Raw genomic sequence first — 71,723 nt, 5'->3', positions numbered from 1 at the left:
TCCAAGTCGAGCCGAGCCGAGCTCCAAGCCGCCCCGTCGGATCTAGACGTTATGACAGCTTGGCGACTCCACTGGGAACTTTGAGAGTCAGGCCAGCAAATAATTTGTGTTATCCAAAAGTCTAATAAAGTTGAACCTGTTTGTATATATGTATTTATTCATTCATGTTTATCTACCCTGTTAATTATGTCATTCATATGCATGTGTATGACATGAGCTCTACACCCGAGCTCCGTCCCTCTAGGAGGGAGTAAAGTACCTATTGCTTTCGTAAGGTCTAATGCCTCCGCAGTGGCTAGCGAAATACTCTCACTCAAATTGAACATTTTCCGCTTGTAACCTGTAATGGGTAAGGATTAGGGTGCCTTACTAGTCTATGATGGATAGGGATGTAAGGAGCAATTTGAGGACCTTTAGACTCTGACCTTAAAATCGCATGTAGTGAACCTTAAGAGTGCCTACACCTAAGATAGAGCCCTTTCTACCCAATGATAGATATACCTTGAAATTAGGACACAAAAAGGGTGTTTGTCTAATCATTTTGATTGTTTAACTTTGTGTATTATTTTTATCATATGTAACATTATGCATCAGCATCACTTTCAATTCATCCATGAAACTAACTATGTTGTTTGTCTGATTGTATGCATATGCATTATTTTCATGATCATGTTTTAACACAATCATTTGCATTCATTTCATACTAGATTTTATTTAGAAAAATGTACATTTCATTTGTGTATCAAAGCATCATACATAAGGCACAGCATAACATTTCTAATCATAAGTATGGTACTCAAGGTCCAAGGATAGCTCCATCTAGCGAAAACCATGTTCATCCATACAACACAAGATCCAGAGCAAGGCAAATGGAGGAGAAAAGTTCTTATAGATTTGAAAAGCTAGAAAAAGCTTAGGAGAAGATTGAAAGTGAACTAAGCAAGATTCTAAAGGCTCTTAATAACATGAATAAAGGAAAAATAGTTGAAGAAAATGCAAGCCAACAAGTTCCCTCGCTGTAAGAAGTGGCTGACCCTTTATATCCTCCAGGTTTTGGCCCACCTCAAGCCCAGTCTGCTCAAGAGGCCCCGCCACAATATTTCGCATATCCTGGAATGCCATCAGCTTTCAACCCAAGTCAGTATAATAGCTATATAAATCCTGTATTCACTGAAAAAGTAGTAGAACCAATTCTTGATCTAGATGATTTAAAAGAGAAAGAAAAAGAAAAGATAAGAGTGGAAGTTCAGGAAAGCTCCAAAATTAGCATGCTAGAGTAGAGGCTACGGGCTATGGAAGGATTTAGCTTTTATGGGTCAGTTGATGCTGCTGGGCTCTGTCTAGTTCCTGATGTGGTTATCCATCATAAGTTTAAAGTACCGAAATTTAAAAAATATGACGGTATAAAATGCTCCAAAACCCACATCACCATGTATTACAGAAAGATGGCAGCTCATGCACATGATGAAAAACTCTTGATGCATGTCTTCTAGGATAGCCTTACTGGTTCTGCTGCCAGGAGGTATGTTCAGTTGGATAGGACCCACATTCGCTCCTGGAACGATATGGCACATAACTTCATCAGTCAATATCGACATGTTATCGATTTGGCCCCTGATCGTTTGTCTTTACAGAATCTGAAGAAAAAGGCAAACGAAACTTTTAAAGAATACACCCAGAGATGGAGAGATATAGCTTCACAGGTAAAACCTCCACTGACGGAGAAAGAGACCACAGTGCTATTTGTTAGCACTTTAAAACCTCCCTATTATGAAAAGATGATAGGGAATGCAACAAAAAATTTCGCTGACATGATAATCTCTGGAGAAATTATTGAAAGTGCCATAAAAAATGGCAAGTTAAGAGGAGGAGAAACCAAGAAAGCATCAGAAAAGAAAGAAGCTCAAGCTCAAGCTGTGAGCTTTGATAAACAACAATTCAGGGGTTATCAACCCTATCCATCCTAAGGTTACTCTTCATACTATCCTGCTGTGAATAATGCCTCATCCTACTAGCTAGCTCCACAACCACCTTATTCATCCACTTATCGATCAATTTTTAGCCCTCAAGATCTTACATATAGCCTTAACATTCAAGCTCCTGTAAGAACCCAAATTCGCCCTACTAACCTAGCAAGTGGCTCACGAGAACAACGGACTACTCGAGAAAAACCTGTATTTGATCCAATCCCTGTGACTTATACAGAGTTATATCGAAAACTCTATAATAGCCATTTGATTGCCCCCAGCTATGTAGAGCCACTTAAACCACCCTATCCAAAATGGTATGATCCTACAGTCCACTGTGACTACCACTATGGAATTTCTGGCCATTCTACTAAAAATTGTACTGCTTTAAAGTATAAGGTACAACGGTTGATCAATGATGAAATGGTAAGTTTTGATCAAGGGAAAGCAACAACACCTAATGTTAGCGTTCTGAGTGAAAGTCAAGAACAGAAAGGGTCTGAAGAGTCACAATGACTTGAGGGGCAAGATGTCAATAGAGATTCTTCACCTGATCGCATAGAGAGACAATTTTAAAGAATGGAGATAAGGCTGGTTGAAGGTTTCTTTGGTCATGTTAGGATTTTTTTTCGAATGAAGGTACCACATATACTCTCAAATGAGGATCTTTGATGCGAGTCTTACAGGTTGCAAATGCAAATATTGAGATCTTACAAATTCGAGAAGAAATTTGTCAGGTAAGTTCCTAATCCTTGAAATAGGATGTCTTCTGGTATCAGAATTGATTTATAAGACCTTTGGGCATAATCTCCTGAAACTCCTTCAAACACAATTTTCAACTACTTTGGACATGATTGTCAGGGAGCAATTTATTTTTCAAAGTCGTGGTGCCTCTGTTTAGAGGAGCAATTTATTTTTCAAAGTCGTGGTGCCTCTGTTTAGAGGAGCGATTTACTGAGGAGCAATTTACTTTTCAAAGTCGTGGTGCCTCTGTTTAGAGGAGTAATTTACTTTTCAAAGTCGTGGTACCTCTGTTTAGAAGAGCAATTTACTTTTCAAAGTCGTGGTGCCTCTGTTTAGAGGAGTAATTTATGTTTCTCAAAGTCGTTGAGCCTCTGTTTAGAGGAGCTTTAGTAAAAGACAAAAACAAAAAAAAAAACAAAAAAAAGAACAAAAAAAACACAAAAAACAAAAAAAAATGAAAATGTTGAGTTGAGTCTTGATTGGGTGTCTACGTCTTTGCGTAATTTCTGAGGGGCAGCTGTAGACACCCAATTTGGTCCAGGCCGGGATCAATTAGGCCTGGCCCAAATGGGTAAGCCCAATTCGGTTCCTATTTTGTATTATTTTTATTTTTTTTCTTTTGTATTTTATGTATTTTATTATTTATTTATTATTACTATGTATTAATATATGTATATATTTATTTATTTATTTTTTATTTTTTTCTGTTAATATTTATATGTATTTTATTTATATAGTTATATATTTATTATTATATTATAATTTATTTATTTATTATTATTATTATTATTATTTTATATTTTATTTATTTTTGTATTTTTATTTATCTAATTATATATCTGTTATTATTATTATTTTTTTATTTATCTTTTCTAATTATCTATTTTTTTTATTTGATTTTTATTTTGGAATGTTGAGATTGAAGGCTGAAAAATTTTACTGTGAATGGGGATTCAATCAGAAGAGTCCAGATTAGATTCAAAGATTGAATACCCGTCCAAACATGAATTGGGATTGATCAGGAACTCCTGATCAATCCCTATAAAAGGGACCTCTGGAACAGAATGAAGAACAGACAAAAACAATGAGCAAAGCTACTGATTTGAGAGAAAAGGAGGTGTATAGGAAGCTAAGAAAAGGTTTAGGAGTGTTCTGGGAGCTAGAAGAAATTTTTTGAAGATTTTTGGCGATTTTTTTTTCTGAGAATTTTTGGAAAATTTCAGATTCCGGTAAATTTTTCGGTGAAGTTTGAATTTTTCGGTAAAAATTTCAGCCAACTTTGAAGTTTCCGGTGACCTGTCCAGTTTTCGACAAATAATCTCGAAAATCGACGAACTTCCGGCGAAAAAACCCAGATTTCGGTGACAAAACCCAGAATTTGATGAATCTTCAATCGGAGTTTTTTGGCCTTTTAGAGAGAAGGGAGAGGAAAAAAAAAGAAGAGAGAGAGAGGGGAGGAGCATTCTGTCGAAAAACAGAGAGAAGTGCCTTTTATACCCTCTCAAAACGAAGTCGTTTTGACCTTAAGTGACCCAGAAGATCCGCGCGTTTTACCGTGACCCGACCCGACCCGAGCGTCGACTCGCTTCTTGACCCGCGCGTGCCTGCCCCCCTCCAAGCCGAGCCGAACAGAGCCGAGCTCCAAGCCGCCCCCATGAGCCATTTCTCTTCCTTGAGCCGAGCCGCTCCAGGTTTTTTTTTCTTTTTTTTTCAGAATTTCTTTATTTATTTGTTTTATTTATTTATTTTTTTTATTTATTAGATTAGGATTATTTAATATTCTTTTTATCTTTATTTTATTTTTATTTTTGTTTTACTTTTTTTATTTTTTTATTTTTATTTGTTTTTTTATTATTCTATTTTCTTTAAATGAAAATCAAAATTTTCAAAAAAAATATTTTTAGGGAAAAGTTGAAAGTATCAATTTTCCTTGGAAATCAAGGTTTCAAAAAAAATATTTTTGAGGAAAAGTTGAAAGTATCAATTTTCCTTAAAAATAAATTTTCAAGAAAATATTTTTGGAAAAAAGTTGAAAGTATCAATTTTCCTTGAAAATCAAAATTTCCGACAAATATTTTTAGGGAAAAGTTGAAAGTATCAATTTTCCTTAGAAATAAATTTTCAAAAAGGGATTTTTGAGAAAAAGTTGAAAGTATCAATTTTCCTTGGAAATCAAAGTTTCAAAAAAAAATATTTTGAGAAAAAGTTGAAAGTATCAATTTTTCTTAAAAATAAATTTTCAAAAAATATTTTTGGGGAAAACTTGAAAGTATCAATTTTTCCCACACAAGAACAATCATTCTCTCATTCCTTTCTATTTTGATTTTGATTTTGATTTTTCTTTAACCAATCCGACGACGGAGCCTTTGCAAGTGAAACAGTAGTTTTTCTGGCATACTCTCGAGGTGAGAAAATTTTCTCAAATTTCTGCTAAAAGTATTAGAGTCAATTGAGAATAATTTTCAACAATTAATTACTTGGTAAAATTTTAAGGCTTATTGGATAACACAAATTTAAGCTGGTACCATCTTTTGATGGGCGTTATGAGGGTGCTATAACCTTCCTCACACGTAATCGAACTCTCGAACCCTGTTCTGGTTAGCAGACCTGAACCTATTCTTTTAGGGACCCTTAAGCTTAGGTGTTCCCTGAAAGGACAGATTCTTTAGGTGGTCAATCGCACCTAGATAAAAAAGATTGGTGACGACTCCCTAAAGTCAATGTCTAGCAATAGATCCCTGGATCTAGACGTTATGACACTTACCTTCGCAGCATGGTACTAAACCTTAGGTTTTTTTTATCATTTTTCGTGCTTAAGGTCCAAAATTTTCATTCCATGACTATATCAGTAGAGTTAATAAATAAAAGCACCCTTCCAGCAATTGTCATCATATAATGTGAGCCAGTCTGCTAGACCAATGAGTAGGAGAATTCCTGGCCGTTCTGTTGATGATCCCCATATAGTGGGTATTGGTGGCATTGAACCTGGACAAACAATAAAGAGAGGACCTTAGGATTTGGTGGTGGAATGCCTCAACCTGCCCTTCCTCCTGATGCATCCAGCAAACTCTTTGTGATGGATTTGCCTTCTGACTGTACATGCCGAGAAGTTTCTCGTATCCTTTCATTGGCAATGATTTTTACTTTGGCCCTTTTTCAATTTTCCCATTTAGTTTTATTCCTTCATCTAACTTGACAGATATTTTCCACCTGTTTGTTAGGTACAAGGAAGTGAGACTTGTAAGCAAGGAATCTAGATATGTAAGCCTTTTTTTTTTGTCTTGAATTCAGAGTAAGTTTTCAGTACATTGATAATTCATGATTTGTGCAGCCTGAAGGAGATCCATTGATACTTTGTTTTGTTGATTTTGTAAGCCCTGCTTATGCTGTCACTGTCATGGATGCTTTTACAAGGTTAGCCTGACAAGGGTTTTTCAGTCTCCTGTATTTTGCCTATCAAAATGGTTATATTTAATGGCTGTTATTTGTTATGCCATAAATGAAGGTACTGAACCACCCAAACCTTCATGCACTAGTGAAACATAGAATAGGAGCAAGCAGTCTAATGCCACCTTTGGAAGACACACCATCCAACAACTCCCTGTTTTATTCCACCTCCTCCCCTCCTTGTCCTTTTTCCCTTTTCCCTTTTCCCTTTTCTGATCTTTTTCTTCCAAGTGGGGTTTAGAGAAAGATTCAATTCTTTCCTAGGGTGATCAGATGTGAGAGTGGCGATAAGAATTGAGAAGATTGTAGGGAGATTTGTTTTCAAAGGATTGGCTGCTTCACTGCTTGAGGATTTAATTAGATGGTTCAAGTTTAAAATAAAGAACTCATTTGGATTAGTTATGGCCATTCTGGTAACATGTTTATGTCTGCTGGTTTCATTTGCTTAGAAAGTCAGAATTCAAAGGTAAGGTTCAAAATATAAAATCAACAATATACATGCTTTGAAGGGATGAGTTAAGTCAGCAATTAAAGAGGTGAACAGGATAATCAATGCCTTCACATTCTTCTCTGTAATGTGCTCATGGATGTTTTGGAGGGATCTTTCACTTCATTCTGCATTGCTATTGAGTTTTTTCATGCTATTTAATACTGGAAAATACACTGCTAGAAATTTGCAAGAAAATTGAGTAGACTTGCTTCCTGCGTTAATTAGATTCTCCTAAATTATGCACCTTACTAAGGTTTTATGTTTCATCAGTCCAAAGCTTAACCAATCCTTAGACCAACTGCAACACCAACAAATCATCTTTCTTGCAGGCTTTACTCTGTGCAGTCTTGCTAACATTGCAATTAATATATTCATCTGTTCTGGGCCTCTTCTCACCTTTTCCCCATTTCCATGGCCATGTTGAAACCATCTCATAAAGTTAAGCAGGAAAAAAAAAACAGTTTTGAGGCTGAATATTTCCTAGTATTGCTATATCTATTTTCGGTAGAAATAAAAGCCTGGTTTAGCCTTCTGAAAGCCACTGGTCTTTCTCCAGTCCCATTCCATTGTTGCCATTCATTTATGCAGGGAATATACGCTGGATCAATGTATGGTAGCTGAGATTCTGAGAAAGTAAAACTTTGTTGAATGAAATTTGTACTTGAGGTAATGTTTAACATCTTATCACATATGAGTTGTGAAGCCCTATTTGCTCATTCAAAGTGCAGTAAGTTGTGCCGTATAATAGTTAAGCTTGATTTTGCAGGTTATAAATTCGATGAGCATGACCATGACTCGGTCAAACTAAGTATGCAATTTGCTTGCTACCCCGCTGCAAGGTCAGGTGGTGGTCATTGTGGCAAGCCTTGAATTGTGCGATTCACAGGTGATTGAAGCTTATTTTATCCACTCAACGTTTTATTATTCATGGCTATTTAGTTGTTGCAAGAAATTTTATTATAAAACAATTAATGACGCTTAATCATGGAAATTGGATGACACTTCTCTGTAGGATTTGCTCAAATTCGGGAGGTTTTATAGTAAGGGGGATGGTATGACAGCCTTGTGGCTTCAAAAATTACACCAGTCTCTGAATGGTTGCTTTCTGTAGGATGAACTTGAATTGTGTAGTTTTCGATAATTCTGGGGTAATCACTAGAGTTTTGAGATTTTTCTTTTCTTCTGGAGAGCAGCGAACTGCATTTGGTTTTAATTATGTGAAATGTCTTCATATGCATTTCACTGAGTGCTTCTATACTTTTTTACGTTTGCAATTACGAGTCATCACTTGGAAATATTTGATGAACAATGGACATGCAGTGAAATAGGTATCATGCATAGAGGTGCTGTTATTCATGTGTATTCATTTATCTAAATTTTTTGTTTTTGCAGTTCGGTTCCCATCTCTCCCTCTGTGAAGTTTGAAAAAAAAAAATAATAAAACAAAACAAGAAGCTTTCCTGCTCTGATTTCTAAAAGAAGCCTTCTAACAAGGGATTGTGATTTCCCCTTTATATGCGGGAAGGGAGATGGCAAGCGTTTTCTTTTGCCACCTTCCAAAAAACTTGATCATAGCCCTTTCTTGTAGGCTGTAGTTAGTAGTGCAAGAAAAGACTTTCATTAATACGTCGCGATTCAGAGTTATGACTGTAAATTTCAGCGTGGACTTTGCCATTAAGTTCTTTTGCCATATTTCAAGCTTGCTGGCATGGGTTCAGCAGTTATTGTTGCTGTGATAATTATTATTTTTGGATTGCATGATGAAGCTGTTTAGATGGTTTGAATAAATATAGTGCTATATTCTTCTCTTCTGAAGATTCAGTTAAGTATAAGGCTAGTTCATCCGTACAGAAATTTGTACTATTTATAATTGCCAATGCATTTTATGGCTTGTGAACAATCATTACTACATTATCCTTCTTTTAAATCTGTTGTCCCCCGAACTGAATACTCTTTTCCTTGATGGGGTTGGGTGACATATATGACTTAGCCATGCTTGCAAAGGAGATGCATTGATGGTGACAATATTCAGGTATGTTAACAACTCAATTTCTGCTGTTATATCACCCGCTTTGAATGTTGTTCTCTTAATTTCAGCTACAGAGGCATCACATGCAGTTAAGAAAATGGAGTATCCTAGACTGCTGGAGATTGTGTGTAGAGACAGACTGATGTAGTATAGGATTTAATGCACACACACACTGACGGTGTCTTTTGAATTTTCTTTTTGTTTTGTGGAGCTCCCTTTAGTGCTTTATAAAGGAGAATAATGAGGCAATTCAATATCCATGGTTAAAACAAGCTTTCCAACATTAACGACGTTTTGATCCGTGATCTCTGCATTTATATGCATTTCTTGGTTTCACGAGTGTCGCAGATATGATCTACCGAACTGATACTGATGATAATTTTGCTTTGAAATTGATATGGTCACACAAATGTTTTGAAATTGATATTATTACACAAATATTATTTCATGGCTATACTGAAAAATGCTTTCACTACACCTTGAATCATGTAAGACGACTCTCAGCATGCCAAGATTATGGCTCTGGTTTGACTACACGAATTTTCTTCTTAAAGGGTGCCTTGTCAGTTACGGACATTACTCAAAGGGATTTTTGTTTTTGACCATTTTAACGGTTCTACTCCATGAGATTTTCTGTTACATAAAAGCATTGTCTACAGCTTAGTTTCCAGTGAAGTCTACTTTAGAAATGCGAAAATTTTATCACCAATCTAGAAGGGTTATAATTTGGAGTTTAATTAATTAATTTATACAATTATTTTTAAGTAATTATATTTAACAGATTTGAGATAATCAAATATCAATATATTTAATCTTTTTTTTAATCTTCATATTGCAATCGTTTGTGTATTAAAAAAATTTACAAGGGATAAGGTAGCCAACAATCGATGAATTGATATCATATATTTAAGCAGATCTGCAGCTACCCATATCTAAACTTCATAGAAAACTTAATGTATTTATTATGTATATTATAGTTTCTGGAAACAGAAAACCCAGTTGTTTCTTTGATGTTGCCCGCAGCTCGGCATTGTCAAAGCACAACCCCAGACAATTACAATTTTCATTGAAGTTGCATGTTAGATTGCTCGAGTAAATTGATTTTGGTTTTTTTTTTAACTAAATAAAAAAAATTCCTTTGAATTATAATTTAATAATCAATTTTCGATCTATAATTAAGTGAACTTTAAGAGAGATCTTAAATAAATAAGGAGAGAAAATAATTTATTTTATTTTATTTTATTTTTATATCTTCCATATAAATTTTGTAGATGGACAGCACTACTGTGCTGTCATGGTCACTTTTTTATTTTTTTGCTTTTTTATATTTTCATTATTAAATTATTTTTCAAGTGGGGTCAGCACTTCTTCTTTTTTAAAGACTTACTTCCCCCTCTCTTTTTTTTCGTTTTCCTTTTTTGTAATTATTAAATTAATTTTTTTAAGAAGGTCTCCCTAACTTTTTTTGTGGACCAACTTCTTTTTCCTTTTTGCTATTTTTTATATATTTTTATATATTTTTTACTTTTTAACATATAATATTATTAATTTAATTTAATTACTTTCAAGTTTGACTTATATTTGCCCTTTTTGACTTTTTTAATATTTCAATATTTTTTTAACTTTTTAAATATATAATATTATAAATTTATTTTTTTGGAGCTTATTATTTTTGAACGGTGGGATCTATATTTTTTCCCCTTCATTTTTTTATTATTTTTCTTTTCGTATTTTATATTTTATTATTTTTTATATCTTCTATATAAATGTTGCAGATCAATTGGCATTGTGCAGGCCATGCGTTAACTTCTTAGCATTTTTTCTATTATTAAAAAAAATTTAAACAGAGGGATTTAGTCATTTTTAATTTTTAACATATGTTTCATTATAAAAGCAAATTCAGTGGGACTGGCAGCTTTATTGTAGACTCTACTTTTTTGATGGCTTATTTTTATTTTTTATATATTTTATATAAAAAACCTTTTTGACAAAAAGATCCACGCCTTTTTCTCATTTTTTGTTTTTTTTAAAAAGTACTTTATTTTTGTTATATTTTATATATACTTTTTACTAATTTTTTTATTTCATTATAAATATATTATTTTTATGTGGGACCCATTAGTTTTGATGGTGCCCATTTTTTGTTATGTTATTTTTATTTTTTATTTCTTTTAATGATTCATATTTTTTTAACTGTGTGCTCTAATTTTTTATTAGCATGTGGGATTCTTTTTTTTCTTTTTTGGCATGTTTTTTATTTATTTTTTTAAATGTTTAATATATAATTTTTTTTTAGTATTTTCCTTGACTAAGACATTCATTAATCTTATTCATCAAATCGAGTAGTTTTAGACAAAATTCCTAAAATGAGGCATTTTGTATGCGTGGATTCCACGTCAAACCAAAATTTTTTAATTAATTAAAATTTTGTAAAAAAATTGATTGGAAAAGGCTTATTATATTTCTACATTAATTTTTTCAATAAAAAAATGTAATTAAATATTTCACAATTAACAGAGAACAATTTTTAAAAACTCTAAAGAGAAATCAAATCAAAAGAACTAAAAAATCTCAAAACCTTAAAATTTTAAGCACTAAGTCAAGGTGGAGCAAGAAGCCATTTTTGTACAAGATGAAATGAAGGAAGAAGATGCGAGCTTTGAAACCCAGAACCGACGATGCACATCTTCCTTTCGGATTGAATGCGATATTTGCTAGTCAAACGACAACTCTTTTTTATCTTTTTTTCTTTACCGCTTCAAACCATTACATGTTGCTTGATTAGTTTCTTCTTCATCTAAAATTAAAAACTAAATTTAAAGAGAGATGCAGAGAAGAGGTAAGGAAAGGAAACGACCTCATGGCTCACCAAAAAACCAGCAAAAATATAAGAAATTTCTTGATACAAAAACCCACAAACAAAAAATAAGAGAGAAAGAGCAAATTCAAAACTAAACCCAAAAAATTAAACAAAATAAAAGAATGAAAAAAAAATTAAGACAAGAGAAAGTTTATAGCATAAAATTTGAAAAGCACTTTTTTTTACTTGAAACTTCTTAAGATATCTTTTCATTATGAAGGAGAATTATTCATTCTTATGGAGTTGCTGGGTTTGCAAGGATAGCAGCAAAATATTAAAGATCACGTTATAATATCTTGAATTATTTTGTATTCACATTTTTTTCGGATTTCTTTTAAAATATTCTATTTTTGGAGACTTTTTTCATGTCTAGCCAATGATTTTTTTGTTGGCAAAAGAAAAAAAAAAAGATGAAAGAGTTAACCAGATTGGAAAGAAGCTAGGAGAAGGCGAGGATTGGAGAAAGAAGAGTAGCGTGAAATTAAGCTGACGTGTAATCCACTTGTACAACAATACCTACTTTTGGCAATAAAGTTTAATAGTACCCCAATATGATAATAAGATTATAAAAGTACATTAGACGGGGAAAAAACTCCAATTTTTTTACCCACTTGATATCAATTTTTAAAAAAAATTTAATTGATGTTATATATATATATATATATATATTTTTAGATTCACTTGATATAAAAAATATGTCCCGTATTTGTTTCTTCTGTTTTAAAATTTTTTTCATTCTCTATTTTTTTATATTTAATAAATAATTTTTAGATTTTATATTTTTTTGGTAACTTTTTCAATACTAAAGATATGTTATGTAGTAGGACTCGTTTATTGTTTTGAGTTTTTTTTTTTTTCAGTTTTTTAGTATTTTTAATGATTCATAATTTTTTAACGCCTAATCTAATTCTCTATTATATTCCTTGTGAGTCTTTTTTTCTTTGTTTTTTGTAAATCTTTTTTGTGTAGCATTTTTTATTTATTTTTTAAATATTTAATATATTTTTATGGATTCAATTAATATCAATCTTTTTATTTAAAAAAAAAGTTAATTAATTTTTTAGATATTTTTTGTTAGACTCACTTGAAACCGAAAATATGTGGCATATTTTTTTTTCAATTTTAAATATTCTCTTTTTTCTCTTTTTTAAAAATATTTAATAAATAACTTTTTAAATTTTTTAATAACTCACTTGATTTTTTTTTTTTTACAAAACAAAAATATGGTGAATAGATGTGACAAAAAAAAAAACATAACTAAACAAAATAATTTAAAATATGATACTATAACATGATATAAAAATAATATAAAAATGATATAAAAATAACATAAGATAATATTTTAGCAAAAATATATATGGATTAATTGAAACAAAAATATATATTTTATATTTTTTATGTCAATATAAATTATAATACATAAATTTTATGTAAAATATAATATTAATATACATATTTTTAATATTTTTATTATATTAATACATAAATTATCATATCTATTTATGACAACATCAAGTATCATTTTTATATATATTAATTATATCACATAAAAATTTTTATCTAATCTATTGATGTTACATGAAATTTTATTTTGATTAGTAAAAATAATAATAGTAATTTAATTGAATGTAAATAAATATTGAAATGATTGATTAATTATAATAAAAATAAAAAAATTATATGATTTTTTAATTATAATTTAGAAAAATTTTTATTCCTTTTAAATTTTTTATGACTTCTAGAATTCTTAAAAGTCGTGATCTCATTAATCAGCAAATGCGGCACTCAAGAAAAAAGATGTGCAAGTTGGGACTCCACGGGATTATCGGAATGCCTAGTTGCTTAAAAAAAAGTTTAGATAGAAATTTTTTATGTAAAATTCATAAAATTTTTTATTAGAAGTAATTAAATAAAAATTAAAATTGATAGGTTAAAATGTTTTGTTTTATAGATTAAGTGTATAAAATTTTAATATATTTTTTCAGATAAATATTTTTAATAAAAATATTTATAAAATTTTTACTATTAAATAAATATTGATCAAATTTAAATTATAAATAATATTATTAATAATTATTTTATATAATTAATTTTTATATTAAATTTTATTAATCTGTCGATTTAAAATTTTTATTAAATTATTTTAAAAAATATAATTTATAAATTTTACTTAAAAAATTTTATGTAAATTTTATCCGGTTGCTTATTGATAATACGAGAGACAAGAAAGGCTGAAAAAGCGCTCTCAAACAATGAAAAAAAAAAAAGAAAGAATTAATTAGTAAATTAGGGATACCGAAATGCTGATGAGAGGCTGATATGTCGGGTGAGATTTTGTTTTGGTTTAACATCGTTATGGCTGAAAGTAGTTTTTCTGTTTAAAAGTTGATTTTGAGTTTAGATCTAATGTTAATGTTAAATAATAAAGAAATTTAAATTTTCACTTCAAAAGCTTGGTTTTCGAATTCAAACAAAAAATTCTTTAAAATGTGTTTTAGGAGAGAAAAAATGTGTTTATGATAGAAAATTATTATATTATTTTTATTTTTTTAATATTTTATTATTTTATACATATGTGTTTAGATATTTTAAATATTTGTAAAATTTTTATAACAATATTAAATAATTAAAATTTTTAACTATATTTTTCTCATCATATTTTTAAAAAAATTTTTAACTCAAAATTTTTAACTGCAACAATTATATTAAATTAATTTTGAAGGGACATTTGATTTGGGGGAAGTAATTTTTCTTCTTAAAATTTTACTTTTTATAATTTGATTCTCTAATTTAGTTTACAAGAAAATGATGAAATTTTTTAAGATTTTTAATAGTATCAAAAAAGAGAAAGTGGAAATAAAAAATTCTCCTTTCCTTGAGTTTTTAAGATTTTGAATGAAAAGTGAATTTTTTTCATCTGTTTTTACTTAATTGTAGGTTTAAATTATATAAACAACGTTATTTATCTTAAAAATATAATAATTTTTTATAAAATATTATAAAAATAATTTTTTAATATATTAAAATAAAATTATTTTTTAACGCAATATTATTGAAATCCTCATAAAAATTATAATTAAAAATATAATTTTTATTAAAAAGATAAAAAAATTTATTTTTCATAATTCAATACAATGATGACATTTTTAAGACAAAAATCATAGTTTTTGACTTTTTGTTAAAAATATTATAAAAAATTATTTTTCAAAATTTAATAAAATTGGTGTTTTTAAGATAAAAATGTAATTTTTGTTGAAAATGTAAAAAAAATATTTTAAAATTTAACAAAAATGATGCTTTTAAAATAAAAATATAATTTTTATTGAAAAGATAATATTTTTAAAATAAAAATATAATTTTTGTTGAAAATATGAAATACATATATTTTTTAGAATTCAATAAAAATGAGGTTTTTAAGATAAAAATGTAGTTTTTATTAAAAATATGATTTTTTTAAAATAAAAATATAATTTTTGTTGAAAATATGAAAAAAATAAAAAATAAAATATTTTTACTTAATATTATTACATATAAAATTTAAAATATCATTTATTTTTTCTATGTAAAAGTAATCAATGTTAGAATAATAATTAAAATTATATGATTGTATTTATTGAAAATATAAAAAAATTATTTTTTAAAATTATTTAATTTTAACAAAAATAATATGATATTCATATATCATGTGTTATTTACATATTAATATTATAAATATTATGTATTATTAATATGTTATCAAAAATAATATAATAAAAAATTTATTAAATGATTTTATATTTTTTTATATCAAATATAAAAATTTTATATTTTTTAAATAAACAAAATTTAAAAATCATATTTTTTTTCAATATTATTTTTCACCCAAATTATTTTCGCTCAAAAGAATTTGCGACTTAGACGCCCCTAGAATTAAGGTTTAAGTCATAATACCGGGATGCCTTTGATGCAACGACAAAAAACGAAAAAGACAAAAGGGTAAATTCCCAATTTTTTTATGATGGTGGACTGACTGCGAAGGGAGGTGAAAGTGAAAGCTGTCCGCAACAACTGGGGAAGGAATCTGCTGAGTTAGATCCGATAGCGAAACAACTGTTTCTATCTGTCTTGGTATGGCAGAGGCAGAGTTTGGCTTTACTTTAACTGAGCTGACACTCTCCAGTCCCCACTTCTTTCCTTTTTTTTTTTTTCTTTAATTGTTGATTCTTTTTAACGACATCCCCCTACCATTATCATCCTCTCTTTTTCTTAATAAATGAAGAGTAAATGCCAAGTCAATGTGAATCATCCTTATGCAATTATGAAAAGTAGACTTTTTTTTTTCAATAATTGTATAGATTTTTAAGATTAAATTAATTATAAAAATAAATTAATTAATGTTTGCCCAAGTGACCCGGTAGGCCGGTACTTGTAGGGAAGTAGCATCAAAATGGCCGAAAATTAAATTTTTGCCATTAATTTGAGAAGATTCCAAGAGATTCTCTTTTTCTCGTGCTTTTAATCTTTTCTTGTTTTTTTCCTAAGGTATTTTCTTTTCAATCTTAGCATACCAAATTACCAACCAACCCTCCAACCTTCTCAACTTGCCGTAAGCAAGAAACATGGCTTCTACACAAATCTCAGTCCATCTCTGCCTCTACAACTACCACCAATGGCCAATGCCATAACTTCCCTATATGTGATAGATATTTATCCAGAAAAGAAAACCCTTTCTCGTGAAACCCTTTCTAGAAAGCTAAACCAAGAATTTTGTGAAACAACTTATACCCAACTACATCAATTTATCTACTTTTTTAATCCTCTTTAGATATGTGTATTCTTTGACTACTCAAAGACTGCCATATGAATCTTTAGAATCCTTGTAAGATCCTGACGAACAACGACACGCATTATCTTACTTTTCTGAGAATCAAAAACTTTTGCTTTCTTGCTATTTCTTTTTACTATAATTTCCCAAGTACCAACCCCAACCATCTCTGTTTTGCTATTTATTTCTTCTGTGCTTAGCACTTGCATGTTTCTTCTTCGGTATCTGGTTTGTTGATGTGTGTTCTTGCTTTCTATGTTGCATCTATTAGCAATTGCATCACTTTGTCATAAGAGAATATCTGAGATGGAGGCCTTGGAGTTGGAGGGGGTTGAAGAATGCCCTGTTAAGCAAGTTGAATTAACCGTCCCTAAAACTGATGATCCAGCGTTGCCTGCTGTCACATTCAGGATGTGGGTTCTGGGCCTTGGTGCTTGCGTTATTCTGTCATTTGTTAACCAGTTCTTTTGGTATAGAAAGATGCCATTGAATATTACCTCAATTTCTGCCATGATTGCTGTCGTACCCCTTGGCCATCTGATGGCCAGAACGCTGCCTCGTCGTGTGTTCTTTAAGAATACCAGATGGGAGTTTACAATGAACCCTGGACCATTCAATATGAAGGAGCATGTTCTGATAACTATTTTTGCCAACTCTGGCGCTGGATCTGTTTATGCTACTCATATTTTGAGTGCAGTTAAGCTATACTATAAGAGGAAGCTTACGTTTATCCCAGCCCTCCTTGTTATGTTTACAACTCAGGTTTTTCTTCTTTTCCTCTAATTCACAGGCTTTATCTCATTAACTTCTTCTCAGAAGTCACCATACTTAATCTTCTGATGTTTAATTATTGTATATATTCATATGCTTGGTTAGCAGTAAAGTTTTTATCCAACAATTTCCCTCAGATGACGAATGGATTGTTGCATTTGCGTATTTCTTTATCCTGGACTTTTTTGTTAGTCTTTTAAAGGGAAATCCTGTATGAAACAATTAGTACATATTCTAGAACCTGCGGAATCATTTGACATCTTAATTTTCCTTTAGGGTTGTTTATGACAGAAGTTCTGAATTGATAAACAACTCTGTTACTTGGAGATGTTGCTTCAATTAGCTTGACATACTATATTCTTTCATGAAAATTTTAGAAAAGAGAATCTCTTGTATTATTTCACTATGCTCAAATATAATAATTTCAACAACATTTTGCGCTTTTTCTTTCGCCAACGTTTGTTTTGGTCAATTATGATTATTTGTGTTTCCAAAGCCTCACTAACTAAACAAGGAAATTTCCAATTCATGTTTCATATATGTAATTTTCTGTAGTTTAAATGGTTTTTCAGCAAATACTTATGACTTAAATGACATCTAATAGGATGAAGTTGCTCTTCTTGTTTGATTATAGGTTTTGGGTTTTGGTTGGGCTGGGATTTTCCGGAAATATCTGGTTGAGCCAGGGGAAATGTGGTGGCCAAGTAACCTGGTCATGGTCTCCTTGTTCAGGTATTCATCTTCATATGCAATATGCATCCATCTGCCAATGACCAATGTATCTCATATATCCTTTCTTACTGAGACAACCGTTAAAACTGCAGGGCGCTACACGAGAAAGAAAAAAGACCAAAGGGTGGAACTACTCTTAACCAATTCTTTCTGCTGGTCTTGATCAGCAGCTTTGCCTACTATGTCCTTCCTGGCTATCTTTTCAGTACATTGACATCTTTCTCTTGGGTTTGCTGGTTGGCTCCCAAGTCCATTTTGGTCCAACAACTGGGGTCAGGCTTGAATGGCCTTGGAATTGGTTCTTTTGGCATCGATTGGGCTACAATTTCCTCGTACCTTGGGAGTCCACTTGCTAGTCCATGGTTTGCTACTGCCAATATTGCTGTTGGTTTCTTCCTTGTAATGTATGTCATAACACCGCTCGCATATTGGTTTGATGTCTACAAAGCCAAAAACTTTCCCATTTATTCTAGTGAACTTTTCAAGTCAAATGGTGAATCATATGATATTTTGAGCATTGTTGATCCCATGTTTCATCTAGACAAGAAGGTTTATGAGCAGAATGGGCGAGTACATCTCAGCACTTTCTTTGCTATGACTTATGGCCTTGGTTTTGCTACACTAACTGCTACGATTTTCCATGTCCTACTATTTGATGGGAGGTAAGCCCTACTAACAACCCTACTAACTAAGTAATATGACTTTGAAAGTTTTGTTGGCCAGAAGCCTAGAAGAAAATCTGCCTGCTAAAGATAAACATGATACGATGCAAAAATGTTATGCTTCTTATAAATATTATATATCCTAGTTTTCTCATTTTCCCCTGCTATATGCAGGGACCTATGGAGAGAAACCAAAAGTGTGTTTCTAGGTAATAAGAAGATGGATATTCACACAAAGCTTATGAAGAAGTACAAATTGGTTCCTACGTGGTGGTTTGTTGTAATCCTTGTGTTGAATATTGCCCTTGTACTATTCACTTGTGAGTACTATAATGAGTCACTTCAGTTGCCTTGGTGGGGTGTATTGTTAGCTTGCGCCATTGCTTTTTCCTTCACCCTCCCAATTGGTATTATTGCTGCTACCACGAATCAGGTAAATGAAAGGCTTCAATTGTAATTTGTGTATTCGACTAGAATTACCGTGTAAAGCTCTTTGTCTGCATTGATATTTTATTTCTATGTTCCTAAAATCAATTCTTCTGTTTTTATGCATCGGTAGGCACCGGGTTTGAACATTATTACTGAATATGTGATTGGATATATGTACCCAGAGCACCCTGTTGCTAATATGTGCTTCAAGGTGTATGGATACATAAGCATGACTCAAGCTCTGACCTTTGTTTCCGACTTCAAGCTTGGCCATTACATGAAGATTCCACCTCGATCAATGTTCATGGCACAGGTCAGTTCTCTGTCTGCAATCCCAAAAATCATGGCTCTCTTGAAAGGGTCGACTGTAAATCTATATTTTTGATACCTAACAGGTTGGCATTGCAGGTGGTGGGAACACTTGTGGCGGTTGTCGCGTACACCTTAACTGCATGGTGGCTTATGAAAGAGATTCCCCATCTTTGTGATACATCCTTGTTGCCACCTGACAGTCCATGGACTTGCCCAATGGACCGTGTGTTCTTCGATGCATCCGTTATATGGGGGCTTGTTGGACCCCTCAGAATATTCGGAGTGGAAGGTGAATATGGTAATGTCAATTGGTTCTTTCTTGGTGGAGCTCTTGCTCCTTTCCTAGTATGGCTGGCACACAAGGCATTTCCAGATAAGGAATGGATTCGTTTTATCCACATGCCTGTCCTTTTAGGTGCAACATCTATGATGCCTCCAGCTACCGCAGTAAACTTCACAAGTTGGCTTATTGTCGGCTTCCTTTCTGGATTTGTTGTTTTCAAATACAGACCAGATTGGTGGAAGCGCTATAATTATGTCCTCTCAGGTGGTCTTGATGCTGGAACTGCTTTTATGACGGTCTTGCTGTTTCTTACCCTGCAATCAAAGAATATTGGCCTCCAATGGTGGGGAAATAATGGAGAAGGGTGTCCTCTTGCTGCTTGTCCAACTGCAAAAGGCGTTATGGCTGATGGGTGCCCTGTTACCTAACATTCGTGTTAAAACTGATCTCTTTTATCTCCTATAAATGGTTGTTTTCAACAATTTTCTTCTGGGGTTCTTTTGACAATTATCCTTAGTTTATGTATAATTGATTGAATTTTGCTAACGACTACTCTAATTATCGTTCATAGTAATATTTTATATTAAATGCAATAATTAACAATTAATTTGATGAATTTTGATGCATTAGTAGAAGACATTACCAAATATTTGTTAGCAAGATCCTAATTTATTTAACCAAAACATATAATTATGTCTTTAGCTTTGTGTATAGACCAATGCATTTATTTACAAAGTTCTGAGATTAGAAATATACAAAAAGGTCTAATAAGAAAAGAAAGTAACAGAGAATAGGAGAAAAATTTGTAAGTGTTGAAATTCAAACATCAGATTTATTAGATGTTACCTCTTTAAGATGATTGCATATGATTACATGAATTAACTTAATTAAACCATAAATTTATGGACAAAAATGTTTGATCTTGCTGTTAAAATGGTTTATCTATTTCACAAGGTGGAAATCAAGCTAAATTAAAAACTTCAAAAAATAGAAATTAGTTTTCAGTGTTCATATTGTCATTATATGGCAATTAGCATCATCATTACAAAATGTCCTAAAACTATGCAATTATAAAGAAGAATGTATGAGAAACGAGAAAATGCTATCCCACTCATGGGACTACAAAACATCCCACCCCTTTTTAACACGGAACATTAGAGATGATGATTTAATGTCATCCTGTGGTACCTGGAGCATAAATTGGACCTTCATCTTCATTGGGGCTGTCTTTGCCTTGCCGTTTTCGTCTCCAACCTGAAATGATGATATCAAGAGTTATCAAGTCATGCAAACACAAAGCTCATCATCATGGGAATCTCAAGCAAACAATGTAGGCTTTGCCTTTAAGGACTATAAAGTTCAGCAAACGGAAAGCAAAGCAACAAAGTTAAGCAAATACAAGAACTTTACCCGTAGAGAAGCCCAGCCAAGACAGACCTCCGAATCATAGCCAGCTTTGAATTTGAAGTCTTTGTCATATGTGTGTTTGTAGACAGCACTCCAATAGTTTATATCAAGATTGTACCAGTAGCTGCAGAAAAATTCAAAAACTGGCCATATAAAACACTTCAATAAACATAGGCATTGCAGTAAAAATAACTCTATATCTCATGCACTAAATATGTTCCTACATATAATAATCTCATGCAAAACAAAGAAACAGTATCTATGGCCAATAAGCAAAAGTAATTCCAAGACAGATTTCAATTTTGACAAAGAGGGGGAATTCTAACCTCAAATTATCTGATGGACTGAAACGTCGCTTGAATGGAAATGATAAAGCATTTGATGGCAGTGAAATGCTAGGAATAAATGACATTGCCCCATCCAGCAATTTGAAAACCACCAAAACCGTCTACTAAAAGGAAGCACTCAAAAGCTGGAAAATTGCACATTCCCATCATTTTCCTGTGAAGGTGATCTGTCATCTTGTTCAAATGTGGAACACCTAGCCATCGAAGTTATTCAACAAGAAATATACCAGCGGATCTCCCATAGAAGCCACCGTAGCCTATCAATCAATTAAATAAACAAGAACACAAGAAGATAGCTATAAAACTGAGGAAAAAACAACCTCAAACGAGTATCTTAATTTCAGTTCTTCATCAATGTAATGAGCAGCACATACCCCGTTAAAAATTGGACCTTTAAGTATTCCATTTATCGACAATGTCCTTGGCACTTCCTCCTCTTCTCTCTCCTCCAGTGCAACTTCACCCATGGGGAATCTAATTGTTGCTTTAGGCAGCAACAACAGGAAAGTAACAGAGGCAATTAGAGGGAAAAAGGGTATGACCATGTTTAAGTATATTAAAGTTGAAAGGAAGCACAATGGAGGTGATAATGCATAAGCATAAAAATGCAAGAGCACTACCATCAATTAAGTGTTAAGTGATGCAAGAACATTGGTTGACTAATGCATACTGACAATAACAACAATATGAAGCCACATAAATTCTACAAGTGAGAACCAAAAAAATGGCTGAAAGTGAATTACCAAATACTTTTTCAACTTAATCCTCTGATAAATACCCAGAAGAGACAACATAGATAAATAGCCAAAAAAATTGAAAAACAGCTTAAAGTGCAGCTATACTATCAAGTATCACCTGGGAACAGTAAGGACTCCAATTTTCCTGAACTTAACTAATGCTAAGTGATTGGTTTTCACTAATTAGATACTAGGATAAATAGTACTCACCAAACGAACATATGGAACAGGAGATGATACTTCAACAGCATAACTGGGATCGGAAAGGTTTGCGATCATTGCCACCTTGTTGTTCCTGAGAAAAATATGAGACATTAAATGGGATAGCATATGCGGCTTGAAGGAAATATTCATTCAGCACTCAAACAACAATTGTTATAGTGTGTTGGCTTCAGAAGCAATGATAAATTTCCGATTCCCAAAAGTATCTCATTTTAAGAAAAGAAAAATGAGGTTTCAAAGATAAAAATCTAAAAGCAAAAGGATGTTCAAAAAGTTCTTCAACCAGCTTGACCATTATATGAAAGCAAAGTCCTGTAAAACCTCATCACCAATTTCATGAACACTTACACCTCAAATGTTCAAAAACCAACACCAAAAACAAAACCCGATTCTCAAAATTCTCTATTGTAGCATAAGAAGAGAAATTGCACTTCCTTAGAAAATCTGCATCCTAATAACTGTCACCAAACAAAACAATCTCTCTAATCTCCCATGCACAGCAATAAGGTAAATAATTAGGGTCACATAACAGTCCCATGTTTTCAATTTTATATATTTCCATTAACATTCGCAACTCAAGCACTACCACTAAGCAGAAAACATGTCTTTAAAGGAAAAAGGCAAACCTTGAGATCATGGGCAGCTTTGAAATGCAACATAGGACCCACATCAAAGGAGCCCTTGATGAGAGCATTTTGTTCTTCAGGATCGTAGTTGATGGACAAGTACTTTGAAGTTAACGCCAACAGGAGCTCCGAGATCTCGCGTTTGTTGTTGTTGATGAAGGAGAGTTTGAGCTTGGCAAGGTTGTCAAACAGCTAACAAGACACCTTGTGAAAAAATACGCAGCTATCACTGTCAAATTCTGAAGTCACTCTGAGGGAGGGCCTTTTGGATATCAAAGACGGAAAGTGGTTGTGATTGGGATTGGTGGGTGTTGCAGATGGTGGCGGTGTCTCTAATGGCGGTGGAAGCGACGGTGAGAGTGGTGGGAGTAGGTAATTGGGGCTTTGAGGAGATGGTTCCAGCATTGCTATTTTTCGTTAGCTTCGTCTGTAATTCAAGTGATGTCTTGCATTGAAAGGCTTAAAACTCAGGTCTTCAGTTATCACTTATCTAAACTCCAAGGGTTATTCATCAAGCCATGCTATTGCTTTGTTTGAAACAGAAAGCGTGAGATGTCCTTTGCATGGCTGTGGCCTGTGGGGCTGTTGTAATCAGGCGCAATTTTTTCATTTCAAGGCTAATCAGCAATTTTTTTTTTAATTTCTTATAGCAACTACTCAGTAAAGCCCAAATAGAGAAACTTGAAAACATTTAACAGGGCCTCAGTCAACTCACCGGCTTTAGCTGATATGTTTTTAAAAAATTTAACTATGACATTGCTTTTGCTTTATAAACACTAAAATAATGTTGTAACAGAAAATTTTTGAGTTTTTTTTTAGGTGTATTTGTATTAATTTAACTATTACATTTAACGTTTTAGAGTTCATGAAGAAATTAGTATGGATACCATTTTTGCTATAAAAATGAAATGTTAAAAATTTTTAAAAGAAACAAAGAATTCGAAACACACACAATAATTAGGGGACTGGATGGTAATTTGCGTTGCTGATTTAATTAGCAGTATTAGAAAATGTTCAATCAAAACAAATTTCAATGACATAAGTGCTCTCCCCGGCGAAAACCCAAAAATATTATTGTATATACATACATTCAGAATCAATATACAGATAATCCCTTCAGTCTTACGTAAAAAAAAATTAGCTTATTTTCTTGAAAGCAAAATGTCAAATTTAAGTTCATCCAGAGCCAAGTTACCCGAGGACTCGGTTGGGTTACATCGTAACTTGGATGCCATGGAATCCAAGCTACTTTTTGGGAGTTTTTGTTTTTAATTATACCGTGGAGTGTATTTGGATAACACCTTAGAGGTACAGTTGAGGGTAAAAAATCTCACTTCTTCTTTTGTCTTCAATTACAGGGGAAGGGTTCAGTAATTCACTGGATCTTAGGATAATCGATTGTTTTGTTCAAAATAATTGAAACAGGACAATCGATTGTTTTAGTATAAAATTAAAAATAGAATATATTTTTTATTGATGACAAAAAACTACTTTTTGTGTAATAAGATAATCGATATCATTACAATTATATTTGTATTTCAACATATATTTTTATTTTCGATTTTAGTCTCATTATTATAATATTTAATCTCATCTTTGCTGTTATTTTCAATTGAAATCTACCTTTTCATCCATATAAATGAACCTTGAATCAAATGTTTAAAGAGTTTCATTTGTTTTCATGTTCCTGTTTCCCTGTTTCATATCCTAAGTATGGCATATCTTAAAAAAAAAAAAAATCTTCAGGATGCAGATAGCTAGTAGTCAAGAAGATCGAACTAGATATTCTACGATAACGGGTGAGCCATTGATATATTTGTTCTTTACTTCATCAGTCATAAGCCTTCTTCCATAAAGATTGATCAAGATGAAACCTTTGCTATAGCTCTCTCCCTCCCTCGGCCAAAGAAAGAAAACAAGAAAAGGGGAAAAGGCCAACGCGGGATTTGTATTTGAACAAGGTTTACATTGCTTTTCAAGGGATATATAGGTTAACTAGCTATCTTTATGTGAATAGAATTTATCCTTCTTGCTGCAAAGAATGGCATCGTTCAACTATGATTAGAACAACTTATTCCTACAAATTAAACAAACATATATATGTCAATTTTGAATTTAACAGATGGGGGAATGGAATTGGAGGTGAAAATCTTCAAAAAAAGGAGCAATTCACTGTCATCATTGTGTATTTCTTATGCTTCCTTTTCAGAAAATCTAGGAATGTCCTGATCATTGGAAAGCCTACTGAAAAATTAAAGATAATGGCTAACGAGACATTTAGTATCTTCACTAATATCCAAATCCGGGCCATGAAGCATCTTTCATATATGTATGCCAAAAGATAGAGTCGAAAGTTGAAACTGGAAATGCTATACTATATTCAGTCATTGTCATCTATATTGGTTTGACATTTTTGTGTGGAACCAAGTGCTAGCTGAACATGGTAAGTCATCCAACAAATCAAAATGCAATTTTATTTTTTTTTTGTGGAAATTAGGAATGGATTTAATCATAAGGTATGTAAAAAAAAAAAGAGTATTTCACCTGTAATTTTTTTATTTTAATCTTATAATATTATTCAATTTTCAGGATATTATAACTTGATTAATAGTCACAGCATGTAAAAAAACTATTTAGTAGGAAATGGTACTTTATATAATAATATATGTAGTAACTGTACGGCTTTTATAATATAGATGCATGAGATCCGTGAGGATAATTCTCAATTAGAATAGTCATCAAATTATAGCAAAAACTCTGCATTGATTCGGCCTCCGAGTCCATTTTGCGTCAAACCACACGGTGTTGGAGATTTGGGTATTAAAAGAGTTAATATTTCTCTTAATCAGATTCTTATATAGACATCTCCTTCCATGAAAGAAGACAGAACCCTAACTTTCCAACCCCAGAAAATATTAAAATGAATGAAGCAAAAACTAAGAAAATAACCATCAGATATACTAGTAGAGATCCAAAGATTGAATGGGGAGTGGATGTGTGAAGTTTCTGCTAGCTAGAATTAGATGACATTCACGAGATAGATCAAAGGAATCAGAGGAAGTTATATTTGATTTCCTCCCCCTATGCAGTATGCAAAAGATGAGTAAATGCAAAAGCACGTGAAACAGGTTAAGAAAATTGGGGGAGCAGAAGGTGAAATTACTTTAGTTACCATGATTTTGAGGCAGATATAGTACTTTCCCAAAATTATTTTCTTCTTTCTTCATCAAAACCGAAGTTAAAAAAAAAAAAGAAAGAAGCATACAAGAGTGATATTGATTCGGCTCGCCTTGAAGCTTCTGATGGATTACTGAGAAGAAGATGAGCCGAACCAATATCACGCCATGTCTACTCCTCCAGGAATTTATATGATAGAAATATGCTTATATAATTTGCTTCTATGAGCTTTTTAATTCTCGATTCAACGACTTGAACTCAACTTGTCTTCCCTCTATTTATAGGAGACTGAAGGGTTTTTCAGTCCCTACACTGTTGATGGCTCCTTTCAAACCAAGGAGGAAGGATAAGGAAACATCATAATTACTCAACATATGGAACATTTTACATTATCATGATTAAGATTCAAGAATTCCCACTAGCAATCGCTTTCATAATTATTTTACAAACTCTATCCCATAGTGGAGGATTTCTCTTTTTTTTTTCTTCATATTTTATTCTTGGCACGTGCATTTGTATGAATAGTATGGGCAGCCATTGATGTCGTAAAAATGCACATGTCATGGCGAACGTACGGGTCATTGAGCGAATCACCAACAATAACAAAGCTGCATGGGGGAGGTTTTATTTATTTATTTTTTTTATCTATTTCATAGCAAATCATATTCTAATATGCACATATGCTTGATTCTCAAAGTCGGAAAGTTGATTGGATAAGTAGAATATTTAAAAAGTTGAAGGTTCCCTACTCTGTGCCTTTCAATTTGTTCAAACATTAATTGGAAGCCATTAACAGAAAAGACATAAAGTTAGGGATATATATACGGTTTAACTGCATAGCTACTTTGGCTAAATTGAGAACTTAGGGAAACTTTCAAACTGAAGCTCATTCATCATTGATCACTTGACTCAATTTTATTAATTTCTGATGAGCATGGTTATGTTTATGTTGGGGAACACCACAGCTCTGATACCATTTGTTAGGTTAAAAGCCTCTAATCTAATCACACTAGCAGAAGTGAAATCAAATAATAAATCAAACACACAAAAGATAACAATATAACGTGGTTCGGTTCAATCAATCTACATCTACGGATAAGAAATAAGATCCACTAGTTGTAAAGAATTATAAACATACATCATATCATCAACCTCACTCAACAATCAATACTCATAAAACACTCTTAATCTCCTCTAGTCCTATGAAGTATTCTCAACCCAAACAAACACAAACCCAAACCCTTGTGCATCCTTTCAATATATCCAAACACATACCCATATGCTCCCATACATCATACCTATGTGAATCCTTTCAGTTTCCTCTAGTTCACTTACAAACAAACATAAACACCCATAAGACGTAGAGCCCCAATACTCTTATGAGGTGTCTATCCCACAAAATCTTATAACTTTCTTACATCTTTTTCTCATATCTAACCCTGTAGAGACTTCACATATTTATAACCATACAAACTTGCCCATTAAGAATCCCTCTCCTCTTAGAATTCTTCTCTTGTAAGTTAAACTTGCCTATTAAGAATCTCTTTTCTTTTAAAATTATTCTCTTACAAGTCAAATTTACCTATTAAGAATCATCTTTCTCTTAGAATTCTTCTTTTGTAAGTCTTCTTATTCATCAAGCAATATCTGACAAATCTCAAACAAATCTAAAAAAAATCTCTTATGAGATTTAAGTCAATATTCCCAACAATCTCCACCTTGACTCAAATTCCATCAATCATTTGTCTTCATGCTAGACATGCTTGGCTCCACCTGCAATGAAAGTCTTACAATCATCTTTTCTTCTCTTGTGTCTTCACACTTCATATAAACCAATCATCAATATTCAAAACTTAAACTCAAACTTTTCTCTCGAATCGAGCTTTCTGGACTTGCTTTTTCCCATGTCTCAAACCATGCACTTTTCAAACCTTTAGCTCTTCCCACATCTAGAACTTTCAGCTCTTTCACGACTCGAACCTTTGGCTCTTTCCACATATTGAATCTTAAACTTTTCTCACATTTCGAACCTTCAGCTCTGATACCATTTGTTGGGGAACACCACAGCTCTGATACCATTTATTGGGCTAAAAACTTTCAATCCAATCATACCAGCGGAAGTGAAATCAAATAATAAATCAAACACACAAGAGATAACAATTTAACGTGGTTCGGTCCAATCAACCTACGTCTACAGATGAGAAATAAGATCCACTAGTTGTAGAAAATTATAAACATACATCATATCATCAACCTCACTCAACAATCAATACTCATAAAACACTCTTAATCTTCTCTAGTCCTATGAAGTATTCTCAATCCAAACAAACACAAACCCAAACCCTTGTGCATCCTTTCAATATATCCAAACACATACCCATATGCTCTCATACATCATACCTATGTGGACCCTTTCAGTTTCCTCTAGTTCACTTACAAACAAACATAAACACCCATAAGACGTAGAGCTCCAATACTCTTATAAGGTGTCTATCCCACAAAATCTTATAACTTTCTTACATCTTTTTCTCATACCTAACCCTGTAGAGACTTCACATATTTATAACCATACAAACTTGCCCATTAAGAATCCTTCTTCTCTTAGAATTCTTCTCTTGTAAGTTAAACTTGCCTATTAAGAATCTCTTTTCTTTTAAAATTCTTCTCTTACAAGTCAAATTTACCTATTAAGAATCATCTTTCTCTTAGAATTCTTCTTTTGTAAGTCTTCTTATTCATCAAGCAATATCTGACAAATCTCAAACAAATCTAAAAAAAATCTCTTATGAGATTTAAGTCAATATTCCCAACAATCTCCACCTTGACTCAAATTCCATCAATCATTTGTCTTCATGCTAGACATGCTTGGCTCCACCTGCAATGAAAGTCTTACAATCATCTTTTCTTCTCTTGTGTCTTCACACTTCATATAAACCAATCATCAATATTCAAAACTTAAACTCAAACTTTTCTCTCGAATCGATCTCTTTTGGACTTGCTTTTTCCCATGTCTCAAACCATGCACTTCCCAAACCTTTAGCTCTTCCCACATCTAGAACTTTCAGCTTTTTCACGACTCGAACCTTTGGCTCTTTCCACATATTGAATCTTAAACTCTTCTCACATTTTGAACCTTCAGCTCTGATACCATTTGTTGGGGAACACCACAGCTCTGATACCATTTATTGGGCTAAAAACTTCCAATCCAATCATACCAGTGAAAGTGAAATCAAACAATAAATCAAACACACAAGAGATAACAATTTAACGTGGTTCGGTCCAATCAACCTACGTCTACGGATGAAAAATAAGATCCACTAGTTGTAGAAAATTACAAACATATATCATATCATCAACCTCACTCAATAATCAATACTCATAAGACACTCTCAATCTCTTCTAGTCTTATGAAATATTCTCAACCCAAACAAACACAAACTCAAACCTTTGTGCACCCTTTCAACATATCCAAATTCATACCCATATGCTTCTATACATCATACCTATGTGGACCCTTTCAGTCTCCTCTAGTCCACTCACAAACAAACACACACACATAAGATGTAGAGCCCCAATACTCTTATGATGTGTCTATCTCATAAAATTTTACACCTCTCTTACATCTTTTTCTCATACCTAACCCTGTAGAGACTTCACATATTTATAACCATACAAACTTGCCTATTAAGAATCTCTCTCATCTTAAAATTCTTCTCTTGTAAGTTAAACGTGCCTATTAAGAATCCATTTTCTTTTAAAATTCTTTTCTTGCAAGTTAAACTTACCTATTAAGAATCTTCTTTCTTTTAGAATTCTTGTTTTGTAAGTCTTCTTATTCATCAAGCAATATCTGACAAATCTCAAACAAATCTAAAAAAAATCTCTTATGAGATTTAAGTCAATATTCTCAACAATCTCCACTTTGACTCAAATTTCATCAATCATCTATCTTCATGCTAGACATGCTTGGCTTCACCTGCAATGAAAGTCTTACAATCATCTTTTCTTCTCTTGTGTCTTCACGCTTCATGCAAACTAATTATCAATTTTTAAAACTTAAACTCGAACTCTTCTCTTGAATCGAGCTCTTCTGTACTTACTTCTTCCCATGTCTCAAACCATGCACTTCTCAAACCTTTAGCTCTTCTCACTTCTCGAACTTTCAGCTCTTTCACGACTCAAACCTTCGGCTCTTTTTACATATTGAATCTTTAACTTTTCTTACATTTTGAACCTTCAGCTCTGATACCATTTGTTGGGGAACACCACAACTCTGATACTATTTATTGGGCTAAAAGCCTCAAATCCAATCACACCAACAGAAGTGAAATAAAACAATAAATCAAACACACAAGAGATAATAATTTAACGTGGTTCGATCCAATCAACCTACGTTCACGGATGAGAAATAAGATCCACTAGTTATAGAGAATTACAAACTACATCATATCATCAACCTCACTCAACAATCAATACTCATAAGACATTCTTAATCTCCTCTAGTCCTATGGAGTATTCTCAACCCAAACAAACACAAACCAAACCCTTGTGCACCCTTTTAACATATCCAAACACATACCCATATGCTTTCATACATCATACCTATGTGGACCCTCTCAGTCTCCTCTAGTCCACTCATAAACAAACATACACACCTATAAGATATAGAGCTTCAATACTTTTATGAGGTGTCTATCCCACAAAATCTTACAACTTTCTTACATCTTTTTCTCATACCTAACCCTGTAGAGACTTCACATATTTATAACCATACAAACTTATCCATTAAGAATCCCTCTCCTCTTAGAATTCTTCTCTTGTAAGTTAAACTTGCCTATTAAGAATCTCTTTTCTTTTAAAATTATTCTCTTGCAAGTCAAACTTACCTATTAAGAATTCTCTTTCTCTTAGAATTCTTGTTTTGCAAGTCTTCTTATTCATCAAGCAATATCTAACAAATCTCAAACAAATCTCTAACAAATCTCAAAGAAATCTCAAAGAAATCTCTTATGGGATTTGAGTCAATATTCCCAACAATTCACATATTGCATGATCAGTTGACATTCACGCTTGTTTATTAAGCAAACACGATCAGGATGAGATTAAGCTTGTGAATCTAAATATTCTTTCGTTACAGTATATATGCTTGTCACCAATGGATAAAGAAATTACTCAAAACTGCGTTAGCTTCTCTTTAATTATTAAGTAACGAGCATGAACTAAAAGTTTAAATAGCTGTTTGGATCCTATCGCACTTCCGATGCAATGTAATTAACTTATTATATTTTTAATTGAATCCAAATGTTAACTTCAATAAAATAAAATCAGTAAAATTTTTCATTAATTTTTTTTTCAATCGCAATTACAATAACTTTTTTTTTCAATCGCAGCTACAGTAAATTTTATTACTATTTTTAATTTCATCGTAATCAATTTCACAAACCATCTAAATAGAGTCTAAAATAGAATTGACGACTTAAATATCTTTGCAACTTGTCGTCTTACGCTAAAAAGCCCCAAATTCAATTATACAATCAAATCAGTAGAAATATAATCAAATCATCAATCAATTACATAAAAAATAATAATTTAATATGATTCAATATAATCGACCTATATCTACATATAAAAAAAATATTTATTAATTATAATAAATTACAAACACATTAAAACAATCAATATTCACTCATATTCAATATTTACGAATCTTTTTATTATTCTTTAATCATATAAAATATTCTTAATCTAAACAAATATATATTAATATGGCTTATCATACTTATATAGATCATCTTAATCTCTTTTAATTCACTCGTGTATATATATATATATATATATATACTTATAAAAATTATCTCAATTTTCTCTAGTCGTATGAAATATTTATTTAATAAAATTTTATATATATATTTTTTTCATATCAAATTTTATAGAAATTTTACCTATTTAAAAGTATATAAAATTTTTTATCAAAAATTTCTTTCCTTCTAAAATTTTTATTCTATAAATTTTTTTTTATCAAGTATTTTTAAATTAATTTCTCTTATGAAATTTGTAGGAATGCTCGGCGACTCTTAAATTCATTGTCAGGGACTCTTAAAGCCATTAGGATTCGTCTTCGGAGCATAAAAAGGCCACGCCAGGGGACCCTTCTTCTCTAAAGCTTGGGGCACTTTCCACTTGGACGTTCGATCTATAATTGTATGATATTGGTTATGTACCGTCCAAGTTTGTTTTATGTTCAAACATTCAAAAATCTTTCTTTTGAATTAGGCTTCATTTTTATATTCAGTGAGATTAATTATAATAAAATTAAAAATAATAATAAAATTTATTATAATTATAATTAAAAAATTATTGTAATTATGATACAAAATAATTTTAATAAAAATTTTATACTAAATTATTTCATTAAATTGACGTTTATATTCAATTAAAAGTACGATAAATTTAATTACATTACATTCAAAATTCGGTAGGATCCAAATGGTTACTTAGTCTAGCTAGAGAGTTAACTCATTTTCAATCCATTATTTAAAAAGAAAAAACTTTTTGAAAATAGATCATTGGTGATTTTTCCTTAATTGAAATACTCTTCAACGAAAATAAAAAACTTTCTTTTTATTTATATATTTTTAAGAGATTATGTTTGATTTTATTAGTAAAAAATTATTTAAAAAGTCCGAATTACGTTAACGTGATTTTATTTAACTATAATTTAAATTGAGTATTATTTTAAAAATTTTGATTTAGTTCAAAATCTTATGAATACGTGACGTTGTTACGTCTTAGATTAATTCCCACCTAATCATTGTTCCACCAAATAAACTTTTTTTTTTCTTCAACGTTTTTGTTTCTTCCCAGACACTTTAAATGTCCAAAAAATTATTATTATTATTTTCATTTTTCATGAGTTGAAAGAAATCTAAGAAACAATAAGTTATTTACAGTTTTCATAACTTTTTTTAATAAAAAAATAATTATCAAAAGAAAATTGATTGGTAATGATTATTTCAACAGGAAAAGATAGTAATGTAAATTAATTAGAAAAAAAAAAAAAAAAAAAAAGAACCTGTGGCCTTAGAGGGCTCACGCGGGGTGCGACATAAGCAGGCAGGCAACGTGAGCCGATATATGGGATAAAAGAACCTTCTTCGGCCCATTTATCAGCGGCCACAACTAGATTAGCAGCCGACATAACATTTTTAGAACCATTAAAGGATGATGTTAGATTGGTCCAGCCAAGATGGGCCCATTTTCATCCGACCCGTTTTTCTCCATAACCATTTGCTCTGCGCTTCTTCTTCTACTTTTTCTCTCATTGTAAAGAAAAAAAAAAAGGGAAATTAAATTGATGAGATCTTGAAGAAAAAGAGACATCCAGAGAGCAGGCAGCGTTTGCAAAAGTAGGCTATGGAGGAATCTGTACGAGAAGTGCTTTACGAAGCACGTCATCACGCCTCCAGGCCTTTCACATCCAATTACCCTCCCCTTCCTCTACAACAGGTTCTCCCTCCTCTTTCATTAAACTTTCTTGCTTCTTATAAATCAACTCGTTTTTACTATTTATGTTTACTCTTTTTTCCCTCTAAATTCAGTCAAATGAAGCTGATAAAGGCGGTTTCTTATCATTTCTTTACGCTCGAGGTATAGTAGATATTTTTTTAACTCTTTTTTTTTTGTTTAATTCAATTGTGACATGATTAGTGACTAATTGTTTTAGTACAATGGAAATTTTTAAATTTTTTTTTTGGGGGGGGGGGTGCTTTTGGATAAAGGCGTGAGTCAGCTTAAAGAGAAATGGGCTGGATACAAGAATCCGAAGAAAATGAAAAAACCAGTGTCTTTGTTTATATCCCCGAGAGGTGAGCGTATCGCTGTGGCTGCTGGAAATCAAGTCACTATTTTGCGGAAGGAGGATGATTACCTGGAGCCATATGGCATTTTTACTCGTAAGATTTATTTTATATTTATGTTCCATTATTTCTCTGATGAACATATATAGAAATTCTTTGGTTAATACTAAATAGACTATCCAGGATAAAAGATGCAGGGTAATTTAGATGTATGATAAGAAACACTTCTTGATGACTACTAAAAAGGAGTTCTTGTTATAAGATTCTACTCATCCTTGGATATGGCTCGAGGCGGAAGAAAAGAGTTCTTATTGCTTAAAGTTAGATTTATAAATTCCTCGTGTAACTCATTCCTTATAGTTTATAACTGTTTTCAACTTGGTTTCCATTTATCAGGGAGCAGCCTTATGTCGTGTATATGCGGAGCTTGGTCAGAATCTCATGATATTCTTGGAATCGTTGATGATGCTGATGTAATATATTTTATTAAGGCAAATGGTGAAGAGATAACAAGGATTACAAAGAGGCATCTAAAAGTATCTTCAGCAATAATAGGACTGATTGCACAGGACGATTCTGAAGTACAACGATCTTTCTTGTAAGCTTTTGTTTCCCAATGTCTTCCCTCTTTCTTGTTTTCTTTCTGGTCATGAACACATATAACAACCTTTGGTTCATAATCGAGTAGCATGGATTTCTAAATACCACAGAAAGTATAGAATTACTGCTTGTATGTAATTATGGACTTGTTTTCAGGTGTAGCTTCACCGTTCTGACGTCTGATGGAGCTTTTCACCATATTGAGATTAGTCAAGAGCCAAATGCCTCTATTTCCTCCAGAAACAATAGTGGCTTAGCTTTAAAAAGGCAATTCCCTCAGAATGTTTTCTGCTTTGACTATTATCCAGAACTTTCTTTGCTTGTTGTTGTTGGTAGTGCTGGCGACAGCTCAATTACTGCTACTGGGAAATCTGGTATGGTTTTATGCTTCATTTCCCTTGACCTTAAATGAAAACTTAGATTTCAAAGTTGAAGAGCCTTTATGCAGTTATGTACATGATTTACATCTTCTAGGTATAAGTGTCATATGATAAAGGATTGGAATGAGCAGATGAATTTTTACCATCATGTCCTTTTAACACGTTTCAGAGTTAATAGTTCTTTTTTACCTTTCTTCACAGGATCCTGCTATCTTTCTCTTTGTCGTAAACATCAGGATTTGGTTCTGGAGCCATTAGCCTCTACTCAGTTTGAGGGCCTTTATTGTGTGCAAAAAGCTTATGCAGGTCATGTGGCCTACCCAAAGGTGTTAATCTCACCCCGAGGGGATTATATTGCCACTTTAGATATTAATGGATGCTTGCACGTCTTTAAGCTGGATAAAGAAAGCTGTTCGGTTACAAATTTTGCTTTCAGAGGAAGAACTAACTCTCAAGTGACTGATAATCTGTTAAATGGATGCACAGAAATTTTAGTTGACATTGTAGATTTTACTTGGTGGTCTGACCACATTCTCACTCTTGCTAAAAAAAGTGGCCTTGTTACTATGCTTGACATTCTTAGTGGCCTGAGAGTAATTGAGAATGAACATGTATATTCTATGCCTGTTTTAGAAAGGGTACCAAAGTTTGAAGGATATCTTTTTCTTTTAGAGAGTTTATCATCCGCAGATAGCTTTGATTCATCTAATAGTAATAGAAGAGCAAATGACTTTCATCATAGAGAGCACACTTCTGAAGACAGATCCAATCAATCTGACATTTCTAGGTTGCATTGGAGTTTGATATCATATTCAGAGAGATCTATTCCTGAAATGTATAAGATTCTAATTGGTAATTACAAGCATCAAGCTGCCTTGGACTTTGCTGATCGTCATGGGTTGGATAGGGATGAAGTTCTGAAGTCACAGTGGTTGTGTTCTGGCCAAGGAATAAATGACATAAATACATTCTTGTCAAACATTAAAGACAAAGTTTTTGTGCTTTCTGAGTGTGTTGATAAAGTTAGCCCATCAGAAGAAGAAATGAAGGCTTTACTTGCATATGGGCTGCAATTAACTAGCCGATACGAATTTTCTAAATCAAACAATGAAGAATGTGGTGAGATTTGGGATTTCCGTATGGCTAGACTTCAGCTGTTGCAATTCAGTGATAGGTTGGAAACATTTCTTGGGATAAACATGGGCAGGTAATGTATTTTCCAAGCTTTTAATAGTTACCTCCACTACTAATTTTGGCTGTATAGAGGTTTCCACTTTCTGTTTGTTTCTACTGATTGACCACTTAATGAGATAGGCTTCTGTAGGTTTTCTATGCAGGAGTACAGCAAATTCCGTGTTATACCAATGAGTGAAGCAGCCATTACACTTGCTGAAAATGGAAAAATCGGGGCTTTAAACCTCCTTTTCAAGCGTCATCCTTATTCACTGGCACGCTTCACGTTAGATATTTTGGCTGCTATTCCTGAAACAATTCCTGTGCAATCGTATGTGCAGCTTCTTCCTGGGAGGTCTCCTCCAACAAGTATTGCTATGAGGGAAGAAGATTGGGTTGAATGTGACAAGATGGTAAGTTTTATTAATAAATTACCTGAGAACCATGACATTGGTAATCAAATTAGAACTGAACCTATTGTCAAGAGGTTGCTAGGATCTTTTTGGCCTTCAACAGATGAACTGGGAGTTTGGTATAAGCATAGAGCTAGAGATATCGATTCCTATAGTGGGTTGCTAGACAATTGCTTCTACTTGGTTGGCTTTGCTTGTCAGAAGGGTATCTATGAGTTAAAGCAGTTTCATGAGGATATCTCATACCTGCACCAGCTGGTTTATGCTGATGAGAATGGTGGTGAAATAAGTACCAGTATGAGCCTTGTTGCTTGGGAACAATTATCTGACTATGAAAAATTTAGAGCAATGCTTCATGGTTGCAAAGAGGAAAGTGTGGTTGAATCGTTGCGGAACAAGGCAATTCCATTTATGCATAAAAAATCCCAGAGTGTTACCTTGGCTGCCCAAGACCAGATTGCAGATGGCCATTCTCTAGTAGATCATACTAAGGGTGATTCATTTCTGGTTAGATGGCTGAAAGAGATTTCTTTGGCAAACAAAGTAGATGTGTGGTTGATGGTCATTGGGGAAGGGTGCAGGGAGCTCCAAAGCAGTGGCTTCTTCAAGGATGAGGTTGAAGTCGTAGATTGTGCTCTGCAATGTGTATATATATTTACAGTCACAGATAGGTGGAGTACCATGGCTGAAATATTTTCAAAGCTTCCACGTAAGCAAGGTAATTTCTGCCTCAAATGAACCCAACTTGGGCTTGCACAGATTATTATACATTTTACTTATTTTCTGATCTATTGATTTTTTCATCATTACTCAGCTTCATATAATTTTTCAAAGTGAGAAAGGACTTGGAATGAATTATGAATTTCATTTCTTCTTGGTAATGCCCTTATATTGTGTAGATAGTGGTTTGGTCCTATCATACTGGAATATGTTAGGGGTATGTGAAAGTCATTTAGTTTAGGAAATAAGGGTGTATAAGGTTTAAATTAGGACTGTAAAGAAGATGAAGAGTTTTGAATGAATTAAAATTTTAGAAGAGGCATCTGCTCTTGTTATCTGTCTTTCTCCTTCTTTTCATTCTTAAGGGATTGATTTCTTTCATTGCTTTACCTAGATCCCCCACTTCTTTGATTCTATATTCCTTTATAATTAACCCTGATCTTTTATGCTCCATCTATAATTAATTTTACAGATTCTGAAATATGTATTGGCAACCTTGATCGAAGATGCAAAGTGGCAGAAGGCCATATTGAAGCAGGGAGGCTTTTGGCATTTTACCAGGTTTGTCTTCTCTCTTCTATGCTTTTTTCATGAGAAATGTGAGATATGAATATCCTTTTGAATTATTTCCCTTTTAAGCATCAATTTGAGGTGTTTATCCTGCAGAGCTGAATCCTATGAGTAGACAGACTATGATGGTGATATTTTTTATTTACAGGTCCCAAAACCAATGAATTTTTTCTTAGAAGCCCATTCAGATGAAAAAGGTGTAAAACAGATTATTCGCCTCATACTTTCAAAATTTATTCGCCGACAGCCTGGCCGATCAGATAATGAGTGGGCAAACATGTGGTGTGATATGCAGTGCTTGCAGGAGAAAGCCTTTCCTTTTCTGAACCTTGAATATATGTTAACAGAATTCTGCAGAGGACTGTTAAAAGCAGGGAAGTTTTCTCTTGCAAGAAGTTACTTAAAGGGTACGAGTTCAGTTGACTTGGCAACAGAGAAAGCAGAAAATCTTGTCATTCAAGCTGCAAGGGAGTATTTTTTCTCAGCTTCAAGTCTGGCTTGCTCAGAAGTAAGTTTTCCTGGTCTGTTGTGGTTTAGGATATACAGAAATGGCTTAATAAGTTAAGAATTCTAGTAGCTTCTTTCTAAAAACTTGAAGTTATGTCTTTGTATGATTCTTCTGTTATGATCATTAATGTCAATAAAGTCCCTGTTCAACTGAATTTAGCTTTCATTTTAACCACAAGCTGATGACAACATAAATTCATACTTGTGGTTCAGTGATTTCAAAGTGAATGAAATATACTGATTTTCATTTTGTTTTCATTCAGAAACCAAAGTATTGATTTTGTTGCTGTAACTTGTTTCAGATCTGGAAGGCTAAGGAATGTCTAAATTTATTTCCAAGTAGCAGAAGTGTTAGAGCAGAGGCTGATATTATTGATGCACTTACTGTTAAACTTCCAAACCTTGGAGTGACTCTTCTGCCTATGCAATTCAGGCAAATAAAAGATCCAATGGAAATTATTAAAATGGCAATCACAAGTCAAGCTGGAGCTTATCTACATGTTGATGAACTAATTGAGGTTGCCAAACTTCTTGGATTGAGCTCCTTGGATGAAGTATCAGCTGTTGAGGAAGCTATTGCTAGAGAAGCTGCAGTTGCTGGTGATCTGCAGTTGGCCTTTGATCTCTGCCTTGTTCTGGCCAAAAAGGGTCATGGTCTTATTTGGGATTTATGTGCTGCTATAGCAAGGGGTCCTTCTCTTGAGAATATGGATATAAGTTCTCGAAAACAGCTACTGGGTTTTGCTTTGAGCCATTGTGACGAGGAATCAATTGGTGAGTTGCTCCATGCATGGAAAGATTTAGACATGCAAGGACAGTGTGAGACTTTGATGACATTGACGGGGACAAATTCTCCGAATTTCTCAGTTGAAGGTTCCTCAGTCATCTCACTTCCAGGCTACAGTATTCAAGATATTGTTGACTTGAAAATTTCCTCTGGGCTGATTGAAGGGTTTAACAGTGCTGATCAAGAAATTCATTTCAATAGTATTAAAAATACACTTTCTCTTGTTGCCAAAAATCTTCCTGTTGAGAATGGGACAAATTGGGGGTTGCTTTTGCAAGAAAACGGAAAGATTTTATCTTTTGCTGCCATACAACTTCCATGGTTGCTTGAATTAACTAGAAAAGCAGAGTACAGTAAGAAATTTACTTCTGGCTTGATTCCTGGGAAGCAATACGTAAGTGTAAGAACACAAGCTATGATAACTATTTTGTCCTGGTTGGCAAGGAATGGTTTTTCTCCCCAAGACGATTTGATTGCTTCACTGGCAAAATCGATTATAGAACCACCAGTTACTGAAGGGGAAGATGTTGTCGGTTGCTCCTTCCTATTAAATCTTGTGGATGCTTTTAGTGGGGTAGAAGTAATAGAAGAGCAGCTGAGAACCAGGGAAAACTACCTAGAAACTTGTAGTATCATGAATGCTGGCATGACCTATGGCATCTTACATAATACTGGAGTTGGTTGTGAAGGTCCTGCTCGGAGGAGGGAGCTGCTCCTCGGGAAGTTTAAAGAGAAGAATAAGCCACTTAATGCTGGTAATAGACCTTATTTGTGTAGTTGAATGCTCAAAACAAGACTGCTTAATTATGCTCACCCAATCCTACCTGCGCTTCTATGTAATGATGTTATTAATCTTTTTCTCTTTGACATGTTTTCAGATGACATAAACAAGATCGATGAAGTACAGTCCTCATTTTGGAGGGAATGGAAACTGAAACTAGAAGAGACAAAGCGTGTAGCAGATCATTCTAGATTGTTAGAGCAAACAATTCCTGGGGTTGAAACTGCACGCTTTTTGTCTGGTGATGTCAGCTACATTGAGTGTGTTGTTTTTTCTCTAATTGAATCCTTAAAGTTGGAGAAGAAGCACATTTTGAAGGATGTTTTGAAATTGGCCAATACCTATGGCTTGAACCGAGCTGAGGTATGTGGGCATTCATGTATATATTTCATAACTCGTAATGATAGATTATATAGCATGCCCTTTTAAGCCATTAAATGACAATTTTTTAAAAAACTTTTGCAGGTAATACTTCGGTACTTAAATTCAATCCTTGTTTCTGAGATTTGGAGCAACGATGATATTATGGCTGAGATCTCAGAAATTAAAGGAGAAATACTTGGTTATGCTGCTGAAACTATCAAAACCATATCCTTGATTGTATACCCTGCCATTGATGGTTGCAATAAGCAGCGCCTTGCTTGCATATATAGCCTTCTTTCTGACTGCTATAAGAAGTTAGAGGAAAGCAAAGAACCTTTACCGGTGATGGTCCCAGATCAACCACATGCATTTGCTCTAGGGTTGGCTCATTATTACAAGGTTATTGAGCAGGAATGTAGAAGAATTTCCTTTATTAAGGATCTAAATTTCAAAAATATTACGGGATTAGGTGGTTTGAATCTTCAGTGTTTCAGCAGTGAAGTCTACACTCATACTGATGAATTTAGCTTAGAAGCTTTGTCTAAAATGGTAAAGACTCTGGTCAGCATCTATACTAATTCAGTGCCTGAGGGTCTTATATCATGGCAGGATGTCCACAAACATTATATCCTGTGTTTATTGACAAATTTTAAGGATAGAGTTAGAACAGAGTTTAGCACTAACAACCCTGAAAGCTTTCAGAACCTAACCAGTGAACTTGAGCAGATATATGACTTGTGTAGAGTGCACATCAAACTCTTGGAACATTCAGAGGTATTGGACGTTATGAAGCAATATTTCACTGTAATCATACCTCCATATGGTGCTTATGGGAATGTACCTGATAACTCAACATGGCAGGCCTGCATCATATTCCTTTTGAATTTCTGGATCAGATTGACTGAAGAAATGCAAGAATTTTCTTCCAGTAAGATTTCCATAGAAAATACCAGGTTCCACCCAAATTGCTTAATGAGTTGTTTAAAGGTTTTCATGAGGTTGGTGATGGAAGACTCTGTTTCTCCTAGTCAAGGCTGGAGCACCATTATTGGCTGTGTCAACCAGGGTTTAATTGGTGACCTTTTTGTTGACATTTTCATTTTCTGTAGAGCCATGATTTTTTCTGGTTGCAGTTTTGGAGCTATTTCAGAAGTATTTGTTGAAGCCCTACAATATCATGCAACCACTCTAACTGCACCTGCTGACACCGAGTTCCAGGATCTTCCACATTTCTATTTAAAAGTACTAGAACCAATTTTACAAGATTTGGCTGATGGGCCTCAAGAACACCAAAAATTGTATCAGTTGATGTCATCGCTGAGTAATTTAGAAGGTGATTTGGAGGAGTTGAAGAAAGTAAGATGTGCAGTTTGGGAAAGGATTGCCAGATTCTCTGAAGATTTGCAGCTAGCTGGTCATGTTCGAGTTTATGCCCTAGAGCTTATGCAATTTATCACAGGTAAAAATACGAAGGGTTTATCCTCTGAGCTACTGCTAAATGTTCTCCCATGGCTAGGGTGGGATGAGTCACTCTGTGCAAGTAACAAGGCTCAATATACTTCCAATGAAAGGTTGCCTGAGCAAATAGATAATTCCAGCAGGTTAACAAGTACTTTAGTTGCCCTCAAATCATCTCAGCTTATGGCAGCCATTTCTCGTGACATTGAAATTACCCCTGATGACCTCTTGAATGTTGAAACAGCAGTTTCTTGCTTCTTGAAATTGTGTGGAGTTGCCAATGCAGATCATGATTTTGATGTTTTGATATCCATTTTGGAAGAGTGGGAAGGACTTTTTGTGATTAAGAAAGAAGAGGTAGCCTCTATGGTATTATCTGATGCTGAAAATAACTGGAGCAATGATGATTGGGATGAGGGATGGGAGAGCTTTCAGGAAGTTGAACCTTCGGAGATAGAAAAGAAAGGGGACTTACTTTTGGTCCATCCTTTACATGAGTGTTGGACAGAGATTTTCAAGAGCCTTGTTAAAGCATCTCGATTTCGACATGTCTTAAAGCTGATTGACCAGTCCATTTCAAAATCTGGTGGAGTATTGCTTGATGAAGGTGGTGCAGGGATCTTGAATGACATTGTACTTGGAGTGGACTGTTTTATGGCTTCAAAGATGATGCTTTTACTGCCTTATGAAAGGTTGCAGTTGGATTCTATGAGTGCACTTGAAAGCAGGTTGAAACAAGGAGGTACCTCTGACATCGGCGATGACCACGAGTTCTTAATCCTAGTCCTGTCCTCGGGGGTTCTATCAACTGTTATCAACAAATCTTCCTTTGGCACCGTTTTCTCCTATGTCTGCTACTTAGTAGGCAATTTCTCTCGCCAGTTCCAAGAAGCCCAATTGTCAAGGCTTGGAAAGAAAGGAAGCAAAGAACGTGGAAACAAGGGAGACATCTTAGTTCTATTTGCAAGAATCTTGTTCCCCATGTTCATATCAGAGCTTGTTAAGGCAGAGCAGCAGATTCTAGCAGGATTTCTTGTCACTAAATTCATGCACACAAATGCTTCACTTGGCCTCATCAACGTTGCAGAGGCTAGTCTTAGAAGATATTTGGAGAGGCAACTCCACGTACTAGAACATGGCAAGTTTGCTCCTGAGGAAATGGGTTCTTCTGAACAATTAAAGAACACAGTTTCAAGCTTGAGGGGCAAGTTAGGGAATTCGCTTCAATCCGCCTTGCCATTACTTCCTAGGAATGAAAGATATAGGTAGAAAAGCTTGCTGAGAGCTGTCAAAAATTATTTGAAGACAATAGTGCTAGAGATTGCATAATCATTTTGTGTGAACCGGCAAGACCATGAAAATGAGTTTTGTATACTAAGCAAAAGACATTCTTGTATCTGTTTTGGATGATATACAAAATTTTTACGTGGGTCAATGTCCCAAACCTTACCTGAGTGGAGAAGTTTTCATATATCGTGTAAACATCATGGATGGAGGATGTAGTTTGTGTGATCTGTTGATTACGAGAAATCATTTACATCTTGTCCATCTGGATATAGTTTAATTTGCATGTGGTTCGACTGTAGTCACTAAAAACACTTTAATACTCTCCTCCAACGTGGCCTGTCTTCTGAATCACTCGAGAGACTTGAGATGGTAACTTTCATGTTTCACCGAACTAGATTTTCTACCATAAAAGCAGAAGGAACAGTTGCACATTTAAAAAAAAAAAGGTAGCCTTTCCTTCTGGCTTTCTCGCCTGTCCCTATTAAACTAGAAAGAGGATCGCTGTCTTAGGATGCTTCAAAATTAGAGTTTTGAGAAACTCCTCGAGGACAAAAGAGAAAAATTGACAAATTACCTGCTGCTGCTATTTGTCTTAAAGATATTCCGTCTTTTGGATCGTCACAACCTTGCAACTGCTTTACGAGGTCAGCATAGCAACATCTGCTGTTTAGTTTCTATTTATTTGGTATGTTTCAATTTTGTAAAACCTATTTCATTTCCATTTTCACTTAGTGAATATAGCAATCAAATTCCAAATCCCTAACTCAATGGAATCCACGCATCATTTGTTAATTTGATCTAACAATTTAATACATTAAAAATATATTTATTATATAAGATTATGATAAAATAAAATAAAATAAAATAATATTAAATTAAATAATATTTGATATGTACGAAAATTTAAATAAAATAATTTATTTATTAATTAAAATTATCTATTATTAAAATTTAAATTATTATCGTAATTTTTTAAAATATAATATAACACATAAATGTAATTCTATGAATTAAAAAAAATTCTTCCCCACTTTAGAAAGAATAAACCATCTTGTATCAAAAAAATAATTCATCCTTATAATTATATCTTTCTATTTAAATACAAATAAAATATATTATAAAATTATTATTATTCTGTCATGTCATATCATATCTATCATTTTATACGCCAATGTGTCCTAAAAATCTACCGTCAGCCAAGATGCCTCGAAGAACTAATCACTTGGGTATCAAAGAGATAAAAGGGGCACAATCTTTAATTGCAGAGGCATTATTAAAAGTGACAGATCCCATATGATGCCTCGGCTAGATGTTATTGCAATTTCACTAAAAAGAACATAGAGGGCAAAAAGTGATACAAATTATAGACCAGTTTTATAAAACAATAAGATAAGAACTATAAAAGGTGGATATTTGCTTTCCTACTTTAACAGATAAAAAGATTTTAACTACCGAGCTGATCTACTGACAGCCCAAAACAATCATGGAAACTCAAGTGACCCACATCTTCTTTACTGGGCACACCACTATTTTCTTATGCATTTTGATCTCTACTACAAAATCAAACTACAACCCTCCACCGAGCAGGAACTGTAACAGTATATGCAATGAATTACGACGTTTTAAACCTGCCAGGAGTCCTTGGTGGCCTCTAGGCCCAATATCATTCAACTCAATCATTTAGTGGCTCCGACTCAGGGTCCCTTTCCTTCATTGCTGTCCAATTTTCCATCTCTGAAACAAAAACCACCAAAAAGTTGAGAAGCGGAAGACCAGATATCCATAATGCGGCAGGAATATGAAGGATTTTGATTTGATATAATGTTATACATACTTGGCTTGTCTGAAATTGCCATCAGCCGCCTTTGCAAGATAGATGCCACAAAGAGGAAAATTGAGCACATACCAAACATAACAGTGATGGGAAATGCATCAACCTTCAGAGGCAAAACCAATATAGCTGATTAGTAACAGAATTAAAGCCTAAAGGATCAACCGGCACATATAATATATATATATATATATGGCACATGATAAAAAATTGAAGCTATTATAGCAAAGCCTATAACATACATTGTACAGCACAATGCAGACAAAGATATTGAGAGGAATGCGGAAAAAGTTCATAATAGTGCTCCTAGCCTCTTCCGGGATGTATTGGGATCTCATTTTCATAATGGATGGCCAGAATATCCCTACACAAGCCTCAAAAGTACAGAAGCCAAGAAGCTGAAGACAACCTGCAAATGAGATGCTTCCACCTTTCACTTTAGAAGGTGCTACCAAGAACTGTAGCAAATTCATCTAGTTAGGAATCAATTAAAGATTAATCCACACACACACACACACACACACAAACACACAAAGGGATGTTGGAACATACATTGGTTATAATGGGAAGCAGGAGAGAGGCAGAGGAAATCACGAAAACAATCTGCATGTAGCTTTCTACCCTGGGTGATGAGCGAGCCATCAATCGAGATGCAAGGGAGCTTCCCAACATTGAAGCCAACATGAATGTAGCAAAAATAAAACCATGAGGGATCTCCTCATCATTGGGGCTCAAAGCAGGAGTCCAAAGGAACACAAAGGTGTACATTGAACCTTCAAACAGAGACTGGATGGCACCCAGCAATGCAATTTTTTCATCTGAAGTACACAGAAGATTAGAGTAAGGAGGGGAACAAAAAGAAAACAAAGGAAAGAATCAATGCATGATGGAGGATGACTGACAACAAGTAACAAGGCATCAAGAGACAGTACTTGGCTGGCAACATGTCAATCTGATCAATGCATTGAGTTTTAAAGTAAATATTGAACTCTATGTTACCAGAAGCTATTGCCACAGCAGCACCCCTGAACTGGGTAAGCAGGTCCTTATTTTCTGAGGGATCTCCAAAATTTTCAGTCCATGATGATAAAATAATGGCCATTCCAATAGCAAGAAAGCATGCAGCAGCATCAAAAGGAGCCACAGGTCCAAGGGATAATGAATCAACAAGTAGGTTCCCAAACAACCCAGACAAAATGGCAACAAGACCATTGCCAAGAAATATTGCCTTTGAAAATGTCAGTGACAACCATTGTTGCTCAAAGCCCCTCTGCAAAGTTTAGAAGAAGAAACAGAATTGTCAGAACAAGATTAAATTTAAAGGAGATATCAACATCAATTGCCGCAGATAAAGCTCATAGAAGAAAGAGGCCGCAGATAAAGCTCAAAGAAGAAAGAGGCTAAGCAGAACTAGATGGTTCATGCCTTACCATCTTTGAAAAAAATGGTGGAAAATTCAAGATATGAAGTTAGCTTATTCATATATCATGTGCAATATGATAGATGCAAACTAAACATCTTAACATTGTTTTTTTTTTTTTTCAAAATTGGGCAGGGTGGGAAACAACCTGACAGGGAGCAACATAAAGCATATAGAATACTAAAAATATAAGTAAAGGGCACATAAGTTAACACATCTATAATGTGAACTGTAAGCTTGCCTGATATGTATTAAGAGTAAAAGGCACAGAAGCAATGTCTCACCTTATTATGTTCAGCAACAAGCCATGACTCAAATGCTGAAAAGAGAAGAGAGGTGGCAATACCTCCCAAAACACGGCCTATCATCAAAACTTTGTATTCAGGAGAATGCTTGGTGATGCAGCTAAGTATGTAAGTTATGCAGTAAGTAACACATGCCCTCCTTCGGCCCCTGAATTGAACAAATGAAGGCATTTTTATATTAAGACAAGATATTTCATCTATAAAGTATGGAAAGAGCACAACAGAAGCCAAAGTAAAAACTTACTGTTTGTCAGCTAGAGATCCAACAATTGTCCCAAACAACATGGAGGATCCAAAACCAGCAATAAAAAGCTGCCCAATCTCCCCTTTTCCAAAGCCATATGTACTGTATAGATAGTAAACATATGGACCCTGCAGCCAGTCTCCAGCTATTGACACATAAAAAACCACTTATCAAAACAGCAAGCTAGATGCATGCCCAATAACCACAATTATATAAGAAGGTTATCTTTCACAATAACAGAACAGATACCTACATATAAGATCATACCTCCAAAACTAATTACAGTCAGAAGGTAACCATATTGGGTAAGTTTTCTTTTTAAAAGATAAACAAAAAGATCCCCAACCATAAGTAGTAAAATGTTTATGATGCACTCAAATGAGATTGTGAATTACCCGAATCAAGCAACATTGTTATTAAAGGTTTGTATCAAGAGGTAGATTAACCACAAATTTTGATACAATAAGTCAAATTCATGACTGTTAAATGTTAATCCCAAGGAGACACCTAGAAAGCGCCATCCATCCTATTGCCAAGAAACTAATTGAATATAATGCAACCTTGTTTTGATTTCAACTAGTATTACTAGCAAGGAAAAAAAATTTTAACTGGGGATGCCAAGCAGTTGTACCAAACTCAGCAAGAATTAAGATTTGTACTCTAGCCTCCAAGAACAATGGACAGCTTAATCCTCAAAGTTTAGGTCGTTTCTTTATCCAAACCATCATCTACCAGACAGAACCATAAAACCAAGTAACAGTGACCTATCTCCAACCCACAAAAAAAAAAAAAAAAAGAACAGAGGCCAGATCCAATGTCTGAAACACTAAACAGAAAAGGACAGAAAATTCACATATCAGTTATTGGAAGTCATTTTCTTATACTCTTTCCTTTTCTTTTACAAGCTAAAGCAAAACATGTATCCCGTTTCCCATTTTCCATTTCCAAAGCAAAGAAAACAGTACTTTTCAAAGCGGTCATTAATAAAAAAAATCATTATCCAGAAAAAAAAAAACCAGAAAAACACCACAATCACACTGTGAAACGCAAATCGAAGAAATGGGTATCCGGATTCACCAAAAAAAAAAAAAAAACCAGCATTAGATCAGATCCATGTTAATGTATAATAAAAGTGAGATCTAAAGGATATAAAAGGAAATTAGATCTGGGCAAATAAAACCAAGGGAGTTAGTTACCCATCATGAGAGAATAAACAAAAAGGTAATTGTTCTTGAAGGAGTTGAAAGCAGGGGATGTGTTGATTCGATCCTTGCTGCTCTTGCTTAGCTCTAATGCTGCCACCACCACTCCCAATGCCCCGAACACCACAAAGCAGAACAGCTCCATTGCTGCTGTCTACTGCCCAAACCCACCCAAATTCTTCCTTCTACTTCTGAGAGACTCAGAGAATTATATAAAGCTGTGAAGCCAAAACCAATGTGTCCCCTGCACACTGGGATTCTTTTTTTAGTGCTTTAAAAGAATGATATATATATATATGTATATATATATATATATATATATCGAGCTTCGAAGGAGATTGGGTATTTATCCCGTACCTAACCTCTGTTTCAGTGCGTTTCTTGAAGAGTGATTTTAGTAGTTATACCTTTGGTTTGATGGAGGAAAACTGCAGGTCGATTTCAAGAGGTACAATGGGTAATCAGTGGAGGTTGTGGAAGATATGGTGGGGACGACTAACACAAGATAAAAACCAAGGGGGACGCGTTTTTACAATTGTGTAGTTTTATATGGTCATTTTGGTTTGTAGATTCGACAAGTGGCGGGATTCGGTTGTCTTATATGAAAAGTAAAAGCGGAGGTGTCGGTGGTTCAGATTGCGAAGGCATTTGGCATGGGCAACACGTCTTGGATCCTGAAACTGGATCCAGTAAAGTGGGACCCTTTAACCTATCTAGCGTAGTAAGTATAAAACTTATTTACCGAAGCATGGTACTTTTAAACTTATTTCTCACTTTACATAGAATTTTTTTTCTTCGTTAATGTCACATTTTTAATATTTTTATATTAAGAAAAAATTCGAATGACAGAGGGTTAATGCCACTCATATTTCTTAAATTTTGATTCAAATTTTATTTTAATTTTTAAATTTTAAAAAATTTTAATTAGATCTTTAATTGTCTAAAATTTTTTTATTTTTATAATTTAAATTGATAATAAATATCAATTAACGAATGTAATAACAGTTAATATCTCACATTGTAAAAACGAAATCAAAATAAAATTCTCTTTTAAGTTTAAAGAGAAAAATGAAATTATCACAAAATTTTATATATTTTATTAATCTTATAAAATATTAAATTTAAATTTAAAATTATATTTTATATTTTATATTTTTTGTTGTAATAAAATTTACTAGTTATATTTTTTTATAGAGAATAAATTTTTAAAAATTCAAATAAAGTTAAAAATTCAAATTCTTTTGTTAAAAATTAAATATCATTTTGATAAAAATTTTTTTTCTATTAAAAATATTATTTTACTCATAAATCATTATAAAAAAATATTATTTTTTATTCAAAAAATGTATTTTTTAAAAACATTAAATATCTTTTATTTTTTTTCAAATAAAAATAAAAATAATTAAAGAAAAAATTTTTTATATATTTCAAATTTATTTTATAAAATATTATAATTTAAAATATTTTTTTAAATTTTATTATGAAATAATTTATTAATAAAATAATATTTTTAATAGAAAATATATTTTTAAAATTTTAAAATTAAGTTCAAATTTTCAAATTTTTTTTAAAAATTACATATCATTTTAAAAACTTAAGTGAAAATTTTTATATTAATTTAAGAAATTAAATAAAAACTTCATATCACTTTAAAATATTATGAAAAATTTTCATATAATTTTAAAACAAGATTTATTAATCTATTTAAAATTTATTTCCTATCCAAAAATCTAGTTTGAATATATTTTTTGTTAAAAACATTTTATTCATATAAAATAAAAATATAATTTAAAATAATTTTCTTTTAATAAAACATATTTTATAAATATATTTAAAAATAAAAAAAGATATTTAATGTTTTTAAAAATAAATTTTTGGATAAAAATAATATTTTTTATATGATTTGTAAGGCAAATAATATTTTCAATAGAAAATATTTTTTTGTTTTTAAAATGTATTGAATTTTTTATAAAAATAATTTGAAATTTGTAACTTAATTTTAAGTTTTGAATATTTATTTTTTATTTAAAATAAAAAATCTAACTAATAAATTATATTATAACAAAAATATAAAAATATAATTTAATATTTAATATTTTATAAAAATATATATATAATATATAAAATTTTGAAATAATTTCATCTTTTGTTTCTATCATTTGAGATAATTATATTTTAATCCCTTAACCAAATGAGTGTTAATTGACATCATCATATGGTACCAACTTTGAATAATTGAAGATCTAATTAGAACTTTTTAAAATTAAAAATTAAAATAAAATTTAGATCAAAGTTTAGATATTATAAGTGCTATTATCCCAATGACTAATGAGTCTTACCCTCACTTTTTCATGTAAGACCTTATATCTTTTTTTTCTTTTTGAGAAAGTTAAACGACTTTGGTTCCATTTGTTTTCCAAAAATTGATTTACAAAAATGTTTATTTTTAAATGTTTACGTCTTTTGAAAAAGTAGAGATTTCATATTATTTGGATAAATTAATAAAAAATATTTTATGTTATTTGACTATTTTTTAGAAATTTTATTTTTTAATAATATCGACATAACTATTAAATTATTAAACATTATTTATTTATAAATATATGGAAATTATTTATTACTATTCTTTTAATATTAATATTAATATTTAATATTTAAAATATTATTTTTCTAATATAATAGTATTAAAATAGTAATATTTGATATTAAAATAGTTATATTTTATATTGAAAAATATATATTATTAAATCATAACAAAATATTGTTTATTTATATTTTTATGAAAATAGTAATATAAATCCATTAGTCAATAAAATATAAAAATAATATATTTTAAATTAAAAATATTAGAAAATATATAAAATATTCATATTATTAAAATAATATTAATATGATATTAAATAATATTAATTATTAAAATAATAAAAATATTATTTAAATCATATTAATATTTATTATTAAAATAATATTATAATATTATTTATTATTTATGATTGAAATATTAAAATTATTTATGTTTAATAATATACAAAGTAAAAATATTTCAAATTAAAATCGAAAAACCTTTTAATATTAATATTTTAATATTTTAATTAAAATTAAGTAAAAGTATTTTGAGTCCGATTAAATCAAACTCGAATTTAAATATTATATTCAAGCTTGTCTTGAGCTAAATTATAAAAGATATTTAATATTAAAATATAGAAGACTTTTAATATTAATATATTAGTTCTTTAAATAAAATTAAATGAAAATATTTTTATTAATCTAACAATATTTTGAGTCAAGTGAAATTAAATTTGAATTTAAAAATTTATGTATAAAATCTAGCTTGAATAAAACTATAATCTCAAGTCTGATAAGTAATTTTATCCATAAACAATTATTTTTCGAAAATATCTTCTAAAAAAAAAGATAATTTTCCAAAAAATAACTTAATTTTTTATTGATTAGTAAATTTTTTTCAAACAAATACCCAAAAATACAAAAATCATTTTTTTCTAAACAAGCAAACTTTCAATTCATTTTGGGCCGGCTCTGATCCAATATTTGAATGGGCATCATACAAAATGACACTAAGGGCCAGTTTCTCAGGTAAGGGACTGCTTTTATTGTGTCAGCGTGGGTCCGAAAAGATCGTTTGTCCATTGGCCAGTGATTCAAGACGACGAATCAACAACAACTTCAACCATTTTCAAGAAGAAAAGTAGTTCAGCAGCATTATTATAAGAACAAAAGAATAGAAGAAGAGTAACAAACACCAGCCATGGACAGCTAGCTTTTAAGTCTTAAAGCATAACATCATTCACAATTACTTAAATTATTGAATCGTAGATGACAAACTCCGAAATTACACAGAAATCAACATGGAAATGAAAAGTGATCAGGGACTGGCAATTTGTAGACTATAATGTCCAACGGCAGTGGCAGCCCTAGTGATGACCTAATCAAAAAGCAAGTATACTCTTTTCAGGCGCACACGACTCATGTACATAATTGCACCAATTCTGAGTCAAAGCTGCAAACAAGCAAAAGTATATAAAGCAATTATAGCCCTTCCAAAGAAACAACCATATAAAGCAATTATAGCCCTTCCAAAGAAACAACCACCCTCTGTTCCAGTAGTTTTAACCCTAAGCTTCAAGGCTTTACAAAGGCTTTACCATGGTTGAAATGTTTTGAAAAAACTAGTTTGATAAACTTCATCTTTTTTGATGAGTTGTAAACTTTTCAAAGTTTTTTTAGAAATGGTATGAGTTTTTCTCATAACATTTTTTAAAGAAATCATTAGTTCTGCTAATACTAGGTTAGTAACAGTAGAACTTTTCGATATTGTATTTGTGTTAGATACAATATCATTCATAAAAATATATTCTATTTCATTGTCGAAACTATCATAAAAAAATATTTCATAAAACATTTCATCATCTGATAATTTTTTTGCAAAACAGATTTGAAGATCCTTTTGATTAAGGGTTTTGATCATTTTTCTAGCATTTTTTCCTTTTTTAGGATAATTAAGTGCTATATGATCTTCTTCATCACAAATAAAATATTTGCATTTTTTAGGTTTAGAAGTTTTTCTTCTAATAGCAAATTTTCCTTTTTTAGGATTTTTGCTTCTCTGAGGTTTCCATTTTTTCAAAATATTTTTTTTAAAGGATTTTTTTTTTATAATTTTTAGTTGTTTTGTTACAACCAAAATTAAACTCATTATCAAGTGTCTTAGTACATTGTTTATGACTAAGTTTACTTTTAACTTGCTTTGCTGCCTGTTGTTTCAGACAATATTCTATGATTTAAGTTTGAACATATCTTATATGACTTCCTAAAGTATCGTACAACTCTAGACTAGGATTAGCTACATTTGATTTTTTCAAACGTAGTTCTAAATATGTAATATAATTTTGAATACATAATTCATCCAATGGTGAAGAAAGTTTATTGAAATATTGATTTAACCAAAATTTTGAATGTTCTTCATTCAATTTTTCATATTCGCTAATATATTTTTTAGAATAACCATCCAAGTTTTGGATGTTTCAGAGTTTGAGCTTAGAAAGAATATATTGAGTTTCACTATGAGCATCTAGATCTTCCATGATACCACATAATTCATTTTTTAGAATTTGTGTTAACATTTTAAGAGATCTAGAATATTTTCTGAAGCTAGAAAAGTACTTTTTTGGGTTTTTTTAAAATCAGTATTTTTTTATTTTTTGAGAAATTGAAAAGCATCTTCTTACCAAGTACTGCAAAAATAATTTTAAAATTTTTCTCTATTCCAATTATTTTTGTAGTGAGTTACTACAATAGACATGGACTATGCCCATTCATCTATGATTTTTTTATATTCTGAAATAGAGACTTTTGAAAAATCTAAATAGTACCTCCAGATGTTACAATTCTTTTGTTTAAAAAATCTATAGTAGGGGCTGTATTATTTTGAGGAGTATGGCTTGTTTGGCTACTTTTGTAGTATTTTTTTTATTTCTTCCTTTTTATAAGAATCTATTTGATAAGAAGGATCAACTAAATGTGTTTCAAGTAGTTGATATTATTCTAGATTTTTGCAAAATCTGAAAATCTAAGTAGATCATTAGCCTCCGAATTAGAGACTTCTCATATTTTTCTTTTTCCACGATTTGTTGTTTGCAGAAGATGAATTTTTTCTTCATCTTCAGATGTTGTTTCTTCATTATTTACTACTAAGTTAGTTGTAAGAATGTCAAAATTATCATCTATTGCTTCACCTTCACAACTTTCACTGGTTGTGTCGTAGTTTAACATGTAGTGATAATTATATTTCTTAAAAATATCTTTATGGGTTTCATAAAACTTTTCTATTTCTTGAAGATATTCGACCCTTTGTTTAGAGTTTGTAGTTTAATTCATTTTTTTGTTTAAAATTCTCAATCAGATACCTGTAAGATTTAACGTCCATAAGATCTTGATTTGATTTCTTAGATGATGATGATTTATCATCAGAAGCTAAAATAGTATTACCATAAAATAAAGGTCCAAAATTAGTGGGGTTTTTTTTTTTAAATTTTTGTTCTCTTTTAGTCTATATATTATCTATTTTTTCTTCAATATTATCAATTTTTACAAAAAAAATTTTTGAAAAAAAAAGAAGAAAGATCAACAAAACAATTAATAGTTTTACTTATAGCAACATTATTAGATTTACATGTTGGATCTATATGCAGACTATGATTATAAGCTTTAACTTTACAAATACAATTATCTTCTTCATTTTGTTTCATATTTTAAATGCTTAAAATCGATACCAGTTTCTTATCACAGTTTCACAAAAGCTAGTTAACAAAGTCAACTCAAGCCACAAATACCAACAAAGAAACCAATAAACTAGGCAATATGAGCTTTAAAATACGAAACAAAAAACAAAGAGATTAAAGTAAAAGTAAAGAGAACTTATAGAATCCTACGAGAGTTAAGTACTACATGATGAGAACTACCTTTAGAATCCCAACGTCTAGTATGATTCTGTTATCTGTGTGTGCTTTGTGTTAGACTTGGATATCATTTGATGTGATTGGATAATTTGTGTACTTTATATTGAGCTTAACAAAAACATCAAGCTAGAGGGAGTTTTTAACGCTCTTATGTTAGAGATTTCGTAGATCTACTATAATATATAAGTAAAATCTTAAACCAGCAAGTATCTTTTATGAAAAAAATCCATCAAATTTTTGGATTAAAATGAATAATATCTTACAAGTTGGATACGAATCTTCATAGATAATGTGATCTAGATATTACATGCCAGCATAAAAGCTTCGACTAGGAAATTCTAATTTAACAAAATTAAGAAGAAACTTGAATTGCATTCAACAAACGGAATTTCAGAGTCTAATTGGAAATCTAGTCGAAGTAAGAAGAAAATCCAATAAATGCGAGATCTCACCATGCTGTCACGCTTCAATTCTTTTAAGTTACAGGGGAAAATAGAGGGAATCAAGTGAAATTTGTCAGTTTAAAATTGCGGACCAGTTAAAATTTTCTCAAAGTATGGATTGGGATCGGAAACCGCAGGAAGAAGTGAAAAACCCTAGACCGCAGCGGGAATGGAGATTGGCGAAGAAGGGGAAGGGAACGCAACCACTTTTGAGTTTTGACAGTTAGGAATCGGAAGCAAGAGCGGGAATCACCAGCTTTTCACGACAAAAACAAAATACTTTGGATTTCGAGGCAAGCACTCGCTGTGGGCAAGCTCCTTCATTTTCCTACTTCAATGGTCCAACACACTTGCACTTTGGGCCTTAGCTTATCCTCAATGTCATTAAGCGGACTTTTCAAAGGCCTTTGCTTTAAAAAGTTTTCAAGTTTATAAAATTTTGGGAAATTGTTTTTTTAACGCAAGAGGACATAATTCAAACTAAGTTTATTAATTTGAAAAATAAATAACTTGTCCCAAAATTCAAATCATGGATTTGGTAAGATTGATAGGAGGAAAAGGAGAAAATTTTGCTAAAGATAAAACGTAGTTGACTTATTGATTTTAGTTAGGTTAATATTTGAACAATTTTTTAATTATCTAAATTCGTATAGTAAAATTAAAAAATCTGAGATGGACTGTCTATTTTTAAAATTAATTAATTTTTTTTAAATTAAAGGACTTGGATGGAATTTAATTTATAATATAAGATACATGTATATGATCATTATTTCATAAATTTATTTGGTTAAAGTTTTAAACTTTGTAATTAAAATTAAAAGATTATCATATGTTTTCTCTTATTATATTAATTTATTTATTTTTTATAATATATCTTAATCAATTATGTCACAAACTTTTAACTTTTTTTTTAACTATGATGGAATTTAAAATTTTCATAAACTATATCTCAAATAGTTTTTCTCAAATCTCTCTCTCACATATATATATATATATAATATCCACTTATATTAATGTAAGTTTTATATTTTTTTATCCTTAAATTAAAATAATTAAAATTAAAAATATTATTTTGATTCAAATTAATAATGAATTTAGTTTTGATCAATGATAAAAGAATTTGTAAATCTTATATGTATATACAGCATCTCTACCCATATATATTAGTATATCCTTCTTATATCCTTAGCCATTTTTATTTTGGTATTTGTCTGTCAAGATTCAAATTATACACTTTATGCATATTCCTATATATCGGCCTCATTTACATAAAGATCAAACAATTATCAAATTTGAAATTTATATTGCATTAGTAAATAATAGTGTTAATTGAGTTTGTTCTGTTTGATTTTTATGCCAATATGAGGATTTTAATGTCTTTAATTGGCTTAGAGTGTACCCTAGAGCATAGACCCTTATGTCTGGTTTTCATAGTTTGTCCTAAGAGTTTCCCCGAAGTCATTAAACTAGGGGTCAGTATTTTATTCTGTTAGGCCCCTTGCCCAAAGGCAAAGGGCTTAAACTGGTGGAAACATGCGTTGCAATGATGAAGCATACGAATTATTAAATTCAATAATTCAGAGATTTAGAATTTATTTCTTTATCTCGAATCTCCTAAAAAAAAATAATTGAATTCAAGAAAGATAAGGTCAGTTCTTTCTTCCCAATGGGAGAATCACAAATAAAAAAATTGATTAATTCTTTCTTACAAGTGTTAAGCTTCATGTCTTGAACCTTCTTTGTCAACTGAACCTAAATGTAATGGCTCCTCTTTTCTTTTACTTCCCATCCTTAAAAGTCCATATAATTTTCGAAATTCTCTTACTGAATGATCCCTACTGAACAGATTTCCTTGACCAACCGTTTCGTCTGAATTTCGAATCGATTCACTGTCGCTCAATCTTTCACTAACCCTTTTAGCATTACTGCCCGTGGTCTGCAAAGCTGTGATGACTGATTTCAAGGCTCGAGTGGGCGAGCTTCTGTTAGAAATCATGATCTCCCCAATCTCAGCCGGACTTAAACTAGCCCCTCCCTGGAAAATCTCTTCAACTTGTGGAAAAAGCTTATGTTCCTTGACACCTAAGTAACTATTAGCCAAACTCTTGAAAGCAGAGAAATCACATGGTGGAAATTGTATATGAACATCAATCCTCCCCGGCCTCAAAACTGCTTGGTCAACCTGGTCTTTGCTGTTCATTGTGAATACCATCACCCGCTCCTCGCCACAGCAAGATATGATTCCATCCATGAAATTCAATATCCCTTTCAAGCTCACATCCCTTGATTTCTCCTTTAAGAAACAATCAAGATCTTCAACCACGATCATAGACCGATGGGTAGTTTGAAGCAAGAGCATCTTCAAATCAGAATCGTCTGAAACTTTCGACAAATCAATGTCATACACATCAAAGTACAGGAACCTAGCCATAGCCGCAACAAAGCTGGATTTTCCTGTTCCGGACGCGCCATATAAAAGATAACTCCGCTTCCAGACACGCCCTAGCCTATGGTAAAATTGCTTGGACTTGAGAAACATTTCAAGATCAGCTTTGACCCTGTTCTTCAAATCAACGTCCATGACAAGAGTATCAAAGGACGCTGGATGATTGAACGGGACCGATCTCCACCGTCCATTCTCAACTGTTAGGTTCTCGACTTTCATGCGCAACTTGATCTCTTTCTTCCTTTGATCAATGTCATCAGCAACAGACAGTATGTGTTGGAGATACGGACGTAGAATTCTACGTTTATCATTCTTTCTGAGCCTCAATACGAACATTCTTCTTCCATTTTTCTCAGATTTCTCGACTGTCCAGTTGATTCTGGCGCCAAGAAACGTATCCTGAACTGTCTGGTTGGTGTCAAGATGAAGAACAATATCATTGGACTTGGAACCAGTAAAAAAGTTGGTGAAATCCGAGTCTTCTAGGGAAGGGAGAGAGTTCAGATACGTAGAAACCTTGTGATAGAGGTCGTTTTCCTGGAAAAGATCGTTAAACTGTGGAACTCTGTAGGATTGGTAGACATGAAACCAGTCTTCCAAAGACCGGAAAAGCTTCAGAAGGATGTGTAAAAAGGATGTTCTTAATAAAAAACGGAGGATCAAGAACAAGCTCAGGATTATAAACAGTATTAGAATCATGTTTACCATCTGGGGAGGGCGATAGGGTAGGTTGGAGAACAAAAATGGAGAAGGTATAAAAGAAGAAAGGGGGTTTCTGAATACACCTCACAAATTTCCTTAAAAAAAATCCACCTACCAAATACCAAATTTAGCTTTTAGTAAATAACAAAAATACCCTTTTACTTTTATACACTTCATGCCTCTTTTTTTCTTCCTCTTTTCCTTTTTTTGGTTCTTCTTCTTCCTCTTTCATCTTTTTTTCTCGTATATTAAATCTTAAAATTTTAAAAGTAAAACTAAAATTTTAAAATCAAAATTTTCAAAAATAAATTTTTGATAAGTTTTAGGGTTTCTAAAAAATTCATTTTCAAAAAACTTTTGAGTTTATTAAAAATAGTTTTTGAGCATTTAAATTTTTGAAAAATTTTGAGATTTTTCAAAAATAGATTTTCAAAAACTTCAAAAAGTTTTTCAAAAATAAATTCTCGATAAATCTTTAAATTTTTAGATTTTCAAAAAGCTTTAAGACTTATAGGAAAAGAAATTCTAGAAAATTTTTAAATTTTTGGATTTTCAAAAAATTTTAAAACTTTTCCAAAAATCATTTTTAAAATGCTTTTAAGTTTTTCGAAAATTTATTTTTAAAAAATTTGATTTCACCTAAATTATAACATAAACTCTATTTATATTCACATGCATTTTAACTAAATTTTAATCAAATAAATAAAAAATAAGTTAAAAATTCTATCTTTAATCCATGTAAAGCTCAAGAACATAAGTGATTTGAGGTAAATATTATGAATTTAGGGTTTTTTATTAAAAATGAAGAGAGAAAAGAGAAAATGAAAAAGTGAAAGGGTAAAAAGGTAAAATAAAAAATAAAATGTGGGATGTATTTAATAAAAATAAAAAATTTAAGTTAAAATTTAAAGTGTATTTAACAATAAAATGTATAAAAAAAAAGATGCAAATAAAATTCCCCGTGAAGAAACGAAGATATCATTTATGGGGGCTACTTTAGAAGTCGGTTTGAGCCGGTAAGTGCAATAGGGTCAAAGGCCAAGCAGAGAGTTTTAGACTGATGACTCTAGACAATTAGGATTTAAACCATAGTTGAATAATCTGCTGCATTTTGGCCATCTTTTTCAATGGCTTTGACCGGAGCATGGGCTTTGATTTTTCCGTAAATTTAGGGGCAATTTGATGATTGTTTTTTTATACTTAATTCACCGAAACTCATATTCAACGTTGTTCTAGAAAAAGGCAGAAATTTTCATCGTTGCTTCTTGTTTGTTTAAGTTATTTTTATTTTCATATTCAAGACAAAGAGCTCGCAAAACAAAATTCAATTGATTCCCAATTGCCAATAGAACATGATGCTCTTATAATTTTTCAAAAAAATTATTGATAAAATAAAAAATCGTAGAGAGTGGACGAAGATGGTGGCACCCTCCCTTTCTCCATTTTTTTTTTTTCTCTTTTGATTTGATTTGATTTTTATTAAATTTATTTTTTTTTCTTTTTTGTTAATTTTTAGTTTTTTTATCAAATAAATTTTATAAAAAAATCAATAAAGATAAGGATAATGAAACAATTCGCATTCAGTTAATTTCAATTCATGTTGATCTAATATAAGTATGTTTGTTTTTAAAAAAAAATTAAGGTTGGATTGAAATTTTTTTGAAAGTAAGATCGAATTGGAGATGAATTTAAAATATTTCATTTTATCCTGAGTGTTTACGTGACCTCTCTCTTTTTTTTTTTTAATTTTTAATTTTTTAGGTTTTTTTTTAATTTTTAATTTTTATTAGTTAAATTTTATAATAAAAAAATTAATTGAAATAAATATAATAAAATAATCTATATCTAATAAATTTTAATTCGTCATGATTCAATTGATACGTTTTTTTTTAATTCGAGATAATTAGATTGAATTTTTAGTTTAAATGAAATTAAGTCAAACCTTGATATATAAATATATATATATATATAATATTTTATTATTTATTTACTTTTATATTTATATATATTATTAAAAAATATTATCTAATATTTTAATTTAATAAATTGATGTGTTATCTTATTTGACTTTTTTTTAATCATTTTTTTTCATTTTTTAAAATTTTATTTACAAGATACATTTTGTAAAGAAAAAATCAATAACTATAGAAATAAAAAAACAACTTACATCCAAAAAGTTTTGATTGACCACATTTTAAGCAATGCGAATTTTTTTAGATAAAGAATTTATTAAATTTTTATCTCTTTAAACAATTTAAATCAAGTCAGCATCAAATACTTTGACTCAATTTTCCTAGGGATATAAAAAAATATATTTTTTATTATTTACTTCTCTCATATTTATATATATATATATGTATGATATTAATAAAAATATTATTTAATATTTTAATTTAATAAAAATTTACACTTGTATATAATTAAATTATAATTTATATTAAAAAATAAATATAATTATATTCGTCTCTAAGATGTCATCTATTAAAATTTTATATAAAAATTTTACATCTCTTATGTTTAAAATAATTTTAAAAAATAAAAAATTATCTGGCAATAAAACGCACATCTAATTCTAGTAATAATAAAGCTTACAGTTAACGTAAAGCAGAAATATTCAAGATGTGAGATAAAGCCTGTGAACTAAGTTATGGCTGAACCCGCCAGCTTTGAAATGGTACCATTCCAACCTATCCCATGGCATCCGTCATCGGCTCATTATAAATTGACTGCAATCATTCCCGGCTGTGCAACCTGTGAATCATATGACCAATAGACTCTGAAAAGCAGCCGCCAATGATGACTAAAACATGCATTTGAACATATATTATTGCTTTCACATCAAAATATGGGAGCTGCAACCCCCCGTAATGAGTACACACCCATTGTCAGCAGCCAACCTTGTCTAGAGTCAAGATTTGGCATAAGTTATCATGAGCTATTTATATATAAGATATAATAGGATAAAAGTATAAAAAATGATAGATCTCGTGTGTTAAAAAAAAATATTTTTATTTCAAATATTGTAATAGTTACAGGTAAAATAGTTATAAAATTTTATTTACATTTTAAAAAAAGTGAGCTATTGACATATTATTAAATTATTTTATTGATTAATGTATGTGTTAAATCACTCATTTAAGATTGTATCTCTGGCCCGATGATGGTAAAAAGGCTCAATGTACTATTTTTATATTAATAAAATATATTTTTTATATACGAAAACATCAAGGTCACCTTTGTGTACTCTCATTTTGCCATGATGTTTAATTGTATATGTTTAAGACTGACTTATGGCTTATTGGTTGCTTGTTCAGATATTGAACTATCCTTGATTGATTTGGGTGGAAACATTTATTCAATTGCCACATGATTTATTGTTTCATTGAGAGAAAGTATAGCCCATGACACATGATATCAAAGCACGGTTGAGAAGTGCTAGAGAATTAATAAAATGGTAATGAGTGTTAGATTTAATGACCAACAAAGGATTAAAGAGCTTGAGGCCACGGTGGCTACCCTAAAAGCTCATGTGATAACTAATGATCAATTGAAAGAGCTCGAGACAGCCTAATGAGAGTTATCCGATACTCTACATAACTTGGACGAAGAGACCAGAGATGCTTTGAATGTCTTCTAAAGAGAGTTTGAGCAGCTCAGGGCCCAAGTGAGCGTTCTACGAATGGCTATGGTCAGGTCAAATTTTAGTTCGATAGAAAAAGGGAAACGGGCCAAGGTGCCACAACCTAGATGTTATGAGGGGGTAAAAGATACCAAAAAGCTTGAGAACTTTCTGTTTGACATGGAATAATGCTTTCGAGCTGTGCATATAGAATTAGAGGAGAATAAGGTTGCAATGCCTTCAATGTACCTTGGCGGTGATGCCAAGTTATGGTAGCATTCAAAATTTATAAATGATGAATGCCTTATTAAAACTTGGGCAGATCTTAAGCAAGAGTTAAAGAACCAATTCTTCCCTGAGAATGTGGAGTATATAGCCCGAAGGAGGCTTCGAGAATTGGTGCAAACGAAAACAGTGCGAGAGTTTGTGAAGAGCTTTTCTACCCTGATGTTAGACATTAAAGATATGTTTGAAAATGATAAGATATTCTATTTCCTTGAGGGTCTCAAACCTTAGGCCATGGCAGAATTATAAAAACAGAAGGCGCAAGATGTGACCATGGCTACTACCGAATGTCTTTACGATTTTAATGATGGTCCCCTAAAATAAAAAAATCCTTCATCAAGTGTCAGTAGCTCTAACTTTAGGAATAGGGGAAAAATGGCTAGAATGGATTGACCATTTAGTGAGGGATTTGATAAGAAGCTTTTTGGTCAAGACAATATCCAACCTAGGGCAAACAATGTATCGATTTTCAAACCAAGGTAACCGCTAGCTTACTTTCTACGTCAGGGCCCGTACGGGTGATCGACTGCCCACATAAATGTACCCTTAATGCTCTGAGAGTCGCATCTTAAAAGTCTATTAAAGTGCTCGAAACAATCGAAAAAATTATAGAAGAGCTAGCCAGGATGGGCTCAATAGGATTCTTTAATATCTTTTATACCTAACTAAACATGATAAAAAAAGAACCTATGAGAGGTCTGATATATGTGTACCTGATAGTAAATGAAAAGAACACAAAGGCCATGGTAGATATGAGGGCAACCGATACCTTCATCACACCAGAAGAAGTAAAAAGGTGTAGTCTTAAGGTTAATAAAGATTGTGAACAAATGAAAGCGGTTAATTCGTCAGCCTTTATGATCAATGAGAGCTTCAATAGTGTGACAACCAAGTTGGGGCCATGAAAAAGAAATGTAGACTTCACGATCTCCCCCATAAATGACTTTGATGTTGTTCTAGGATTGGACTTCATGATGTTGACTCAGGCAAACCCAATCCCCGCTACAAATTGTTTATTGTTCTTGGGAGAACGCCCGTGTGTTGTACCGACCATGATCTTTCCTAAGAATGAAAAAAAAATGATTTCAGCCTTACAATTTAAAAAAAAGGTAAAGAGAGAAGAGCTTCTTATGTGGCCATGCCAATCTACAAAAAAGGGATTGAGTTGGAAAAGGGACCTGGTGGGGTGAAAAAGGTATTGAAAAAATTTGAGAGTGTGATACCAAAGCAATTGCCTAAGGTCCTACCTCCTCGAAGATTAGTGGACCATGAGATTGAGCTTCTTCTGAGAGTCAAGCCACTAACTAAAGCTCTATATCGTATGGCTCTGCTTGAGTTGGTTGAATCGAAAAAATAATTAGATGAACTTTTACAAGCAGAGTTTATTAAACCATTAAAAGCATCATTTGGAGTACCTGTACTATTTTAAAGAAAGCATGATGGGAGTTTACGATTGTGTGTGGACTATAGGGCCTTGAACAAAGTCACTGTAAGGAACAAATATCTCATCTCACTTATTACAGATTTATTTGATCAACTAAGCCAGGCCAAGTACTTTTTCAAATTGGACTTAAAATTTGGCTATCATCAGGTCAGAATTATTGAAAGAGATGAGCCAAAGAGCACGTGTGTAACGTGGTATAGTGTATTTGAATTTCTTGTTGTGCCTTTTGAATTGATTAATGCCCCGTCATATTTTATACCTTGATGAATCAGGTGTTCTATGACTATCTTAACAAGTTTGTGGTCATTTATTTAGATGATATAGTGGTTTATAGTTCTACCCTTAAAGAGCACCAAGATAACATACGTCTTGTGTTTCAAAGACTACAAGACCACCAACTATATGTTAAAAGAGAGAAATGTGCATTTATTCAAACATGAATCTACTTCTTAGGCCACATTCGAATGGACATGAAAAAAGTAAGGGTTATGAAGGAGTGGATAACACTAAAGAATGTTAGTGAACTTCGCTCATTTTGGGGTTAGTCAATTATTATAGGAGATTTGTGGAATGCTACTTAATGAATCACGGCCCTCACAGAGTTATTGAAAAAGGAGCATAAATGGTGTTGGACAAGTGAATGTCAAGAAGATTTTAAAAGATTAAAGAAAGCTATGATGAAAGACCTTGTCTTGGCTCTTTTTGACATTACGAAGCCTTTTGAAGTTCAAATGGATGTATACAATTTTGCTATTAGGGGAGTACTTCTACTAGAATGACACTCGATAGCCTTTGAAAGTTGAATGAAGCTAAAAGGAGATATACGACTCAAGAAAAGGAACTCTTAGTAGTAATTCATTGTCTAAAAGCATGGCAACACTACTTGTTGGGTTCATAATTTATCGTGAAAATGGACAATGTGGCAATTAGTCATTTTCTCACCCAATCAAGGCTCATGGCTAAATAAGCTAGATGGCAAGAATTTTTAATCGAATTTGAATTTTATTTCTAGCACATAGCTGGAAGAACCAATCAAGTGGCAAATGCATTGAGTAGACGAGCAGAGTTGGCTGCCTTTAGAAAAATAGCCCTAATGACGGCTAGTAAAGTTACGATAAATGTTCGCAAGTAAATTAAAGATATTCTGAGAAAAGATCCGTAAATCAATACCATTTTAAAGCTAGTAGTAAAATGAAAGACCAAATACTTTTGGCAAGAAAATGAGGTTTTATTGACAAAGGGTCTTTGGTTGTTTGTGCCAAAAATAAGAGGTTTGAGATATATCCTAATAAGGGAATGCCATGACACACCATGGGCAGGTCATCTTAGTTGGCAACGTACTTTGGCTCTACTGAAACAAGGTTATTATTGGCCTCGATAAGATATGATGGACTATATTAAGACTTATCTCATTTGCTAATAGGATAAAATTGAAAAGAAGAAACCAGTAGGCTTGCTTGAACCATTACCTGTGCCTACTAGACCTTGAAAAAGTATCTCCCTTAATTTCATATTGGGTCTTTCCAAAGTTGGCGATTTTAGGTTTATTTTGGTGGTGATTGACCACTTTTCGAAATATGCCACACTCATTCCCACCTAAAAGTATTGTACTGCGGAAGACACAGTCTGACTGATGTTTAAACATGTAATTAAGTATTGGGGCCTTTCTTAAAACATTGTTAGTGATAGGGATCTAAAATTCACTGGGTTATTCTGAAAAGAACTTTTCCAGATCTTAGGATCCTAACTCAACATCTCTTCAAGTTATCACTCGCAAATCGATGGTCAAACTAAACAATTTAATGGGTTGTTGGATGAGTACTTGAAACACTTTGTTCAAGCTAATCAGAAAAATTGGCCTTCATTGTTAGATGTGGCTCAGCTTTATTTTAATTCCAACAAGTGTTCTTTCACAAACAAGAGTCCATTTAAAATGATCACAGGACAACTACCAAGACTACTACATGCATCCCTTGAGTCGTATGGAGGGAAAAAAGCATTCAACCTTAGCAAAAAATAGAGATAAAATACAAAAATACACAAGCATACTTGAAAAAGCATCGAAAGGCATGAAGAAGTGGGCAGATAAGGGTCGAAAGGTATAGCAATTCAAAGTTAGTGATCTTGTTCTTGTCAAACTAGTACCTGAACAAACCAAGTTCCTAAAGAAGCGAGATCATAGGTTGGTCCATAAATATAATGGTCCAATGAAGATCCTTTCCAACGTGGGGAATGTTTGTTACAAAATTGACTCGTCAAAATGGATGAAGGTGCATCCAATGTTCTATGTGAGCAACTTAAAACCTTTCCATACAAATCCCACAGATGCAAGCCATAGAGAGTCAACTAGGGCTGCCATCACCATGAAGCCACCATCAAAATGTTAAGTTAAAGAGATTTTAGCTGATAAAGAATCCAGGGTATCTCGAAGAATAATTCATGAATATTTAGTGAAATGGGAAGGCTTAGGACCATAGGAGACTAGCTAGAAAAGAGATCATGACCTCCAAGCATTCAAACAAAATATCGAAAAATTCCAAACCAACAAGTCGACAAGGACATCGATAAAATAGGTGAGGGAAGATGTCATGAGCCAATCTTATATAAGGTCATGACTGAGCATAGGTTGTCATGAGCCACCCATGTATAGGGCCATGATGCCAAGGGGAGGATAAATCTCGTGTGCTAAGAAAAATATCTTTATTTCAAGCATTGTAATAGTTACAGGTAAGATAGTTATAAAATCTCATTTTCTCTTTAAAGGAGATGAGTAATCGACATATTATTAAACTACCTCACCGATTAAAATATATACTAAATCACCCAACTAAAGCTATCCCTCTAATCCAACAATGATGGGACGATTCAATGTACTATTTTTAATATTAATAAAATATATTTTTTTATATATAAAAATACCGAGATCATCTTAGTGTAATCCTATTTTGCCCTGATATTTCATTATGTATGCTTAAGATTGATTTATGACTTCTTAATTACTTATTTAGATATCAAACTATTCTTGATTAACCTAGATGAAAACATCCATTCAAATACCTCACGATCTATTGCTTCTATTGCTTCATTAAAAGATCGCATAGCCCGTGACACCTATCTTGTTACAAAGATCTTTCAGATCAAGCAACAAAAAGTAGAATCGGAAAACCAAACCGGTCAAACTGTATTACACCCCATAACATCCCAATTCAACTGAATCAACAGGGTTTCTAAAATATATTACAACTGAAAGATTTCACTCGCTAACTTTCGCAAGCTCCATTGGAATTGCAGCAGCTAAAATCATGGGGTAATAAATTGGAGCCCAGGGACCAAAAAGGCAAATGGAAAGTTATTTTAATTGAATAACTTTAGTGACTACAACAATTCTTAATATTTCAAAGCTGCCATCGTAAGCTTTAAATAAGATGTCACCTCAAATGTTAATATGTAGCTTTACCAGAAAAGAGAATCTAAGTTTCTGGGCATGGTACTGAACACCAGATTGCCTGGCGGGATCTGAGCATAGAGATGAGAAATTCAGGCGTCATGAGAATCTGATTGAAGGTTAACAATTTGAGAAACTACAAGCTTGGAGAGTTCATTAATTGCAGCTTGAATCTGAAAATCATCTGATTCCCCCAGCCTTGACTATCCAGGTAACTGTGAACTTAACCTGCTATATTCATTTGCAGCAACCCCAGTCTTCTTAGATGTAGCAAGAACTTTCTCCAGATCAGTCTGTGATAATGCCCTTGGAGCCTGAAAAACACAAAATAGAACATAGACAAAAACTTAATAAGATAAATAATCAATGATATGTAGCTAAAAATATGAAGGCTATAGGTAAGTTACCAATGTTCATCAATTCTACATGCAAACAGAACTTTTGCTCATAGGTTTGTGTTCGAGAAAACAAAAAAATCTTCCCAGAATCTCATCCTCTACCTCATTCCATCTATAATCAAGTACTTGTGACACAAAAAAAAAAAGTTAGATTCAGTCCCTCATCACATAACAGAAACAGCCAAACAGGAGCTACCTCAATTAAAATATATTTCTGAACAGAAAATTCATAGGTTTAAGATGGCTAGTGAGATCATTCAGAGATATAAGCTGAACCTCAGCAAAACCTGAGAAAGACAGCACATGGACACAGAAAAGAAATATACAAATATACTTACTCCAGATGGTTTTCCTTTCTTCTCCTCATCTAGTAAGTCCCTAATAGGAAAGTATCCTGCTTTCTTGCAGAGGTCAAGAAGATCTGAACCTGTGTACCTTTCACACAAACTGGCTATGTAGTCAAAGTCGATGCTTTCTTCAACCTTCTCACCCTTCAAAATCACCTTCAGTATCCCAGCCCTCTCCCTGTGGTCAGGTATTCCAATCTCAAAAGCCTGGGGAAGATGCCTGAGTATGACTTCATCCAGTTCTGATGAATGATTTGTTGCAACAAGAATCATAACTCGTGCATTCTCTGGACAACAATATAAAATCATAAATTTTAAATTATTATAGATTTAAAAATAATACCTAGAACAGTCTTCAGTGAGCCCTTCATCACAAAATAAATGAAAGACAGTACTTTGTGGGAGATTGATAACAGTACATAACAGCTTTTAGGAGCAAATATACTCACGATCAGTGGTAAATCCATCCCATAAAGCCATGAACTCAGTCTTCATGTTTGCCATTGCTTCATGATCTGTATTACGACGCTGCTCCAAAAAACTGTCAACCTCATCAATAAATATAATAGCAGGCTGGAGTTTATAGGCCAAACTAAATACAGCAGCCACTGCAAAAGTAGAAGAGGAAATAAACAATTCAATCTGAGACGCATAAAAGAAAAAAGATTTACATGAGGCCTTACATCCATTATAAAAGGCATATGAAAAGGATGTTTAATTGATAAGAAAGGCTAGCTTACTACTACTTACATATGCAATGAAAATTTCCATCTTTTGTTTGTCTTTTCTTGTCTGTGTGTGAACATTGGAGTGACAGGACACATTAGATGACAACCATTTTTGGGGCTTCAGCCAAAAGACATGGTATGAAGCCATCTCAGTATGACCTTAGGATGGTTGAATTAGTTAGCCTTCTCTTAAAAGAATTCTTTTACCTATCTAGAGTATCTTCTCATATCTCCACTAGAGTTAAACTCAATATAGCAAATAAAAACCAGAAAAACAGATTACGGTCCAATTTTAATCATGTATAACGATATGAATTAAGGTATAGTAACAAAATACAAAAAGCCCTAGAACAAATAGGGATAGAGTAAACATTACAATACTTACCAAGTTTCTGTGCAGCACTAAACCACTTACTCATGAGATTTGATATCCTCACATTGATGCAAACAGCTCCAGACTCCTTTGCAATGGCTTTAGAAAGCATGGTCTTTCCAGTACCTGGGGGCCCATATAACAAAACCCCTTTTTGAGGACCAAGAAGCTTTCCATGTGACAACAGCTCTGGTCTCCTTAATGGAAGAATCACTAGTTCATACAGAGCCTGCTTGATGGCTTCCAATCCTCCAATAGACTCAAATTCCACATCAATGTGATCAGGATTTATCACATCACAGGCTATTACATCCCGTTAAATGAAAAAAGGTATAGGCATGTGGCAACCATAGAAGTTGACAGTTAGGACCCCTTGCTTCTATTCTAACACTATATCTCAAAGCAAATATTCCAACAATCTATATTTTGGATTACTGAATATACCATGCATGAATTTGAAAGTATATTTAGTAGGCACGCATTCTGAGATATGATAGTTTTAGATATAAAGCAGGAAATTGATGAACATAATAGAAAACAAGAAATGAACCTCTAGCAAATTACAGACATCAAACAGAAATATGCTAATGCCTGCAACAAAGGCTAAAAAAACACATGCTTATATGCTAGCATTCCAGTTTCTACAGAGCTTATCGGCAACTGGCTGGTTATTGATTCCCCACTAGTATTAATGAATTCTTTATTATTTGAAACCTTGATGGTATTTGTAAAGATTGGGAAGGATATCTTGCTTTATTTAGTTCGATAGTGTATTCCAGGCTAGTTCTAGGAGTTATTTTATGTCTTACGTTGTTTAGTTGGGCAACTGCAGTTGTATGGTCGTTATTTTTGCTACTTGCTTTTTGCTTTTAAAATTTTAGCATTCATGATTCATGAATAAGAAAACACAATATTTTACATTTATATGGAACAAATATGCCTTAAACTTACCGTCTGCTGATGATTCTTAGTCAAGTAGGATTTCGCTTTAGCAACTTTTAAAAGCAAATAAATAGCAACAATCAAAAGCAAACTACCCTAATATCCCTTTAGCAAGCTTTAATGAATTCAATGTTCAAAATCCAGACAAAGGACAGCGATTTCTATTCACAAAAACAAAATTTTGCAATTTTGAACTACAAATTCCAGCCTTGAATTCCATTCCAACTAATCAAAACCCTAAAAAAAACCTAAAGAATCAATAACATACTGACAAATTAATCAGCTTACAAAAAAGTAACACTTTGACCCAGAAAAGCTTCCACTTTTAAAAGGAAAAAAATATTATCATAAAACCATAAATTTTTTTTTTCAATTCCAAAATAAGATTACCTCATAGGGATTGGTGTGAATTAGAGGACAACCCAAGCGCTTGGCTATTTCCATCTTGTGCTCCAGTGCTTTTTTAGAAGCTTCTCGGTTCGGGTCGAGGTGTCGGAGCCCCGTGAAGAGGACCAAGCAACTAAGGGCGGCGCTGGCAGCGTACAAAATCAGTTCTTGCAGGAACTTTGTCTCCGACGAAGATGAACCCATCTTCGCATATATTAATTTATTTTAGTATTATCATAAAAAAGCTTACTACTAATAGTGTTTAGAGAATAATTAAGGTTTCAAAAGAAAAGAAAATAAATGCTTTTGCGTCAAAGAAAGTGGTTGAGATTTGGGAATGAAGGAAATGAAAGAGGCTTTGGTTTGGTATTCTCGCTTTTCTGAGGTCCTTCGAGAATAAGGAAGCAGAAGAAAAGTAATTTGTTTTCTTGGTGATCTGAGGTTTTCTGGTAAATTGATTAAATTTCTTTTTATTTTTTTATTTTTGTTAGGCTTGTATGTAGCCCATTGGTGGGATGGGCCACAGCTCTAAATGGAAAAAATTTGATTGACACCACTTCCAGCCCTTAGTCCAAGCCCAAGTAAACCAATTAAATAAAAAAAAAAAGAGCTGATTTTTTAACTCAAAGATAATTGGTTAGTTTATTCAAATTCTTTTAAGATGTGATATTTTTTTAATTTAAATTTTAATAATTATAATTTAATTTTTTTTATTATGCTACAACCTTATTGTATAAAAAAAATTTTATAAAATTTTTCAATACCAAAAAAGCTATGGATAAAAAATAACGTTATCTAATATATATATATATATATATATTATATAACAATATACACAAACAAATTTGTCATATAAGCGTATATGTGAACAACTCTCTTAAATGATACATAGGATAGTTTTTTAAAAAAATAAGATAATTTTTTTTACTTACAAATTAGATAATTTTAAATTTATTCAAATATCATAATTATTCAAATTATAATTAAAAATCAAATCAATTTAGAGATATATATTCTAAAATAAAATATATGAAATATGAAATATATTTTTTAATAAATAATTTTAGTTGTTTATCAAATAACCTTATTTAAAAAATTATTTAATTATCAACATATTTTAAATATGTTTAAAAATTATAAGGATTAAGTTTATCTAAATCTTTCAATAATCTTTTTTATTTTAATTTAAAAATTTATCTTTTTAAAAAATTTACATAAGATATTAAAAATTCAAGTAATTTTATGTAAGATTTTGAAAATTCAAAAATTTTTTATCTTAAATCTTTAAATAATAAGATTATTAATATGATTATATCTATTTGAACTCTAATTATTAAATTTATATTTTAAATAAATACAAAAAATTTAATATTATTTTGATCACTTATTATATTCATTTTAAATTTTAAAAAATTAATTTAAAAATTATTTATTTAATCTTAATTATCACTAAAGAATTATTCTATAAATTTAAGACTGCAAATGTAATGTATTATATATATATTTTTTATTTTTTTTCAATAACTTTTTTCTAAGATATATTCTATTACTATTGCAATTTATTTTTTTTTTATAAATTTTTTAAAGATATATTTTATTGTTGTTACAGTTTCATTCTTATGAAAAATAATATTTTTTTTATTTATTTTTCATTTTTTCATATATTTTCTAACATTTTTCTTATTTTGTATAATAATTTAGTCAAAATTACTAAAGTGAAAAATGTGTTAATACTTCTTTTATTA

The 71,723-nt window shown here is 32.1% G+C and overlaps 4 protein-coding genes and 3 pseudogenes across 10 annotated transcripts; 3 read left to right on the top strand and 4 right to left on the bottom strand.

Annotated features, from left to right (window-relative positions):
• Positions 1 to 5,476: 5,476 nt before the first annotated feature.
• LOC111280220 (protein MATERNALLY EXPRESSED GENE 5-like) lies at positions 5,477 to 8,967 on the top strand (annotated as a pseudogene). The gene is made up of 4 exons (XR_016329132.1): positions 5,477 to 5,827; positions 5,911 to 5,972; positions 6,043 to 6,125; positions 7,237 to 8,967. The product of XR_016329132.1 is annotated as a protein MATERNALLY EXPRESSED GENE 5-like (transcript).
• Positions 8,968 to 15,990: 7,023 nt separating this feature from the next.
• LOC111287679 (oligopeptide transporter 6-like) lies at positions 15,991 to 20,146 on the top strand. Its single transcript, XM_089746307.1, has 6 exons — positions 15,991 to 17,103; positions 17,747 to 17,844; positions 17,937 to 18,506; positions 18,681 to 18,939; positions 19,066 to 19,248; positions 19,344 to 20,146. The coding sequence occupies exons 1-6, from the start codon at positions 16,597 to 16,599 to the stop codon at positions 19,956 to 19,958; spliced, it is 2,232 nt and encodes a 743-aa protein (XP_089602433.1). The 5' UTR covers positions 15,991 to 16,596; the 3' UTR covers positions 19,959 to 20,146.
• Positions 20,147 to 20,518: 372 nt separating this feature from the next.
• LOC111287668 (outer envelope pore protein 37, chloroplastic-like) lies at positions 20,519 to 23,796 on the bottom strand. Of its 4 annotated transcripts, XR_016328960.1 has the most exons (5): positions 22,870 to 23,790; positions 22,234 to 22,316; positions 21,659 to 21,777; positions 21,264 to 21,541; positions 20,955 to 21,080 (listed from the first exon to the last, which is right to left on the bottom strand). XR_016328960.1 is itself a non-coding variant. In XM_089745804.1 (4 exons), the coding sequence occupies exons 2-4, from the start codon at positions 21,347 to 21,349 to the stop codon at positions 20,650 to 20,652; spliced, it is 342 nt and encodes a 113-aa protein (XP_089601930.1). In that variant the 5' UTR covers positions 21,350 to 21,541; positions 21,659 to 21,777; the 3' UTR covers positions 20,519 to 20,649. The 4 variants fall into 4 exon arrangements, 2 of the variants coding, with proteins under 2 accessions (XP_089601930.1, XP_089601929.1); XM_089745804.1 differs by lacking the exons at positions 22,234 to 22,316; positions 22,870 to 23,790 and adding an exon at positions 20,519 to 20,784 and having other exon boundaries at positions 20,941 to 21,061; XR_016328959.1 differs by having other exon boundaries at positions 21,264 to 21,777; positions 22,870 to 23,796.
• Positions 23,797 to 33,366: 9,570 nt separating this feature from the next.
• Positions 33,367 to 43,108, top strand: LOC111280207 (neuroblastoma-amplified sequence protein). Its single transcript, XM_022867403.2, has 12 exons — positions 33,367 to 33,552; positions 33,645 to 33,693; positions 33,825 to 33,998; positions 34,299 to 34,500; positions 34,659 to 34,876; positions 35,084 to 36,089; positions 36,207 to 37,186; positions 37,661 to 37,749; positions 37,907 to 38,266; positions 38,568 to 39,807; positions 39,931 to 40,196; positions 40,299 to 43,108. The coding sequence occupies exons 1-12, from the start codon at positions 33,460 to 33,462 to the stop codon at positions 42,921 to 42,923; spliced, it is 7,302 nt and encodes a 2,433-aa protein (XP_022723138.2). The 5' UTR covers positions 33,367 to 33,459; the 3' UTR covers positions 42,924 to 43,108.
• A 1,185-nt stretch (positions 43,109 to 44,293) lies between these two features.
• LOC111280198 (uncharacterized) lies at positions 44,294 to 48,226 on the bottom strand. The gene is made up of 8 exons (XM_022867393.2): positions 47,938 to 48,226; positions 46,742 to 46,886; positions 46,477 to 46,645; positions 45,772 to 46,042; positions 45,325 to 45,590; positions 45,015 to 45,230; positions 44,776 to 44,878; positions 44,294 to 44,675 (listed from the first exon to the last, which is right to left on the bottom strand). The coding sequence occupies exons 1-8, from the start codon at positions 48,086 to 48,088 to the stop codon at positions 44,614 to 44,616; spliced, it is 1,383 nt and encodes a 460-aa protein (XP_022723128.1). The 5' UTR covers positions 48,089 to 48,226; the 3' UTR covers positions 44,294 to 44,613.
• Positions 48,227 to 56,422: 8,196 nt separating this feature from the next.
• On the bottom strand, positions 56,423 to 58,103 carry LOC111287651 (AAA-ATPase At2g46620 pseudogene; annotated as a pseudogene). Its single transcript, XR_016329131.1, has one exon. The product of XR_016329131.1 is annotated as an AAA-ATPase At2g46620 pseudogene (transcript).
• Positions 58,104 to 66,510: 8,407 nt separating this feature from the next.
• LOC111280167 (uncharacterized) lies at positions 66,511 to 70,416 on the bottom strand (annotated as a pseudogene). The gene is made up of 5 exons (XR_016329130.1): positions 69,983 to 70,416; positions 68,662 to 68,963; positions 67,998 to 68,156; positions 67,540 to 67,835; positions 66,511 to 67,117 (listed from the first exon to the last, which is right to left on the bottom strand). The product of XR_016329130.1 is annotated as an uncharacterized LOC111280167 (transcript).
• Between the last annotated feature and the right edge of the window lie 1,307 nt (positions 70,417 to 71,723).

Source organism: Durio zibethinus, chromosome 17, assembly GCF_047325235.1.
Source record: "Durio zibethinus cultivar Kanyao isolate XHJ-2024 chromosome 17, ASM4732523v1, whole genome shotgun sequence".
Lineage (NCBI taxonomy): Eukaryota > Viridiplantae > Streptophyta > Magnoliopsida > Malvales > Malvaceae > Durio > Durio zibethinus.
This window is presented reverse-complemented; position numbering and strand designations above follow the sequence as displayed.

Excerpts from the sequence above, each read along its gene's own strand:
- LOC111287668 (XM_089745804.1), bottom strand. The coding sequence starts at position 21,349 with ATGTCATTTATTCCTAGCATTTCACTGCCATCAAATGCTTTATCATTT. Across the intron at positions 21,062-21,263 it reads AGTCCATCAGATAATTTGAG|CTACTGGTACAATCTTGATA; the intron begins GTTAGAATTCCC and ends ATTTTTCTGCAG. Across the intron at positions 20,785-20,940 it reads TTGGCTGGGCTTCTCTACGG|GTTGGAGACGAAAACGGCAA; the intron begins GTAAAGTTCTTG and ends TCATCATTTCAG.
- LOC111280198 (XM_022867393.2), bottom strand. The coding sequence starts at position 48,088 with ATGGAGCTGTTCTGCTTTGTGGTGTTCGGGGCATTGGGAGTGGTGGTG. Across the intron at positions 46,646-46,741 it reads GGATCTCTAGCTGACAAACA|GGGCCGAAGGAGGGCATGTG; the intron begins GTAAGTTTTTAC and ends TGTTCAATTCAG. Across the intron at positions 45,591-45,771 it reads TGCTGTGGCAATAGCTTCTG|ATGAAAAAATTGCATTGCTG; the intron begins GTAACATAGAGT and ends TGTGTACTTCAG.
- LOC111287679 (XM_089746307.1), top strand. The coding sequence starts at position 16,597 with ATGTTGCATCTATTAGCAATTGCATCACTTTGTCATAAGAGAATATCT. Across the intron at positions 17,845-17,936 it reads GTCATGGTCTCCTTGTTCAG|GGCGCTACACGAGAAAGAAA; the intron begins GTATTCATCTTC and ends TTAAAACTGCAG. Across the intron at positions 19,249-19,343 it reads GATCAATGTTCATGGCACAG|GTGGTGGGAACACTTGTGGC; the intron begins GTCAGTTCTCTG and ends TTGGCATTGCAG.
- LOC111280207 (XM_022867403.2), top strand. The coding sequence starts at position 33,460 with ATGGAGGAATCTGTACGAGAAGTGCTTTACGAAGCACGTCATCACGCC. Across the intron at positions 33,553-33,644 it reads CTCCCCTTCCTCTACAACAG|TCAAATGAAGCTGATAAAGG; the intron begins GTTCTCCCTCCT and ends CTCTAAATTCAG. Across the intron at positions 37,187-37,660 it reads AAAGCTTCCACGTAAGCAAG|ATTCTGAAATATGTATTGGC; the intron begins GTAATTTCTGCC and ends TTAATTTTACAG.